Raw genomic sequence first — 72,089 nt, 5'->3', positions numbered from 1 at the left:
CCTTTTGTTTATGTCAATGACCTCTTCCTTGATCCAGAGGCTCTGACCCTCCAGTCTTATACCATGGCCATTGGGCAATTCCAACAAGATATATGCTTGTGGGGTGTCAACCAGGACCCAAAAGATTCTCAAGAGTCATCACCATATGTCCAGGGACTCAAGTCCTAATTAAAGTATGGAAAGATGGGTCCCCATCTTTCCTCAACTCAAGCCCACATGGAAGGGCTCCTCCCCTCTAATACTTTCTACCCCCACAGCAGTCAAGGTACCAGGACATGACTTTGGAATTCACTACTCAGGAGTCAAGCTGTGGAAGAAAACAGAAGAGGACACTCAATACACCTGTGAGCCCCTGGGGGATCTCAGATACATATTCAGAACTACAAATGAGTACCATTCTAATGAACACTCCCAAAATTAATTTTCTGGGGGTACAATTTCTCAGGACAGCTCTAAAGAGCTAACATAGTTTGGTAGGGGTATTACTTCAAAACAGACTGGAGATAGATCTCCTGATCCCTGGACAAGGAGGGATTTGAGCCATCTTGAATGAGATGTGTTGCTTCTGGGTAAATACCTCCAGCTAAGTTTAAAAAGTCTCAAAGTCCTCAAGAAAAACATTTTGACCCTACAGGATCTCAAAGAACCAGTTGCAGAGTTCTCAGGGTGGCTACCATTTCTCTTTGGGGGATCCTCCTGGTGATGGGAAATTTGGAGTTGGCTAATACCCCTACTAGTCCCTGTCATCACCATACTGATGCTGCTTATGATTGCTCCATGTCTTATCAATTGTCTAAACTATTTTGTCTCTGCCCAGGTCAACAAACTACAACATGCAGTGCCAGTTCAACAACGATATACAAAACTGTAGCCAACCACAGAAAATATCGCTCACCCTTAGATGGACAGTGCTACAGAGACTCTGAGGCTTGAGACTAGCAATAGGGGGAGGCCCAATGCCCCTCATCATCCCAGTTCAGCAGGAAGTAGCCAGAGAGACCACGACGTCCCTATTCTCAAAGAATTGAGGGGGGAATGTTAGGTAGTGACAATAGGAAAAAGGACTGCAAAATGGCTGTAGCTAAAGGACAAAGAAGGGAAAAGCCCACACAAATAGAACAAAGGAAGGTCTGAGGACAAGAGTGAGGGCCTCAGGTAAAGCAAACAGCACTCCTGGCTAGCCCAATTTACATAGGGCAGGCCCAGGGAAAGGAGAAAAAAACACACAAAAAGAGGAGCCAAAATCAGGGTGGGGCCTCTCTTCTCTTCGTGTCTTTTGGGTCGGTATTCCTTTGCTTTCTAAATGAAACTGAGCTGTAACACGGGACTGTAACACTGGCCCATCCAAGAGCTGTCTGAAGGTTGTAACGCTGATCCATCCGTCACTTCAAATTTTGTTATGACGGGACAGAACTGAGGAAATTATACACTCCCTGACACTTATTTTACAGCAAGGGAGATTGATGAGGTTAAGTTATTCTCTCCTGGTCACTCAGCTGGTATGTGTTAGTTTGAATGTTTAATATTTGAATTTTATATGAATATGTATGTGTGTACATATAAAGCAATTGCAGTTTGTGTGTGTATATTGGAATTTAACTTATTAACCATATACATATGAAAACTTAGATTATTTTAAGCTTACAGTTTAAAATTGAAAATATTATTTTTTCCCTTGTGATTTAATTAATACTTCATGGAACAAGTTAAAAGATTAAATTCCCTTAAATAATCATATTCCATTTATAAATTTGGCTAATTAAATTATAATAAATTCTATATTTCTGCAGTTAACATGATATTCTTAAGTACTCTCAATACCTCATAGAATACTATTAGAATTTATCAAGCAAACTATTTTTAAGCATTTAAAGAAATCATAAATATAATAAGCCAAAATAATAAATGTAGTAAATTAAGTTCTCATATATTCCAATATCATTTACAAACCTTAACAAATGTGATTATGCAATGTGACTTAACCTCACACACTCAACAGTTCCGATTTCCTCTTTCAAATTATAATCATGCCTAATGTTCCAGGTTCTCTCATATTTCTCTTAAATATTAATCTTCAATAACAAACTCAACAATTATATTGCAATAAAACAACTTTCTAGGCAAGAAGCACATTTATGCTGTGGGTTGAAATTCTTTTCTTACTTCTAAGATGTTTCAGTTATTAAGTCAGTTACCCACCTCATGAGGCAGTTTCTATTGTTCTAAGATTACTGGGTCAAAGTATCATAGGCAAGGTACGAATCAGTCATACATTAGTATTAAAGATTGAAAATTTGTACCAGTGTATCACAGACTATTACACTGATTTACATGAATAACTATGAAACTGTCAAGAATTGGTCTTCCTTGGTGACTCAGATGGTAAAGAATCTGCCTGCCATACAGGAGACATGGGTTTGATCCCTGGGTTGGGACATACCCTGGAAGAGGGCATGTCAACCCAATCCACTATTCTTACCTGGAAAATCTCCATGGACAGAGGAACCTGGCAGGCTATGGTCCATGGGGTCACAAAGGGTCAGACACAACTGAGTAACTAAGAACAAGCACATCAAATTACTTCTCACTGTCAAGCTCTCTGTTCTGTCTGCAAAGTCAGTGAAGAACTTTGAAGCAAGCACATTTTATTTAGAATATATTTTCACAACTTAGTGCAGAATTTATATACTGAACAATTTTTAAATTTCAGATTACTCAATCTTTGTACCTTTTCCTAACTGAACACCTAATTAGGATAGTCATGGAATTTTGCATATCACTCCACACTGACCCATGTCCACAGCCACTCATACATACATACATACATACACACACACACACACACACACACACACACACACACACCCCAACACACACACACCCACACACCCATGTAGGTATGCATATGCACAAAATGCATAAATATTTGCATAGAGTTAACCACCCTTAATAGTCACTTATTATGTTGTAATAATTGTATTAATTTTTCTTTATGAGGATGTTATATATATTATCTCATTTGCAATTTTTATGAAATTTCCAGTACATAGAGATACACAATAAGCAGAGTATCAGATAATAAAATTAGTAAAATATTTAGGAAATGGTTATTAGCAGTTGAAAGAACCATGCCGATATGATTCAGATCACCATTTTGTATACAACTGAAGAAACGTTTTTATTAATAAATAATTCTTTATATCTTTTTTAAGATTCCATATATAAATGCTATTGTACAATATTTCTTTGTATGACTTACTCTTCTTCTGTCTGACTTACTTTACTCAGTATGACAAACTCTAGGTCCATCCATGTTGCTGCAAAGAGCATTATTTCATTCTTTTTAATGGTCAAGTAGTATTCCATTGTATGTACACATCACATCTTCTATCACATGGTCCTAAAGGACACATCCACCATAATGTTCACTGAAGCACTATTTGGAATAGCCAAGACTTGGAAGCTACCTAAATGTCCACTGACTATAGAAAATTTATCAATGTGATAAGTGATCTTTATTTCAAAGCATGTTTCTACATATTTGTCATGTTTATAGGAATTTGTCTCATAGATCAGAGATTGTATTATATCTGGGTTTTCTTTATGAAGCTTTCTTTTAGTCCAAAATTGAGATATATATTAATACCTTTTCAGTTGCCTTTCTACTAGTTCTATCATACTGACTTACACTCTGCAACTCTCTTCATTGGTTGTGTCTACTTAGCTTATTTCTGCTGATGCACCATGGACTACTTGAAGACAGAGTTATTGATTGACCATCACTTTATCTGTAGAAGCCAATGTAGATACTGTAAGATTATTACTCAAAATTGTTGAATAATGAAATTAAATGTAATGATACAGAAGGTGTAATTAGTTATATTGTTCACCTCAATTATACAATTTTCAAATATTTTACACAGTAACCTCAGAAATCTACTGATAGTGGGAAATGAGTAACTTTTGATAATGAGGTGTTTTTTTTAATACTGTTAAAACCCCCTCCTAAATTTGCTAATGCCTATTCATGTTTAAGATTAATGTACTAATATGCTGACTGTCCTAGCTGAAACTTCTGATTCACACAGTCTTTAAAATGAACTACAAGAAGTGTCTCCAAGTTTAAAGGAGAGAATATGGATACTGTTATAAAAATATATTTCCAAATGTATAATATCCCTATGGTCTCTTTACTAAAACTGATTTGCCTGAAAACTGACCTATATGTCTCTCTAGGTTCTCTTTTTCCATATCCTCTTTCGTGAAATATTCTATCTAAAGAAATACATCCTTTTACTGTCCAGAACTTTATTCTGATATATTGCTCCTGGGTATGAAATCACCTGGGATGCAAAAGTAAGTGTCAATTAGAATTATTAGTTCTTGAGAAAGGCCCTTTTATGGTTTATTATGTCATAAAACATGTGTGCTTTTTCCATATATTTATGTTGAGTTAATGAAGCTTTGGAAACAAGGTATTTTGGCACTTGTTGAGATATTTAAAATTCAGAGATAGCATAGAAAATTTGGTGAAAGTGACCTCTCTCTTTAATCTTTCAAGAGTTATTGTCAAATAGTTCATGTCTCCTCAGGAAGAGATTTTTAAAACCAATCCAAAGAAAATATGGAAAGATAAAAATTATTCATTAGCCCATGGGGTTGCAAAGAGTCAGACATGACTTAGTGACTAAACAACAAATTAAGAATAAGCAGTGTTTCTACATTTTCTTGTGACTCATCATTAGGAAGAGTGATGAGGAAGGTCCTAAAAAAAAAAAAAGAAAAAGTGAAATTTGTTTATGTTGCCAAATCTTTTAAATGTCACTACAGTGCTTCTGAGGATGATCAAAAGTTTCAGGATACACTAAAAGGTAAAATGTGGTTTCTTTTGGATACATTCTTCATAATCCTATGAAGTAGGCAATACATTATTAGAATGAAATATATATTACAGTTATGGTCAATTCTCATTTTTTCATTAAGGTATTTTTAAACATCTATTTCTGCTTTATTGACTATGCCAAAGCCTTTGACTGTGTGGATCACAATAAACTGTGGAAAATTCTGAGAGAGATGGGAATACCAGACCACCTGACCTGCCTCTTGAGAAACCTGTATGCAGGTCAGGAAACAACAGTTAGAACTGGACATGGAACGACAGACTGGTTCCAAGTAGGAAAAGGAGTACGTCCAGGCTGTATATTGTTACCCTGCTAATTTAAGTTATATGCAGAGTGAGAGTGAAAGTGAAGTTGCTCAATCATGTCCAACTCTTTGTGACCCCATGGACTGTAGCCTACCAGGCTACTTCGTCCGTGGGATTTTCCAGGCAAGAATACTGGAGTGGGTTGCCAGCAGAGTACATCATGAGAAACGCTGGGCTAGAAGAAGCACAACATGGAATCAAGATTTCTGGGAGAAATATCGATAACCTCAGATATGCAGATGACACTACCCTTATGGCAGAAAGTGATAAGGAACTAAAGGGCCTCTTGATGAAAATGAAAGTAGAGAGTGAAAAAGTTGGCTTGAAGCTCAACATTCAGAAAACTAAGATCATGGCATCTGGTCCGATCACTTCATGGCAAATAGATGAGAAAACAGTGCAAACAGTGGCTGACTATTTTTCTGGGCTCCAAAATCACTGCAGATGGTGATTGCAGCCATGAAATTAAAAGATGCTTACTCCTTGGAAGGAAAGTTATGACCAACCTAGTAGCATATTAAAAAGCAGAGACATTACTTTGCCAACAAAGGTCTGTCTAGTCGAGGCTATGGTTTTCCAGTGGTCATGTATGGACTATAAAGAAGGTTGAGCGCCAAAGAATTGATGCTTCTGAACTGCGGTGTTGGAGAAGACTCTTGAGAGTCCCTTGGACTGCAAGGAGATCCAGCCAGTCCATCCTAAAGGAGATCAGTCTTGAGTGTTTATTGGGGGGACTGATGTTGAAGCTGAAACTCCAGTACTCTGGCCACCTTATGGAAAGAGCTGACTCATTTGAAAAGACTCTGATGTTGAGAAAGATTGAGGGCAGGAGGAGAAGGGGACGACAGAGGATCAGATGGTTGGATGGCATCACTGACTCAATGGACTTGGGTTTGGGTCAACTCTGAGAGTTGGTGATGGACAGCAAGGCCTGGTGTGCTGCTGTTCATGGGGTCACAAAGAGTTGGACACAACTGAGCGACTGAACTGAACTAATTTACCATTAGTATATTAGATGTTGGTTTATTTGATTTTAGCCCAATGTAATTTTATTTTTCATTAAATAGATGGCAAATTATAATGGAAAATCTATGATGAATGATTTATTTCTTATTTTATTCATCTTCTTAATTGTTACTTAGATCTCAAAAGCAGACTTCTATACTCATTTATATACATAACTTGCAAATAGTACTTTCTTTTATCATACATCTCACTTACAAATAACTTACAATTTTAACAACTTATTAGCCTATGTCATAGCCATAATGAGAAAACAATTATACCATCTTATTTCATAACTTATAAACATGGACAAATTCATTATATTGCCTGTAAATGATGTTGTACATAGCTTAAAAATTGAATTTAATAATTTGTATCTGAATTTTTAAAAAATATTTCTCAAGTGTATATTAATGATTATTTGAATTGAAAAATAAATGCAAACATTTTCTGAAGAAATGCATCTACTTTGGTTAATTGGTTTGACAATGGAAATTGCTTTTGCTAAATTTTTAAATTATTTAAGAACTTCAATATAGTAGAACATAAATAAAATTCAATTTAAAAATTTTGGCAAAACCCACTTAAATATATGAGGGATTTAAAAAACTGTTTCATTTGAATACTTGGTAGCATGTGCTGTGCTTAGTCACTTAGTCATTTCTGAGTCTTTGTGACCCCATGGGCTGTAGCCCATCAGGCTCCTCTGTACATGGGGATTCTCCAGGCAAGAATGCTGGAGTGGGTTGTCACACACGCCTCCAGGGGATATTCCCTATCCAGGAATGGAACCCAGGTGTCCTGCATTGCAGACAGATTCTTTACCATCTGAGCCACCACAGAATCCCACTTAAGAGGATGCAATGATATAATAATTCCTGTTTTTTCCTGAATTGTTTGTAAATCTGATAAAATAAATTAGTTATGATTATGAATCTTATGATTTGTTAAAAGCATTTTACAGTTTGATAAAACTGAAAAAGTTGACATGCATCTAGTGACAAATAAACAAGTTCTATTACATATTTTCTGTTCCTTGATTTCAACGAAATTGATAAGGGACTGAGCTTAGTTATCAGTTGACAGGTCATTAATTATATTTTATGATGATAGAATCATATAATTTTTGACTTATAACTTGAAATGAGCTAGAATAATGGTATGCCATAAACATACTGAAATTCCTTCCATTTACATCTACTATTTTATGTGACCAAGTTTCCTTAGAGGTTATACCTATGAAAACAAAACACTAACAAAAGCAATAATCCTTGGGGGATATAAAAACTACTTGAAGCAAAAAAAAAAAAAAAAAGAAATCTTCAGTCATCTACATAAGAAATATATTTCTAAAGAAATATTTTTGACTTTAAACTACAAATCATTTATTACATTAATTATATGCTGAAAAGAAATAATAGATTGCAATAATAGAAAAAATAAATAAAATATTTGGGATCACCATATATTGGTGATAAATATGACAGTGATCAATAAAGGACTTACAAACTAGAAATATAAAACATTAAGATAAAAATTAAAGTCATAAATTCTTAAATGGAAGTTCAGTATAATTTCTTAGAACCAGCAACCATGTAACATTTCCGGCAATTAAAGACTTGTTCTAATATATCTTAAGTAATTGGTGTGGGTGTCAGGTTGCTTGGTTATTTTAATTCCCTAGGAAAGTAATATCATGCTTTTATTTTAAATATTAACATCTGAATAGATTGAGAATATATGGAGAACTGAGGTCATATGTCACCGATTATTAAAGGTCTTGATAAGCTGATGTGAAACCTGCTACTTCAAGAATAATATTCATAATTCACTTGATTTAGCTAGTATACAAAGACTCTTGTGTAAACTTTCCAGATCATCAATGAAGAAGCAGCAGTTAAGGAAACACTGAATTTTTGTTTTAGAATTTCCACCTAAGCAGTGCTTCAGCTTAATCTTTTTTTTTTTTTAACAAATATCTACTGAATACCATATATATATATATATATATATATATACCAGGTAAGCACTAGAAATGTATATATTTACATTTAAAAACAAAAGATGATGTTTTTAAAAAAGTATTTATTGGGGAAGTGGGAGGAGTGGGATTGGAGACAGATTGTAAATTGTATAAATATAACCATGTAACCACAATTTGCTTAATTTAAGCATGAGTTTGCAATCAAAGAAATGTTGATCCAAAAATCCAAGAATAATTGAAATTGTTATATTTTTCTGATTACTAGCAGCAGCAGCAGCAGCAGCAGCAGTAAAGAACCAATAAAAAAAGAGGGTTTCTGCCTCCTTTATCTCATGATGGCGCACAAAGATGAAGAATGTTAATTCTAAATCTCCTTAATTACATAGCAACTGTTACATCAGATAACAACCAGGGGCAGAAGATAAGATTTGGCCTATATGTCTAAACAACTTGCTGCTTAACAACCATGAGGAGCTCATGAATTGGTGAACTAGGAGTGCATAAAAGCCGTTTGAGCTGAGTTCAAAGAATGAATAGATGAAGAAAGGATAGGATTTAAGTATCTTCAGGTGAGAAGAAAAACCGTCAAAGGAAAGCATCTATGTAACATTGTGGGAACATTCCAAGAAAGAAAAATAAGTCAATCTTAGTAATGGTGAAGTGAAAGTTAGGATATAGAAGGAAATCCCATTCAAAGGGCACCAAGATACCCAGGCATCAGTTCTCTTTTCTGCTCAGCTGACCTCTCTAAAGTTTATGTTCCTGCCAAAGTAAAGATCCCAATACAGCAGAAAAAGGGCAGGAGTCATTATAGCTGATTTTGCTTTGTGGACTTGAGCTGTCATAACCCTTGTCCATCCCTTCGGTACTCTCATTAGGACAGCTGCAATATTCTTCTGCTTGGTTTTCATCTTTGTCATGTTTCCCATTCCTTGCTCCTCACCAATAAAGTTTCACGTAGTAGTCATTGTAGTCTTTACTTAAATTAGGTCACGTCTGTACATTATTAACTTTCAAAAAGTTTTGAAGTCAATTTTTGTGTGCATACTAAGTCATTTTGGTCGTGTCCAACTCTATGCGATCCCATGGACTATAGCCCACCATGCTCCTCTGTCCATAGAATTCTCCTGGTAGGAATACTGGAGTGGGTTTCCATGCCCTCCTCCAGGGGATCTTACTGACTTAGGGATCGAGCCCGTGTCTCTTAAGTCCCCTGCATTGGCAGGCCAGTTCTTTACCACTAGCGCCACCTGGCAAGCCCTAAGTTAACTTAGTGTATATATTATATGCCAATTTTCTTTTGTTGTTTTTGTTAGTTTGTTTTGCTTTATTTTTGACTGTGTCAGGTCTTACTGCAGCATGCAGGATCTTTGTTGAGGCATGCGGGTTCTTAGCAGCGTGCAGGTTTCTCTCTGGTTGTGTTTTGTGGGCTTAGTTACTTCATGGTACATGGGATCTTTGTTCCCTGCATTGGAAAGTGGATTCTTGACCACTGGACCACTGGGGAAGTCCCTATAGGTCAATCTTTTAACATATTCTGCAAGTAGAATGATCATATAATTCTTTGTGTAAAAGTTTTTGAGGGTGAACATTGTTGTTGTTCATTGTTCTGTTGCTAAGTCATGTCTGACTTTTTGTGATCCCATGAACTGCAGCACACCAAACTTCCCTGGTGAACATTCAGTTCATTTCAGTCACTCAGTTGTGTCGGACTCTTTGTGACCCCATGAATCGCAGCATGCCAGGCCTCCCTGTCCATCACCAACTCCCATAGTTCACTCAGACTCACGTCCATCAAGTCAGTGATGCCATCCAGCCATCTCATCCTCTGTCATCCACTTCTCCTCCTGCCCCCAATCCCTCCCAGCATCAAAGTCTTTTCCAATGAGTCGTCTTCTCATGAGGTGGCCAAAGTACTGGAGTCTCAGCTTCACATCATTCCCTCCAAAGAAACTTACTAATAATCACACTAAAAAGATTTCATGATCTTACTTAGGGCATGATTGAATGCACAGTCCCTCTCTACAATGGTATGTGAGATCTGACTCCTGACTATTTAGCCAAGATCATCATGTTGCAGTCTCTGGACAACTTACTTCTCCAGTTTATCTGTCATGGTCTCCTATCTGGTCAATACAAATGCCGTGATAATTGCTGTTCTGTTTGCACCACCATCCCATCCAAATTTGCTTTCTCAGTTACTGCCTACTATATACTATTTCTCAGTTGCTGCCTACCATACTATCTTTATTTTTACACATTATTATTGCTCTCTGATTTTGTTGTTGAATTAAATTTCATGTTGTCTCCTTTCACAAGAATGTAGATATTTAAAATAATATATTTGCCTAGCTTATTCATTACTCTATCACCAGTGCCTAGAAAAATGTGTGTCATATTCAAGGCACTTAATGATTGTTGAGTAACTAGATGAGCTATTCAGTTCACGTAACATTTCAGAAAATATTGCAGGAGAATGGTCAAGGTCTTATGAGATACTGAAAGAGCAATTGGTATTAGAGATAAAAAAAAAGAAATAAGTGTAAAAAACTTTGCAGCAGTAAAAGGATTTTGGATTGGTATGCTGTGGATAGCGCATTGTTTTTAAAACAGGCAATATTGATATTTTGGATGGATAATTCTTTGTTATTATCTAGTGTACTGAAGAATTTAGAGTTATCTGGCTTTAGTCTGCTAAAAAACAATGATAATTTTGTCTTTGTGACAGTACAGTGTGTTCTTACATATTTTAAATATACTTTACAGAGTGGTAAAGATCGAAAACCATTGCTCTGCACCCCACCCCCACAAAAAAAAAAAAAAAGAATGATCTGACTATTTGTGATGTGAAGGTGAGGTAGAAGTTGATGAAAACCTAAAATAAGACCGCTGGAGAAGTAGAAACAAATTTTAAATCTTTCACATGCCTCACACGTGCAAGCATTTTTAAAGTGGGTCCAAGACTAAGTTATAAATGTAGATTTGAATATTGCTTATATAATAACTTTTGTGAGCACATTACCTTCTTCAGTAATAATAGAAAAGAAAGAGTAAGGCTACTGAAGATTGAACACCCAGGAAGCAGGACAGAGTTTACAAAAAAGCTGAGCAGAAATAGTCAAACTTGGGGGGAAATCCATGAGTTAATCACTGGCAAACTCAGATTTTTTTTGACAATAAAAAGTGATTTCAATATTCTTCTGAATTAGTTTTGACTTAGAAAATAATGGAAGTAAGACTTATCTGATCTTTTCATCTATGAATTTTTATAATGATTGATGATGAGAACTTAATGTCATATGACTGTCTCTATTAAAGACTGCTATGGATAAATTATATTTGAATAAATTCAAGTTAGATAATTTGATTTCTTAAATGGAAATTCAATGTATAATATTTAAATAACCTAAAAATGTAAGCTAATAAGGATATGACATATTAAGTCTTCAAAATACTGTTATCTGAAAGTGTTCATGGAATATTATTTTCAATTTCTTTGAGTATTGATTGTTTTAATCCTATACAAATTTATTGAAATAATTTATTACTATAGAATATGCATCTATACATATTCTTCTGAACTTGAGATATGATGTTAATATATGCATGCTATTTTGAATAACTAAAAAGTCTTTGACATGAGTGAATGTAGTTTCAACTCTCAGTCACATAGTTTTGAGTACAGATCCTTTATCATTTATGTTAGGTCTTCATATTGACAAGATATTTAATGATCCACCTTTAATTCTGAAGTTTTCAATATACTAAATTTTACAGATAAAATGATTTTGACACTGAAGCACAATTTCTGGAGGCAGAAATCAGTTGTCAACAATGTTTCCAATGTCTCATCTCCTTTGAGATATCTTAATTATAAATTCATGTATTTATTTGTTTGATAAACATTTATTATGCATAATGGCTGAAATTGACACAGTGAAATACATTGATTATAAAATGATAAATATGGAAAACATATCCCTGCCTTCTTGTACTTACTGTCTAGGGAGTGAATTAAGAGACAAAAAGAAAGTAAATAGACAATTTTAATATTCAATGTATGGTGTAAGACGGTATTTCATATGTGTGAGGCCAATCAAGTCCATAACAATCATACATTTATAGCAAAGTTCAGAGCTCTAGAAATTTTCTAATCCCTACACATTTAATCTGTCTGAAAATAGATGGCACACAAATTTGGACTTTATTTCAGATGCAAAAATTCTGGCAAGTTATCTTTCTTAATACACAGTTCATATGTCTATAAAATAAAGATATTAGTAACACTGATGACATAAAGTTTTGATGAAAGTTGAAGAATTGATGCATTTGAACTGTGGTGTTGGAGAAGACTCTTGAGAGTCCCTTGGACTGCAAGGAGATCCAACCGGTCCATTCTGAAGGAGATCAGCCCTGGGATTTCTTTGGAGGGAATGATGCTAAAGCTGAAACTTCAGTACTTTGGCCACCTCATGCGACGAGTTGACTCATTGGAAAAGACTCTGATGCTGGGAGTGATTGGGGGCAGGAGGAGAAGGGGACGACAGATGATGAAATGGTTGGATGGCATCACTGACTCGATGGACAGGGAGGCCTGGCGTGCTGCAATTCATGGAGTCGCAAAGAGCTGGACACGACTGAGCAACTGAACTGAACTGAACTGAATTGAAATTAAGTATGGCCTGTAAAGTATAGTGTCTAAAATGTCTGTGTGTCTTCATAATCTCAATATATTTTTAATTATGTTTTTTTTAATTTTTATTATATGTTTTTTGGGTTCCCACGGTGAAAGACTGAATAGCAGGAAAGTATAAAAAGGAGAAAAAGAGAAAAATGTAACACTGTTGACTCTGAGTGGCTATCAATCCTCAGTAAGAGACTTAAATGAGTGAGACTATATTAACAAAATAATTTTAAATGCAAAATTACTTTCAGTTGAAGTACAGTGTTTGAAACCCTCATAAACTCAGAAAATTGTCACAAATATCTATCAAAATTTTTAATGCTTTGTAATATATATGAATGAATATATATCCATACATATGTACACACATGTATACATATATGTATATGCAAATATACGACATTTGTTCTTAAACAAGAAACTGATGCCAAAATGTATCATGAAAATGTTTCTGCATTTCTTTCTCCAAAAATATGAATTAATCTTGCCTACTAAATACCAAAGTTAATTCATATTTTTAGAGAAAGAAATGCAGAAACATTTTCATGATATATTTTGGCATCAGTAAATAAATTTTATTTATTTTTTAATTTGTGAAAAATTGTTTTACAGTTTTGTGTTGGTTTCTGTCATACAACAATATGAATCAGTCTTGATTATATATATTCCTTCCCTCCTGAGATTCCCTCCCCTCCCCCTGTTCCACCCTTCTAGGTCATCACAGAGCACTAGGCTGGGTACCTTTTGTTATTTAGCAATTTCCCAATAGCTATCTGTTTTATACATGATAGTGTATAAATGTCGATGCTATAGTTGAGAACATTAAAACTATCATATATAGATTTCAAGTACAAAGACAGGACTCTATTCAGTTATATACTCATATAAAAAAAAATCCACCCCCCCAAGAAAGAAACAATATATTTAAAATTTATATGTTTACTGTAGCTTTGTAGTATGGCCTGAAGTCAGGGAGTATGATTCCTCCAGCTCTTTCTTCTTTCTCAAGGTTGTTTTGATTATTTGAGGTCTTTTTTGTTTCCATACAAATTTTAAAGTTAGTTGTTCTACTTCTATAAAAAAATGCCTTTGGTATTTTGATAGAGATTTCACTGAATCTGTTGATTGTCAGAGGTCTGTGATCATTTTATCACTGTTAGTTCTTCTAATCCAAAGCATGGTGTATCTTTCCATCTGTTTGTTTCATCTTCAATTTCTTTCATCAGTGTCTTAATTTCTGAGTACAGGTCTTCTACCTCCTTAGCTAGGTTTATTCCTAAATATTTTATTATTTTTGATATTATAATAAGTAGAATTATTTCTTCAACTTCTCTTATTTGATAGATTGTTGTGTGAATAGAAATGTAACAGATTTTTGTATATTAGTTTTGTATTCTGAAACTTTACCAAATTAATTGATGCATTCTAAAAGACATTTACTCCTTGGAAGAAAAGTTATGACCAACCTAGATAGCATATTGAAAAGCAGAGACATTACTTTGCCAACAAAGGTCCGTCTAGTCAAGGCTATGGTTTTTCCTGTGGTCATGTATGGATGTGAGAGTTGGACTGTGAAGAAGGCTGAGCGCCAAAGAATTCATGCCTTTGAAGTGTGGTGTTGGAGAAGACTCTTGAGAGTCCCTTGGACTGCAAGGAGATCCAACCAGTCCACTCTGAAGGAGATCAGCCCTAGGATTTCTTTGGAGGGAATGATACTGACGCTGAAACTCCAGTACTTTGGCCACCTCATGTGAGGAGCTGACTCATTGGAAAAGATGCTGGGAGGAATTGGGGGCAGGAGGAGAAGGGGACGACAGAAGATGAGATGGTTGGATGGCATCACTGACTCGATGGATGCGAGTCTGAGTAAACTCTGGGAGTTGGTGATGGACAGGGAGGCCTGGTGTGCTGTGATTCATGCGGGCATAAACAGTCGGACACGACTGAGTGACTGAACTGAACTGAACTGAACTAAGTAGTTTTTTGGTACTGTCTTTAGAATTTTCTATGAAAATAGTATCATGTCATCTGCAGACAGTGACAATATTACTTCTTTCCAATTTGGATTCCTTTTATTTATTTTTTTCCTCTGATTGTATGGCTAGGACTGCCAAACCCTGCTGAATAAAAGTGGTGAAAGTGTCCATTTTTGTCTTATTGCTGATCTTAGAGGAAATGCATTAGCTTTTCATCATTGAGCATAATATTAGCTGTGGGTTTGTCATATACAGCCTTTCTTACATTGAGGTAGATTCTCTCTGGGTTTCCCAGCTGGCGCTACTGGTAAGGAGCCCGCCTGCCAACAGAGGAAACATAGGAGATGCAGGTGCAATACCTGGGTAAGTATGATCCCCTGGAACAGGGCATGGCAACCCATTTGAGTATTCATGCCTGGAGAATCCTATGGACAGAGGAGCCTGGCAGGCTACAGTCCATACAGTCTCACAAAGTTGGACATAACTGAAGTGACTTAGGACAGGTTTTCTCTATGCCCACTTGGGAATTTTTAATCATAAATGGATGTTTCATCAAAAACTTTTCTGCATATGTAGTCTTTATTCTTCAATTTGTTAAAGGGGTATATCACACTGATTTGCAGATATTGAAAAATTATTGCATCCTGTGATAAACCCTACTTAATCATGGTATATGACCCTTTTAATGTATTGTTGGGTTAGCTTTGCTAACATTTTGTTGAAGATTCTTGCATCTATGTTTATCAGTGATAGTCTGTAAATACCATCTTTTAGTGTTTTTGTTTGTTTTGGTGTCATAGTGATGGTGGTCTCATAGAATGAGTTCAGAAGTGTTCCATCCTCTGCATGCTTTTGTAAGAGTTTGAGAAATAAAGATGTTAACTCTTCTCTAAATGTTTGGTAAAATTTACCTGTGAAGCAAATTTATGGGATTGTAGAACTCATGTGTGTGAAACTTTTGTAAATTGTAAAGCACTATAGAATGTAAGAAATCTTTCATTCAACTAAAAATTGTACATTTAAATTTGTAAGATGTGAAAAATATTTTCATTTAGAAGCAGCTTTGTCATCGTATAAAATGCAAAAAACAAATGTTGGGAGAAACAGAGTACTTTTCTTTCAAAAATACTGTCTTTTGAAAACAGTATATAAAAAGAGAAATAATCAAAATAGTGATATTAAGAATGAAACTTTGCCAATATCTGCTCACTCATGTCATTAATAGCAATATGACACAACTACTGTGCCCTAAGCAAAGTGCTTATGATAAACACATATAAAATTAATGATATGAAACCACAAAATAATTTTATGAGTCATGATACAGAATTTAGATCTTATTAAGATGCATTTATAAACTTTCTTGTTGCCATTCAGGTATATTGAGAAATATATATACAAGTGATAAGGAGCTAAATTTTAAGAATCTTCAGGAAATTTAGTAATGTTAATATATTTGTTAACATATTTGCAATCTCAAATTACAAATGACAGAATGATCTCTGTTCATTTTCAAGGCAAAACATTCAATATTGCAGTAATCCAAGTCTATGCCCCAACCAATAATGCTGAAGAAGCTGAACTTGAATGGTTCTATGATGACCTACAAGACCTTGTAGAACTAACACCCAAAAAAGATGTTCTTTTCATCATAGAGGACTGGAATGCAAAGATAGGAAGTTAAGAAATACCTGGAGTAACAGGCAAATGTGGCCTTGGAGTACAAAATGAAGCAGGGAAAAGGCTAACAGAGTTTTGCCAAGAGAATGCACTGATCATAGCAAACACCCTCTTCCAACAATGCAAGAAAATACTCTACACATGGACATCACCAGACAGTCAATACTGAAATCAGGTTGATTATATTCTTTGCAGACAAAGATGGAGAAGCTCTATACAGTCAGCAAAAACAAGACCAAGAGCTGACTGTGGCTCAGATGATGAACTCCTATCATCGCCAAATTCAGACTTAAATTGAAAAGTAGGGAAAACCACTAGATCATTCAGATATGATCTAAATAAAATCCTTTATAATTATACAGTGGAAGTGACAACTAGATTCAAGGATTTGGATCTGATAGAGTGGCTGAAGAACTGTGGATGATGGTTTGGGGAATTTAAAGGAGGCCGTGATGAAGACCATCCCCAAGGAACAGAAGTGCAAAAAGGCAAAATGGTTGTCTCAGGAGGCGTTACAAATAACTGAGAAAAGAAGAGACACTAAAAGGCAAAGGAGAAAAGGAAAGGTATACCCATTTGAATGCAGCATTTCAAAGAATGGCAAGGAGAAGTAAGAAAGCCTTCCTCAGTGATCAATGCAAATATATAGAGGAAAACAGTAGAATGGGGAAGGCTAGAAATCTCTTCAAGAAAATTAGAGGTACCAAGGGAACATTTCATGCAAAGATGGGGACAATAAAAGACAAAAACGATATGGACCTAACAGAAGCTGATGATATTAAGCAGAGATGACAAAAGTACGCAAAAGAACTATACAAAAAAGATCTTCATGACCCAATAACCATGATGGTGTGATCACTCACCTAGACCCAGACATCCTGGAGTGCAAAGTCAAGTGGGCCATAGGAAGCATCACTATGAAGAAGGCTAGTGGAGGTGGTGGAATTCCAGCTGGGCTATTTCAAAACCTAAAACCTAAAAGGTGATACTGTGAAAGTGCTGAACTCAATATGCCAGCAAATTTGGTGAACTCAGCAGTGGCCACAAGCCTGGAAAAGGTCAGTTTTCATTCTAATCCCAAAGAAAAGCAATGTCAAAGAATGTTCAAACTATTACAATATTGCACACATTACACATGCTAGCAAAATAACACTCAAAATTCTTCAAGTGAGGCTTTAACAGTACATGAATGGAGAGCTTCCAGATGTTCCAGCTGGATTTAGAAAAGGAAGAGGAACCAGAAATCAAATTGCCAACATCCATTGGATCACAGGAAAAGTGAGAGAGTTCCAGAAAACTATCTACTTCTTCTGTATTGACTACGACAAAGACTTTGACTGTGTGGATCACAACAAACTATGGAAAATTCTTAAACAGATGGGAATACCAGACCACCTAACCTGCCTCCTGAGAAATTTGGTTGCAGGTCATAAGCAACAGTTAGAACTGAACATGCAACAAAAGACTGGTTCCAGACTGGGCAAGGAATACATCAAGGTTGTATATTCCCACCCTGCTTGCTCAACTTATACGTAGAGTGCATCATGCCAAATGCTGGACTAGATGAAGCACAAGCTGGAGTCAAGATTTCCGGGAGAAATATCAGTGACCTCAGATATACAGATGACACCATGCTTATGGCAGAAAGCGAAAAGGAACTAAGGAGTCTCTTGATGAAAGTGAAAGAAGAGTGAGAAATCTCGCTTACAACTCAGTATTCAAAAAATGAAGATCATGGTTCCAGTCCCATCACTTCATGGCAATAAGTGGGGAAAAAATGGAAACAGTGACAGACTTTATTTTCTTGGACTCCAAAATCACTGCAGTTGTTGAGTGCAGCCATGAAATTAAAAGATGCTTGCTCCTTGGAAGAAAAGATATGACCAACCTAGACAGAATATTAAGAAAACAGAAACAAACCTTTATCAAAAGAGGTCAATCTAGTCAAAACTATGGTTTTTCCAGTACTCGTGTATGGCTATGAGAGTTGGACCATATAGAATGCTGAGTGCTGAAGAATTGATGCTACCGAACTGTGGTGTTGAAGACTCTTGATTGTCCCTTGGACAGCAAGTAGATCAAACCAGTCAATCCTAAAGGAAATCAGTCCTGAATATTCACTGGAAAGACTGATGCTGAACTGAGCTCCAACGTTTTGGCCTCCTGATCTGAAGCCTGACTCATTTAAAAAGATCCTGTTGCTGGAAAGATTGAATACAGGAGAAGGGGATGACAGAGGATGAGATGGTTGGGTGGAATCACTCATTCAATGGACATGAGTTTGAGCAGGCTCTGGGTGTTGGTGATGGTCAGAGAAGGGGGCATGCTGCAGTCCATGGGATTGCAGAGTCGGACCCCACTGAGCGACTGAACTGAACTGAGTATATTTGGACCTAGGAAAGTTTGTTTAAGATGAGTAGCTCATATATTTGCTTTTTACCACCATTTTTAATATTTTCTCAGATATTTAATTAATTCCCAAGTTTGCATAAAAGTTATGTGTTTCTTATTTTCTAATGGATGGTCTTACAGTTTAGATTGCAGATAAGTATGGATGATGTGGAAGTTATTTATTGAATGTCTTCTATCTTTAGTCTAAGATGCTTTTTATTTATTATTATTATTATTATTATTTGCAAATTACACTTCTCCTCAAAATTTTGCAACTAGAGTTTAGTTATTAAAAAAATCATTGCTGTATGCACTGTTGATTTCTGGCAGAACTCAATAGCGGGAAAGTGTTGTCTTCTTTTTTGTGTAACCTGTATTTCTCTCCATCTTTTAGCCATCATGAAGGAGATGGAAAAATGGAAGGAGAAAAAGTATGTATTTCTTCCTAGGGACATTAACATAGAGTGGTAAGCCACACTTCTCCCATCTTATTGGCCAGAAGTTATCCAAATAATTTTCACAGGTTTTCTAGAACAAAGCTGTGTAGAAATTGTCACATACCAAATAGATTCTAGGGTTGATATTATTATAGGTTTCAACAGATATTTGAGAATTATCAGCAGATGCATTAGCAACAGAGTTTTCCATGTAATCCTGTAATACGAGAAACATGCATATTAGAACGCATTCCAGTAGTGGCTCTGTTCATTGTTTTTGTGGATCTTAGTTTTCATCCCAGAATTGACAGTGGTGCAAAGTGTAGTTTCTAGTGCTTTGTTGGAAGAGCCATAGTTTATCACCAGATCAAGTCTGCTTTTTGGATACAGCATGCTTCCTAGTTGCTTTGCCTCAGGTCTCCATTCCCAGTTCTCTCTGTGAAACCACACAATGTTGCTTTATATATAAATAAATTTATTTTTTAACTGGAGGAAAATTGCTTTACAATTTTGTGTTTGTTTCTGCCATCCAACAACAGAATCAGCCATAATCATACATATATCCCTTCCCTTTTAAACCTCGCACCCCTCACTCCATCCCACTCTAGATTATCACAGAGAACCTGCCTGGGCTCCCTGAATTATATAGCAACTTTCCACCAGCTGTCTATTAATAGGGTAAACACAATAGTATATATGCATCACTACTACCTTTTCCATTCATCCCACCCTCTTCTTCCATTCGCCCCATCCTCACAGTCCCTCGCTGTGTCCACACAACTGTTCTTTATATCTGTTCTCCATTCCTCCCCTACAAATAGGTTCATCAGGACCATTTTCCTCTAAATATATTCCATATATGTGTATTAATATATGATATTTGATATATGATATCTGATAGATGATATCTGATGTATATCTAATATCATATGATATATGATATTAATATATGATATTTGGTTTTTTTTTTTTTCTTTCTGACTTACTTCACTCTGTGTAACAGGCTCTAGGTTCATCCACCTCATTAGAACTGATTCAAATTTGTTCTTTTTTGTGACTGAGTAATATTCCATTGCATGTATATATCATATCTTCTTTATCTATTCATATGTTGGTGGGCATCTAGGTTGCTTCCATGTCCTGGTTATTGCAAATAGTGCTGCAATGAACCTTGGGGTACATCTGTCTTTTGGAACTGTGGTTTTCTCAGGGTATATGCTGGTATTGGAATTGTTGTATCATATGGTAGATTTATTCATTTTCTTTAAGGTATCTCTGTACCATTCTCCATAATGACTGTATCAGTTTATACCCTCACCAACAGTACAGGAGGGTCGCCTTTCCTCCACATCCTCTCCAGCATTTATTTTTGGTATATTTTTTTTTGATGATGGCTATTCTGACTGGTGTGAGGTAATACCTAATAATAGTTTTGTTTGCCTTTCTTTACTAATTAGTGATGTTGAGCATTCTTTCACATATTTATTGACTATCTGTATGTCTTCTTTGGAGAACTTTCTGCTTATATCTTATGACCAGTTTTTGACTGGGCTGTTTATTTTTATGATATTGAGTTAATGAGCTGTTTATATATTTTGGAGCCTAATTTTTCTCATTACTTCATTTGCAACTATTTTCTCCCATTATAAGAGTTGCCTTTTTAATCTTATTTGTTGTTTCCTTTTGATCTCTGGGTTGGGAAGATCCCCTGGAGAAGAAAATGGCTAACCACTCTAGTATTCTGTCCTGGAGAATTCCATGGACTCTATTGTCCATGGGTTCACATAGAATGGGCTTTCCTGGTGGCTCAGACAGTAGAGTCTGCCTGCAGTGCAAGAGATCTGGTTTAGACCCCTGAGTCAGGAGGATCCCTTGGAGAAGGAAATGGCAACCCACTCCAGTATTCTTGCCTGGAAAATCCCACTGACAGAGGAGCCTGGTGGGCTATGTCCCATGGAGTAGCAAAGAGTCGAATGTGACTGAGTGACTAACACACACATTGTTTCCTTTGCTGTGTAAGAAGCTTTTAAGTTTAATTAGGTCCCATTTGTTTATTTTTGTTTTTTATTTCCATTACTCTAGGAGGTGGGTCAAAGAGGCTCTTGTGATGATTTATGTCAAAGAGTGTACTACTGCCTTTGTTTCCTCCAAGAGCTTTATAGTTTCTGGGTTTACATCTAAATCTTTAATCCATTTTGAGTTTTATTTTTCTGTTTGGTGTTAGGAAGTGTTCTAGTTTCATTCTTTTACATGTAGCTATCCAATTTTCCCAGCACCACTTAATGAAGAGGCCATCTTTCTCCATCGTATAGTCTTATCTCCTTTTTCAAAGCTATGTGGGTTTATCTCAGGCCTTTCTGTCTTGTTCCACTGGTCTATATTTCTGTTTTTGTGCCAATAGCATACTGTCTTGATGACTATGGCTTCAGATGACATGATACTATACATAGAAAACCCTAAGTATGCCACCACAAAATTACTAGACCTAATCAATGAATATACTAAAGTTGAAGAATATAAAATTTATACACAGAAATCCCTTGCTTTCCTATACACTAACAATAAAAAATCAGAAAGAGAAATTAAGGTAACAATCCCATTCTCCATTGCAACAAAAAGAATAAAATACCTTAGAATAAATTTACCTAAAGAGACAAAAATCCTGTATGTATAAAACTATAGGACACTGATGAGAGAAATCAAAGATGACAGAAACAGGTAGATATACCATGTTCTTGGATTGGAATAATTAATATTGTAAAAATAAATGTACTACCCAACATAATCTACAGATCAAATGCAATCCCTATCCAAGTGCCAATAGTATTATTCACAGAAGTAGAACAAAAACTTCACAATTTGTATGAAAACAATAAAGATCCTGAATAGCCAAAGCAATCTTGAGAAAGAAAAATGGAGCTGGAGGAATCACCTTTCCTGACTTCAAGCTACAGTGTTCATTTAATGAACTTACTGTCTGCTTGGGGTTTCCCAGCAGTAAAGAATCCAGTGGTACAGTATCCACCCGCAATGCAGCAAATGCACACTCAGTCCTTGGGTCAGGAAGATGCTCTGAAAGAGGAAATGACAACCCAGTCCAGTATTCTTGACATGGAAATCCCATGGACAGAGGAGCCTGGTGGGCTATAGTCCATAGGGTTGTAAAGACTTGGACACAACTGAGCAACTGAGCGTGCGCGCACACACACACACACACTGTCAGCTTAAAGGAACTGCATCCAGCCCGTCTTGTGACTAGGAATTCTGTCACAATGATTATGCAGACAGATGGCAAGAAATCTAGTAACAGAATCCAGAGGAATACAGGTTTTTTTTTTTTTTTTCTAAGAAAAATTAGCAACTAGGGATAGAAATCCATGTGAAGTAATGTGAGCTAATATTTTTAAAAGACATAAAGAGAATGTAAGGACTCCAACTTTAGAAAGGTCAACTGTAGGAGTTTTGGGACTCTCCTATAGCAATTTGCAGGTATACGCCACACATTTTCTCTTATGCTAAGTGGTTTAGATGATCAGTGTCCAGTTTCCAAGTTTCTTGCAGAAAAATCTGTGTTTCCCAATTGCAACAAGTCTGAGAAAAAGAGTCTGTCAGATGGCTCTCTCTGTTGACTTTTCTCCAAGCAATAAACTCAATGATTTATGCTTCTTCCATTTTATATCTAGATTAACATGACATCATTCATTTCCATTTATATAGAGCAGGATAGAGAGAGTAGGAAAGATCATGATCAATATCGCTTTCCCCTACAGTTCTTTGACTAGAACTCAGTCACAAGAACTCACAAGGGTGGAAGAAAGGCTGAGAAATATATATATATATTCAAAGAAAAATATAAGTCATTTTAGCGACATACATCACTCTCTCTGCCACATTGTGAAATGATTGAACTTAAGTGGGATCAGGCTCTCTGAGAAAGACTATAAATAACACCCTACAAAGCACTTAAATATGATTACTATGAATGAACATGTTTAGAAATGGAATGTATTCACAAAATTCAGGAGAGAAGATATTTGTTAAGGTTATTCTTTGTTTTTTTTTTTTTAAGTTGACTTTTTTAAGCATAAATAACCTTTGTTTTTCATTTAAAAAATAGTAAATACTGGAAAAGCAGTATTCTTTCCCCAGTGCATATGGAAATAATGTGGCAACAAAACAGGTCAATTAGGATTTATATAAAAGAAAAAGCTGGAGATAGAATTTGTTTTCCTTGGACACTGCACAGAGAAGCTGGACATGAGAGAATGGGATATGAAAGATAAAGAAAGAAGCAAACTGCAAAGAAAAACCCAATAAGACATCCTAAAAATATATAATTGTTGCTTAAAGTCTTTACATACATTCTTAATATGATAAAAAAGAAGAAAATTTAACAAAGGTGTACCATACTGAAAAAATTTTTAAATTTTGTTGAAATATAATTTATATACAGTTTTGTGTTAGTTTCACAAACACAGGTTTCAGGTGTACAACAAAGGTTCAGATAAATTATATATTATATAATAATATTATACATTATAAATTATATATTATTTTATATAATATATTATGTATTATATACTATATATATTTTTTTACATTCTCTTCTATTAAAGGTTATTATAAGACATTGAGTATATTTCCCTGCATTAAATCTTGTTGGTTATATATTTTGTATATAGTAGTATACATATTTTAATCCCAAATCCTAATTTATTCCTCCCCTCACTTCTCCTTCGTAATAACAAATATGTTTTCTATGTCTGTGAGTCTAAGAAATATAAAAAGTCCACAGGGATCAAAGATTTAAAAAATTAGCACTAAAGAGACATTGAAGATAACTTTAGTTGTGTTTGAAAATCACTTTGGTAAAAATGAATCAATACAGCAGACAAACAAATCCCTGGTATGGATAATTGGTTTAAAATATTCACTCAGAATGAAGAGTTAGTGAGAAAAAGATAAAATTGCATTGAATAAAAGAGAAGTATGAGGCACACAGAGTGAGGTCTACTTAACATCTCAAAAATAAATATTTAAGATAAATTAAATATGCTATGTCTGCTTAATATATAAACATGTTAAAATATTAAACATATAAAACCTGATCTTAAACCTATAAATCAGATTCATATGAAATAATTTTCATCCAACCATTATTTCTCAAGATTTTTTGTGTTTATCAATATTAATTTGGATCAAGAGGGAGAAATAAATATCAACCATACATTAATACAGTGAATAATGGGAATTATAGTGCTATCATTTGGAAAAGGGAAAAAGCATGTTGTTAATTATTTTGTGGTCTAGGTCTATTTTAGGAAAAATAGACTTAGTGATTTTATTGTTTAGAGTTTATAAATTTAAAAAAATCTATATTCAATATAGTTCAAGGGATAAAATATGGCAGATATAAAAATCTGGCTTAAAGTCTTTCCAATCACCTTTTTTCATTGCAGATTTTAAAAGTATATTTCTCAGACTTCTTTCTCACTGAGGTACTGACTGACTTTTCACCTGGAATCACCTAATCAGGTATACAGAGAAGACCTGAAAATTAAGAGTAAACATAAAGACATAGAGATGCAATTTGGCTTTGCAGACCATTTTTTCAGTATTCTAGAATTTATTCTCTGCATAGCTGCTGTTCAGAAGCAGGTTGAAGACCATCAATGTTCAATGCTCCTCTGTCCATAGGGATTCTCTAGGCAAGAATACTGGAATAGGTCGTCATGCCCTTCTCCAGGGGATCTTCCCAACCCAGGGATCAAACCCATATCTCTAATGTCTCCTGAATTGACAGGCAGGTTCTTTACCACTAACATCACCTGGGAAGGCAACTGACATACACCACTGTATGTAAGCTTAAAGCATTAAGCATAGTGGTTTTATTTACATATATTGTGAAATGATTACCCCAGTATTTTCACCTAACATTCATCTTCTCATACGAGATATGTTAAAAAGAAAACAGAAAAAAGAAATCTTGCAACAATAACTCTAAGAATTTACTCTTAGCAATTTTCTGATCTATCATGCAGCAGTATCAACAAAAATCATCATTTATGATGATCATATATGACATCCCTAGTACCTATCTTGTAACAGGAAATTTGTACCTTTTGACCACATTACCCAGCTTCCCTCTTCTCTCCCCTTCCCCTGGTAACCACAAACCCAATCTCTTCTTTTTCTAGATTTTGTTTGCTTTTTTAAAGTTTCCCTATACATAAGTAAAGTTGTTCAATATTTGTCTTTTTCTGTCTGACTTATTTCACTTAGCATAATGCCTTCCAGGTCCATCCATGTTGTCTCAAATGATTTCTCTCATTTTTGACTGAATAATATTACAATGTTTCTGTATTACAACTTCCTTTTCCTTTTGTTCATTGTTGGGCACTTGGGATGTTTTTGTCTTCCACTACTGTAAATAAGGCTTCTAAAAACATCACGGTGCAGATATTGTTTTGAGCTAGTGTTTTCATTACTTTGGATATATTCCCAGAAGTAAAATTGCTGGATGGTATATGGTGGTTCTATTTTTAATTTTAATAGGATCCTCCATACTGTTTTCCATAGTGGCTGTACCAGTTTACAAACTCACCAGCAGTTCACAGGTTTCTCTTTTCTCTACATCCACAACCACATTTGTTATCTTTTTGATGCCTTTTTGATTATAGTCATACTAACAGGTGTGGAAGATAATTCATTTGTATTTCCTTTAAGACTCATGATGTTGAGCATATTTTCATGTACCTGTTGGTCTTTCCTATACCTTATTTTGGGGAAAGTTTATTCAGGTTCTTTGCTCATTTTTAATTGAGTTATTTTATTTTATTTTTATTGAGTTGTAACATTTATTTTTCATATCAATCCTTTAAGAAGTAAATGATTTACAAATATTACTTTTGTATCAGGATAATTCTCACATTGTAAAATGGATTTGGAAGTGCTATCTTCAAATTTTTGGAAGACTATGAGAAATATTGATGCTTATTCTTCTTTAAACGTTGGGCAATCATTCTGTAGTTTTCCTTTTCTTTTTGTTGATGATTTCTTTTGCTCCGTAGAAGTTTTTTAATTTGATGTAGTCCATCTGTTAATTTTGTTTCTTGTCCTTTCATTGTCAGAGCAAAAATTCATTACAAGACCTGTGTCAAGAAGTTTTATTCATATGTTTCTTCTAGGAGTTTTTTTTTTTTTTGTGATTTTGGGTCTTACATTTAAATACATTTTGAGTTAATTTTTATGAGTAATGTAAGATATAACTCTAGTTTCTTTTACATGTGAATAACCAATTATCCAAGCATAATTTATTAGAGAGATGTGTATTCTACATCATGTATTCTTGGGTGTCTTGTCAAATATCAGTTGATCATATACTCTCAGGCTTATTCCTATACTTTTGATTCATCCCATTGGTCTATTTGTCTGTTTTTATGCCAATACTATACTTTTTAAAATATTTACAGCTTTATAGTGTAACTTGAAATTAGGAAGTGTGATGCTTCCTGCTTTATTCTTTTTTCTCAGGATTTTAATTTATTTTTGTTATTTGGGCATATTTAGTTTCTAGATAAATTTTAGTTTTTCCTACTTATATAAGAATGTCATGGGAATCTTGATGGAAATTGCATTGAATCTATAGATGACTTTGAGGGCAACATTAATTCTTCTAATATATGAATGTGAAACTCCTTTCCATTTATTCAATTTATTTCATCAGCGTCTCATGGTTTTCAGAGTTGAGAACTTTTACCTCTTTAGTTCAATTGATCCTAAGCAACTTATTATTTTTGATGTTATTGTAAATGGAATAAACAACTTCATTTCTTTTTTTAAAAAAAAACCATTGTTTGGGTATAGAAATGTTACTGATTATTGTGTTAATTTAAATCTTGCAAGTTTACCAAATTTTCATTGACTGGATCCAATGATTTTTTTGGTGATCTTTAAGATTCTCTTTCTATAAGATCATGTTATTTACAAATAGAGACAATTTTAGTTTTCTCTTTCCAATTTTCATACATGTATGCATATGTTTGTTTATTTGTTTTGGTTACTTGTTTGCTCTAGCCAGGACTTCGGGTATTATGTTAAGTGAGAGTGGTGAGAACAGAAATTCTTGTCTTATTTTTGATCTCAGAAGAAAAACTTTCAACTTTTCATGATTGACGATAATGTTAGCTGTGGACCTGTCATATACAAGCTTTATTATGCTGAGATATGTTTCTTCTATACCTAATTTGTTCAGAGGTTTTATCATGAATGGATGTTGAATTCTTTTTAATGCTTTTTTTTTGCATTTTTGAGATGCTCTTATGATTTTGTTTCATTTTATTAATTTGATATATAACATTGATTTATTTATATATGTTGAACCATTCCTGCATTTTTACTTTCTAACATTCCAGGGATAAATCCCACTTGAAAAAGGTAAAATTTTTAGTGAGTTGATGAATTCAGATTACTAGTATTTTGAGAAATTTTGCATCTTTATTCATCAGGGATACTACCCTGTAATTTTCTTTTCTAGTAGTATCCTTTTCTGATTTTTGTATCTGGGTAATGCTCACATTGTAAAATGAGTTTGGAAGTATTTTATTCTCTTCAATTTGGGGGAAGAGTCTGAGAAATATTGATGTTAATTCTTCTTTAAATGTTTGATAAAATTTACCAGAGAATTCATCAGATCTTAGGCTTTTCTTCATTGTAGACAACAATTTTTTCTTATAATGAGAGATTTACAACTTTTCCCTAGAGTTATGAGTGATTTATGTGCCACTATTGCCATAGCCTCAGAATCTAACTGTTACTATATATTTACCATTACCAGTGAGATTTACGCTGCCTTGATATCTTTTTATAATGTTAATTAGTAAAGTTCTGCTTCCACTCAAAGAACATTCTTTAGTGTTTCTTATAAGGCATATCTGGTGGTAACGAGCTCCTTCAGTCTTTGTCTACTTGGGAAAAGCCAAAGACAACAAGAGACACAAAAACCAGGACACTAGAGGACATTTTAGTCTCTAATACCATAGCTAAAGCTCATAGTAAATGTGACCTGTCAACTCACACTAAAGGTCTGTCTATCTGAGTTCTTTTTATCCGATACATCAGGTTCAACTTTCAAACAGAACTACCAAAAGACAACCTACAAAGGCAAACAACACTGTTTAATGAATCAAAGAGAATATTCAAACTAAAATCAGATATTTCAGAGACTTTTGTGTTTTCAAATAAAATTTTTTAAATAGCATGAATAATCTGTTAAGAGGTCAAATAGAAAAAAATGGAAGCCATGCAAGAATAATATGAATAATGTAAGCAGAGAGATGCAAAGTCAGAAAACTCAAAAACTGAAAAAAGAATATAAAGGAAATGCTAGAAATCAAAAACACTAACAGAAGCAAAGAATGCCTCTGATGGCTCATCAGTAGACTAGATGTGGAGAGGAAAGAATCAGTGAGCTTGAGTATATACCAGTACAAACTTTCAAAATTTAAATGCAAAGAGAAAAAAAGAATCAAAATTTTGAATAAAATATTTAAGAACTGTGGGGAAATCACAAAAAGTGTAATGTACATCATGAGAATACAAGAAGACATGAAAGAGAGAAATAGGTAGAACTATTTGAAGTAATAAAGGCTAAAATTCTTCCAAAATTAATAACAGACAACTCATTCAGGAAGCTCAGAGAAAACAAGCAAGATAAATACCACCAGATTCAGAACTGAATCAACAAATTAGATTCAAATTACTTAAAATCCAGACCCCCCCCCCCCCAAAAAAAAAACCAAAAAACTTATACAACGCTAGGGGAAAAACAAAAACAAAAACCTTACATACAGAAGAAGAAAAAGAATTACATTGGATTTCTATTCAAAGGGATGCTACTCTTGTGTATGGAATACACATCTTATTTATCCATCTTATTTATCCAATCAGCTATTGATGTACATTTAGACTGTATCCATTTCTTGACAACTGTAAATAGTGCTGTTGTGAATGTTGGATTGTATATATTTTGAATTAGTGTTTTCCTTTGAATTGTTAGACCATAGACTATATTTAGCTTTGGGGAACATCCGTACTATTTTCCATAGTGGCTGCACCAATCTACATTTCCACCAACAATGTACATGGGTTCCCTTTTCCCCACATTTTTGACAATGTTTGTTATTTGTGCTCCTTTGGATGATAAACATTCTGATAGGTGTAAGGCAATATCTTATGGTTAAGACTTGAATTTCACTGATTGTGAGCAATGTTGAGAATTTTTTCTTGTGTCTTTTAACCATCTTCATTTTCTCACTTGAAAAATATCTGTTCAATTATTCTGTTCATTTTCTAATAGAGTTGTATTTTTTTAGATATTGAGTTGTAGAAGTTATTTATGGGGAAATTATAATTATGTGGTATTGTTGTTGTTCAGTAACTCAGTCTTGTCTGACTCTTTGCAACCCAATGGACTGCAGCACACGATATATGTGGTATATTAATCCCTTATTGGGACTGATGATGGTTATATCATTTGTAAATATTTTCTCCCATTCCATAGGTTGTGCTTTTGTTTTGTCAATAGTTTACTTTGCTATGCAAAAGCTTTTCAGTTAAATTAAATCCCATTTACTTTTGCTTTCATGTCTTTTCTTTTAGGAGATGGATCAAAAAAAATATTGTGGCAATTTACTTGAAAGTGTTCTGCCTACTTTTTTTCCCCCTCTGTGATAATTTTGTGGTATCTGTTCTGTATTTAGGTTTTTAATCCATTAAGACTTTATTTTTACATATAGTGCTAGAAAATATTCTAATATAATTTTTAAATTTTTAGTGAAGTGTAGTTGAACTACAATATTGCATTAATTTTACTGTATAGAAAAGTGATTCAGATATATATATACACACACATTCTTTTAATATTCTTTTTCATTATGGTTTATTTCAAGATATTGAATATAGTTTCATGTGCTATACAGTGGAATCTTGTTGTTTATATATAATATTTTGGATCTGCTAACCCCAAACTTCAAGTCCATTCCTCCCGCACCCTCTCTCCTCCTTGGCAACCACAATTTTGTTCTCCATGTCTGTGAGTTTGTTTCTGTTTAATAGATAGATTCATTTGTATCATATTTTAGATACCAAATATAAGTGATATCATTTGGTATTTGTCTTTCTCTTTCTGGGCATCCCTGGTGGCTCAGAGGCTAAAGCATCTGACTACAATGTGGGAGACCTGGGTTCCATCCCTGGGTTGGGAATATCCCCTGGAAAAGAAAATGGCAACCCACTCCAGCACTCTTACCTGGAGAATCCCATGGACAGAGGAGCCTGGTGGGCTACAGTCCACAGAGTAGCAAAGAGTTGGACACGACTGAGCAACTTCACTTTCACTTTCGTTTTCTAACTTATTTCGCTAGGTATGATAATCTGTAGATCCATGCATGTTGCTGCAAATGGCATTATTTCATCCTTTTTATGGCTAAGTAATATTCCATTGTAAATAGGTACCATATCTTTATCCACTCATCTGTTGATGGACATTAAGGTTGTTTCTATATCTTGACTATTGTGAATATAGTGCTGCTATGAATATAGGGGTGCATGTATTTTGGGGATTGTAGTTTTGTCTAAATATATGCCCAGGAATGGGATTTCCAGATCATATAGCAGTTCTGTATTTAATTTTTGAGAAATCTGCACCAACTTACACTCCCACCCATCGTGTCTGAGCTTTCCTTTTCTCCACACCCTCTCCAGAATTTTTTATTCCTAAAATTTTTAATGAGGGTAGTTCTGACAGGTGTGTGGTGGCACCTCATTGTAGTTTTGATTTCCATTTCTCTAATAATTAGTGATGCTGAACATCTTTTCATGTGCATATTGTCCATCTGTATATCTTCTTTGGAGAAATGTCTAGGTCGTCTGTTCATTTTTTGTTTGGGTTGATTTTTTGCTGTTAAATTGTATGAGCTGACTTCATATTTTTGGAATTAAGTTCTTGTCAGTCTCATTATTAAGGAATACTTTCTCCCAGTTTGTAGGTTGTCTTTTTGTTGTTTATCATTATTATTATTATTATTATTTTTTTTTTTGCTGTGCAAATGCTTGGAAGTAGGTCCCATTCATTTGTTTTTGTTTTTATTTCTATTGCATTGGAAGACTGCCATAAGAAAACAGTGGTTTGATGAATGTCAATGAATATTTTGCCTATTATCTCTTCTAGAAGTTTTATGGTGCTGTGTCTTATATTTAAGTCTTTAAGGCATTTTGAGTTTGTTTCTGCGTATGGTGTGAGCACATGCTTTAATTTATTTCCATGCAGCTGTCCAACTTTCTCAGCAAGACTTTCTGAAGAGGTTTTCTGTTTCCCATTATATAGTCTTGTCTCTTCTGTCAAAGATTCATTGATCATAAGTGTCTGGGGTTATTTCTGTTCTCTCTATCATGTTGCACTAATCTGTTTCTGTTTATGTCAGTACCATACTGTTTAATTGCCCTGGTTTTACAGTGCAGTCTGAATATATATTCAATATTCTCCCTGGCTTATTTATTCTCCACTTGCCCTTTATTCTGAAATCTCAAGACTTCTATCTTGATGTTATTGCATTTATGTGTCATTAGCTATATTCTGACCAAAAATGTCATGTCTTACAAAAGAAAAAGGAATGATGTCTTCTCATTTCAGTATGCTACTCATTCTGCCAAGTCAAAGAGAAAGAGAAAGTAATTTTTAACTAATAGAGAAAATAAAGCAAAATTATAAATGAACATTACCAACTCTATTTCAAATTATGAATAAGACAGGAAATAATTTTGTAGATAAATTGAATTTTTTAAAAGTTTATACACACATACTGATATACTTTTAATATCTATACTAATTAAAAAATTTTGACAAATGAATTTTTTAAACTTTCATAAAAAACAGAAAAATTTTGTTGAAAGTATCTGCAACAGATATATATGACAAAAATAATTTATTACTCTAGCAACAGTTTATAGCCACCAGGATTTTGAACATTATAAGATGAGCTATATCACACGAAATGTGGGAAAAGGGAATATTAACATACTGCTAGTAGAAATATAAATTATTATAGCATTTAGTATAAGTTATAAGTAAGTAATCAGACATTTCTATCTTGGAAAATATTTCATAATACATAAAAATTGCAAGTAATAAGTGTGGCTGATACTATTTATTTTGTCCAGTTTCCTTTTAAACTATTTCTAACATTCAAAGGTTTGCATCCTCTGATACTTGGGATAAAGTTAGTATTTTAAGGTCCGTAAGCTCAGACTGTAAAGAATCTGCCTGCAATGCAAGAGACACAGACTCACTCCCTGGGTTGGGAAGATATCCTAGAGAAGAGAATAGCTATTCACTCCAGTATTCTTGGGGCTTTCCTGATGGCTCAGAAGGTAAAGAACCTGCTTGCAATGCACATGCCACTGAGGAACTAAGACTTTCACTTTCAAGGTGGATGAATTTGTGCAGGCTTTTATTTGCAACTGAAGCATTCAGAGAGGAGAACATTAAAAAGCACACCAATTTTGCTCATATTAATTTTGGAAAAAATTAGCATAGTTCTGATATCAAAAGTTTTAAGGAAAGTTTCCTGATTTAAGGTTCTACATGGCGGCAATGGCAGTAGCTTACTGGATAGCATATTCTTTTTTTTTTTCATTTGTTTGTTTGTTTGTTTGTTTATGTGGTGCTTTTCCTAGAGACTTAGGTTAGTGATATTTTAACCCTCTCACTGATCCTGGAAGATTATATTAATACATGTTTATTATGTATATGTTTATATATATATATATATATATATATATATGTCTTCAAATACATACACACATATTCCATTCATTAAATTCCTTTATATGCATTAAGAGTGATATATGTTATCTGTAATTAAAACTATTTATTAATATAGAAATTAGGATAATAAACAGTTAGGGAATAGGGATTTGGATTAGTTTCCAATTAGTTAGTTTTGTTGGAAATGAGGATCCAGTTTCATTTAAAGAGACTTGATAAATGCTGGCACTCAGTGATCAATCAGTTGCATACTTATACAGTCAAATGTGATCATCTAGAATAATGTGTGTATTGAAGCAAAGCTTTGGAAGACTGAGAGACTGGAAACAGTAGACTAGCATGAGGTTCAGTTCACTCACTTGTATTTGTCCGAATCTTAGCAACCCCATAGCCTGCATCATGCCCAGCTTCCCTGTACATTACCAACCCCCAGAGCTTGCCCAAACTCATGTCCGTTGAGTCAGTGTTGCCAATCAAACATCTCATCCTCTGGCATCACTTTCTCCTCCTGCTTTCAATTTTTCCAAGTATCAGGATCTTTTCCAATGAGTCAGTTCTTTGCATCAGGTGGCCAAAGTACTGGAGCTTCAGCTTAAGCATCAGTCCTTCCAGTGAATATTCAGGACTGATTTCCTTATTAACTACTTTGATCTCTTTTCTGTCCAAGGGACTCTGAGGAGTCTTCTCCAATGCCACACTTCTAAACCATCAATTCTCTGGAGTTCAACTTTCTCTATGGTCCAACTGTCACATCTAAAGATGACTACTGGAAAAGCCATAGATTTGACTAGACAGACCTCTGTTGCCATGCTTCTCTGTCCTTCACTATCTCCTGGAGTTTTCTCAAACTCATCTCCATTAAGTCAGTGATTCCATCCCTTGTCTCCTCCTCTACCACCCTCTTCTCTTCCTACCCTCAATCTATCCTAGCATCAGAGTCTTTTCCAATGAGTTGGCTGTTTGCATCACGTGCACAAAGTATGGGAGCTTCAGCACCAATCCTTCCAATGAATATTCAGGGTTGATTTATTTTATTTATTTTTTTAAATTTTATTTATTTATTTATTTATTTTAGTTTTTTATTTTTTAAATTTTAAAATCTTTAATTCTTACATGCGTTCCCAAACATGAACCCCCCTCCCACCTCCCTCCCCATAACATCTCTCTGGGTCATCCCCATGCACCAGCCCCAAGCATGCTGTATCCTGCGTCAGACATAGACTGGTGATTCAATTCTTACATGATAGTATACATGTTAGAATGCCATTCTCCCAAATCATCCCACCCTCTCCCTCTCCCTCTGAGTCCAAAAGTCTGTTATACACATCTGTGTCTTTTCCTGTCTTGCATACAGGGTCGCCATTGCCATCTTCCTAAATTCCATATATATGTGTTAGTATACTGTATTGGTGTTTTTCTTTCTGGCTGACTTCACTCTGTATAATCGGCTCCAGTTTCATCCATCTCATCAGAACTGATTCAAATGAATTCTTTTTAATGGCTGAGTAATACTCCATTGTGTATATGTACCACAGCTTTCTTATCCATTCATCTGCTGATGGACATCTAGGTTGTTTCCATGTCCTGGCTATTATAAACAGTGCTGCGATGAACATTGGGGTACATGTGTCTCTTTCCATTCTGGTTTCCTCGGTGTGTATGCCCAGCAGTGGGATTGCTGGGTCATAAGGTAGTTCTATTTGCAATTTTTAAAGGAATCTCCACACTGTTCTCCATAGTGGCTGTACTAGTTTGCATTCCCACCAACAGTGTAGGAGGGTTCCCTTTTCTCCACACCCTCTCCAGCATTTATTGCTTGCAGATTTTTGGATCGCAGCCATTCTGACTGGTGTGAAGTGGTACCTCATTGTGGTTTTGATTTGCATTTCTCTGATAATGAGTGATGTTGAGCATCTTTTCATGTGTTTGTTAGCCATTCGTACGTCTTCTTTGGAGAAATGTCTATTTAGTTCTTTGGCCCATTTTTTGATTGGGTCGTTTATTTTTCTGGAATTGAGCTGCATAAGTTGCTTGTATATTTTTGAGATTAGTTGTTTGTCAGTTGCTTCATTTGCTATTATTTTCTCCCATTCAGAAGGCTGTCTTTTCACCTTGCTTATATTTTCCTTTGTTGTGCAGAAGCTTTTAATTTTAATTAGATCCCATTTGTTTATTTTTGCTTTTATTTCCAGAATTCTGGGAGGTGGATCATAGAGGATCCTGCTGTGATTTATGTCTGAGAGTGTTTTGCCTATGTTCTCCTTTAGGAGTTTTATAGTTTCTGATCTTACATTTAGATCTTTAATCCATTTTGAGTTTATTTTTGCGTGCAGTGTTAGAAAGTGATCTAGTCTCATTCTTTTACAAGTGGTTGACCAGTTTTCCCAGCACCACTTGTTAAAGAGATTGTCTTTACTCCATTGTATATTCTTGCCTCCTTTGTCAAAGATAAGGTGTCCATATGTGTGTGGATTTATCTCTGGGCTTTCTATTTTGTTCCATTGATCTATATGTCTGTCTTTGTGCCAGTACCATACTGTCTTGATGACTGTGGCTTTGTAGTAGAGCCTGAAGTCAGGCAAGTTGATTCCTCCAGTTCCATTCTTCTTTCTCAAGATTGCTTTGTCTATTCGAGGTTTTTTGTATTTCCATACAAATCTTGAAATTATTTGTTCTAGTTCTGTGAAAAATGTGGCTGGTAGCTTGATAGGGATTGCATTGAATTTGTAAATTGCTTTGGGTAGTATACTCATTTTCACTATATTGATTCTTCCGATCCATGAACATGGTATATTTCTCCATCTATTAGTGTCCTCTTTGATTTCTTTCATCAGTGTTTTATAGTTTTCTATATATAGGTCTTTAGTTTCTTTAGGTAGATATATTCCTAAGTATTTTATTCTTTTCGTTGCAATGGTGAATGGAATTGTTTCCCTAATTTCTTTTTCTACTTTCTCATTATTCGTGTATAGGAATGCAAGGGATTTCTGTGTGTTGATTTTATATCCTGCAACTTTACTATATTCATTGATGAGCTCTAGTAATTTTCTGGTGGAGTCTTTAGGGTTTTCCATGTAGAGGATCATGTCATCTGCAAACAGTGAGAGTTTTACTTCTTCTTTTCCAATTTGGATTCCTTTTATTTCTTTTTCCGCTCTGATTGCTGTGGCCAAAACTTCCAGAACTATGTTGAATAGTAGCGGTGAAAGTGGACACCCTTGTTGATTGATTTGATCTCTCTGCTGTGCAAGAGACTCTCAAAAGTCTTACCCAGCACCACAGTTTGAAATCTAGACAGCATATTAAAAAGCAGAGACAATTTGCTGACAAAAGTCCATGTATTCATGCATTTTATAAAGTTCATTCTTTAACTAATTCAATTTTTTCTCCATTACTAAATAAACTCAAAAGTTAAAAAATTTGCAAAGTAAATTTCTATAAACAAAATAGGTATAGGTACATGAGAAAAGATTTTAACAATAAATATATCTTACACTGTAAATTATTATATTCTTAGTTCAAGTCAATATTGCAGGAAAGCTTATCTTTGTATCTATTTAAAAAAATCAGTTTGTGTTTTTTAATGATAATATATTAAATATTAGTACTATATATTTCAAACACTCTGCAAAACTATCTTAGGAAATGTTATATTCCATGTCTTATAAAATAATGCTGATGTTACCTGGAATCAAAAGTACTAGTAAGAAAGAGACATATTGAAATGGAAATTAAAAAATTAACTTGGGTTCATTTCCTTTTTTAATATTTATTTTATATTGGAATATAGTTGATTTACAATGTTGCCTAGTTTTTGGCATACAACAAATGATTCAGTTATATATATATATATATATATATATATATTCTTTTTCAATATTTTTCCCATTTTAGGTTATTAGAGAACATTGAGTATAGCTCCTGGTGCTGTACAGTAGGTACTTGTTGGTTATCTATCTTAAATACAATAGTATGTATATGTCAATCACAAAATCTAAATCTATCCCTCAACTCCCACCTTTCCTCTTTGGTAACTAGAACTTTGTTTTCTGAGCCTGTGGCTCTGTTTCTGCTTTGTAAATAAGTACAATTATATCAACTGTTTTAGATTACACTCATAAGCAATATCATATGATATTTGTCTTTCTCTGTCTGACTTACATTGCTTAGTATGAAAATTTTCAGGTCCATCCATGTAGCTGCAAGGACATTATTTTGTTCTTTTTTATGGCTGAGTAATACTCCATTGTGTATGTGTATCTTCTTTATCCATTCATCTGTTCATGAGCATTTAGCTTGCTTCTGTGTCTTGACTATTCTAAACAATGCTGCAGTGAATATTAAGGTTCATGTATTATTTTGAACCATGTTTTTCTGTAGATATGTGCTGAAGAATGAGTTTGCTGGATCACATGGTAACTCTATTTTTTAGTTTTTTAAGGAAACGCCATACTGTTCTCCACAGTGGATTCACCAGTTTGCATTCTCAGCTATAGCAAAAGAGGGTTCCCTTTTCCCTGTCCCGAGTTTATTGTGTGTAGATATTTTGATGATAGTCATTCTGACCCTGTGAGGTGATAATCTCATTGTAGTTTTGATTTACTTTTCTCTAATAGATAGTCATGTTGAGCATCTTTTCACATGCCTCCTGGCCATTTGCATGTATTCTTTGGAGAAACGTCTCTATAGGTTTTCTGCCATGTTTTGATTGGTTTCCTTGTTTTCTTTTTTTGATATTGACCTGCATTAGTTATTTGTATTTGAAGATTAATCTCTTACTGGTGGCATTGCTTTTGTTTATGGTTTCCTTTATTGTGCAAAAGCTTTTGAATTTAAGTAGATCTCACTTGCTTTTGTTTTTATTTCCATTGCTCTCTAGGAGACAGATCAAAAAAGATATCATTTGATATATGTCAAATTTCATGTTTTATATCAAATCTGCCTTTGTTTTCCTCTAAGTTTTATGACATTCCATCTTAAATTTAGGTCTTTAATCCATTTTGAGTTTTTGTGTATTGTGTTAAAGAATGTTATACTTTCATTGCTTTACATGTAGCTGTCCCATTTTCCCAGCAACATTTACTGGGGTGATTGTCTTTTCTCCATTGTATAGTCTTGCCTCCTTTGTCATAGATTAATTAACCATATGTGCATGGATTTATTTCTGGGCTTTCTATCCTGTTTTTTTTTTATCTTTATTTTTCTTTTCTTGTGCCAGTATCATACTGTTTTGATGACTGTAGTATAGTCTAAAGTCAGAGAGCCTGATACCTCACCTGTTTTTCTTTCCTAAGATTGCTTTTGTTACTTGGAGTCTTTTGTGTCTCTATAGAAATTTTACAATTTATCATACTACTTCTGTGAAAGAAGCCATTGATAATTTAGTAAAGATTGCATTGAATTTCTAGATTGTGTTAGGTATTATAGTCACTTTTAGAGTATTGATTTTTCCAGTCCAAAAACATAGCATATCTTTTTATCATGTCTTATATTTTATGGGGAAAAATATCTTCAAGGATATAAACAAATTTTAAAAAGTTGCACACTTTGGGAATTGCCTTAATACTTTCACTGCATCTGCAAACATACCAGGCTATTAGAAATTGTAGTGCAGAAACATACTATTGCTCTCTGTATTTTTTAAAGTTTATCTTGGGTAGGATAGTACTTTAATATATATAAAATTCTGACTAATTAGTATGAAATTAATTCAACAATGACAAATAAATCTTTCATCAACTTGCATTTTTGTATCTTTATTAATTTAAATAGCATTTCCCCAAAATTACTCATGTTCGTGAAAGTAAAAATTGCTCAGTTTTGTCTGACTCTTCGCAACCCCATGGACTATTCAGTCCATGGAATTCTCTAGTCCAGAATACTGGAATGGGTAGCCTTTCCCTTCTCCAGGGGATCCTCCAACCCAGGGATCAAACCCAGGTCTGCCACATTGCAGGCAGGGTCTTTACCAGCTAAGCCACAAGGGAAGCCCAAGGATACTGGAGTGGGTAGTCTATCCCTTCTCCAATGGATCTCCCCTTACCAGGAATCAAACCGGGGTCTCCTGCATCGCAGGTGGATTTTCTACCAACAGAACTATCAGGGAAGCCCTAATCATGTTTGCAAGCATCTCTAATTCTTAGTAATAAACACATAATACATTCATGCAATTTACCTTGTTAACTTATTTAATGTTTCTCATGTTTAATATAATTGAGTGACTTCTTATTTCTTAAAAAACATTTGAATCGCTAATTTTTTTACCTCAGTTTCTTTGATAGTTTTGTCTTGGTAATGAAGTGCCAATATACTTAAACTTTCTAATATTAAAATAATTAACTTTATGAATTTTATGCTTGCTATATTTTTCAATTCTTAATTTTATCCCAATTTTCAGTTCAGTTCAGTCACTGAGTCGTGTCCGACTCTATTTGACTCCATGGACTGCAGCATGAAGGCTTCCCTGTCCATCACCAACTCCCAGAGCTTGCTAAACTCATGTCCATCGAGTCAGTGATGCCATCCTACCATCTCATCTTCTGTTGTCCCCTTCTCCTCCTGCATCAGTGCCTTTTCCAGTGAGTCAGTTCTTCACATCAGGTGGCCAAAGTATTGGAGTTTCACATTCAGCATCAGTTTTTCCAATGAAAATTCAGGACTGGTTTCATTTAGGATGGACTGGTTTGATCTCCTTGAAGTCCAAGGGACTCTCAAGAGTTTTCTCCAACACCACAGTTCAAAAGCTCAGCTTTCTTTATGGTCCAAGTAGTTCTCACATCCATACATGACTAGTGGAAAAGCCATAGCTTTGATTAGAACTTTGTCAGCAATAAATGTCTCTGTTTCTTAATAAGGTGTCTAGGTTTTTCATAACTTTTCTTCCAAGGAGCAAGCAACTTTTAATTTCATGGATGCAATCGCCATCCACAGTGATTTTGGAGCCCAAGAAAATAAAGTCTCTCACTGTTTCCACTGTTTCTCCATCTATTTGCCATGAATTGATGGGAATGGTATGAAGTGATGCCACCTGGCAATGGCACCCCACTCCAGTACTCTTGCCTGGAAAATCCCATGGACGGAGGAGCCTGGTAGGCTGCAGTCCATGAGGTCACTAAGAGTCGGACAGGACTGAGTGACTTCACTTTCAATTTTCACTTTCACGCATTGGAGAAGGAAATGGCAATCCGCTCCAGTGTTCTTGCCTGGAGAATCCCAGGGACGGGGGAGCCTGGTGGGCTGCCATCTATGGGGTTGCACAGAGTCGGACACAACTGAAGCGACTTAGCAGCAGCAGATGCCACCTGATGTGAGGAAGTGTCTCATTTGAAAAGACCCTGATGCTGGGAAAGATTGAAGGTGGGAGGAGAAGGGGACAACAGAGGATGAGATGGTTGGATGGCATCACAGAATCAATGGATATGAGCTTGAGTAAACTCCGGAGGTTGGTAGATGAACAGGGAAGCCCATTGTGCTGCAGTCCATGTGGTCACAAAGAGTCGGACATGACTGAGTGACTGAACTGAACTGATGGGACCAGATGCCATGATCTTCGTTTTTTGAATGTTGAGTTTTAAGCCAGCTTTTTTCACTCTTCTCTTTCACTTTCAAAAAGAGACTATTTCCTCTTCATTTTCTGCCATAAGGGTGATGTCTTCGGCCTATCTGTGGTTATTGATGTTTCTTCCTGCAATCTTGACTCCAGCTTGTGCTTCAAGCTGGACTCTGTGCGACCCCATGGACTAACCTAACATATTCCACAATGTAATCTGTATATAAGTTAAATAAGCAGGGTGATAATATACACCCTTGACATACTCTTTTCCCAATTCGAAACCAGTCTGTTGTTTCATGTTCATTTCTAACTGTGACCTCTTGACCTGCATACAGATTTCTCAGGAGGCAGGTAAGGTGGTCTGGTATTCCCATCACTTTAAGAATTTTCCACAGTTTGTGTGATCCACACAGTCAAAGGCTTTGGTGTAGTCAATAAAGCAGAAGTAGATATTTTTCTGCAACTCTCTTGCTTTTTCTATGATCCAACAGATGTTGGCAATTTGATCTCTGGTACCTCTGCCTTTTCTAAATCCAGCTTGGACATCGGAAAGTTTTTGGTTCACATACTGTTGAAGCCTGGCTTGGAAAATTTTAATCATTACTTTTCTAGCATGCAAGATGACTGCAATTGTGTGGTAGTTTGAACATTCTTTTGCATTGTCTTTCATTGAGATTGGAATGAAACCTGACCTTTTCCAGTCCTGTGGCCACTGCTGAGTTTTCCAAATTTGCTGGCATATTGAACACAGCACTTTCACAACTTCATCTTTTAGGATTTTAAATAGCTCAGTTGGAATTCTGTCATCTCCAATAGCTTTGTTCTTAGTGATCCTTCTTTATGCCCACTTGACTTTGCATTCTGGAATGTTTGGCTCTAGGTGAGTGATCACTCCATCGTGGTTATCTGATTCATGAAGATCTTCTTTGTAGAGTTCTCATGTGTATTCTTGCCACCTCTTCTTAATATCTTCTGCTCTGTTCAGTCCATACCTTTTCTGTCCTTTATTGTGCAAATCTTTGCATTAAATATTCCCTTGGTATCTCTAATTTTCTTAAAGAGATCTCTAGTCTTTCCCATTCTATTGCTTTCCTCTATTTCTTTGCATTGATCACTTAAGAAGGCTTTCTTATCTCTCCTTTTTCTTTGGAACTCTTCATTCAGATGTTTATATCTTTCCTTTTCTCCTTTGCCTTTAGTTTCCAAATTTGTTGATATATAATTGACATATAGCATTGCATTAGCTTATGATATACAGATACTGATTTGTTATATGTATATATTGCAAATGATGACTCCAATAATTTTGGTTAACATGTAACATCTCACATTGTTACACATTTTTTGTGTCATATAAATTTTAAATTTTACTCTTTTAGAGTTTTAGATGTAAAATACAGCTTTATTAACTGTAGTCATCTACTGTGCATCATATTGCTAGAATTAGTAACTGAAGTGAACTGAACTGTATGCATTTTATTTATAAATTATAGTAGATGTTAATGACTGAGTGACTGAACTGAACTGATATATACACAATTGCATGCTAAGTCACTTTGATGGAGTCCTACGCTTTGCGATCCTATGGACTATAGCCCACCAGGCTCCTCTGTCCGTGGGATTCTCCAGGCAAGAATACTGGCATGGGTTGCCATGCCCTCTTCCAGGGGATCTTCCCAACTGAGGAATCAAACCTGTGTCTCCTGTATTGGAGGCAGATTCTTTACAACTGAGCTGCCAGTGCAGATTATATATATATATATGTTTCTATATGTTGGGTATTGTAAGTAATGCTGCAATAAACATGGGGGTCTGGAGATATCTCTTTGATAATGCGACTTCTTTCCTTCAGATATACACCCATAAAAAGAATTCCTAGATCATATGGTATTTCTATTTTTAATGTTTTAATTTCTTGAAGCACCTCCACACAGTTTTCTACAGTTGCTACACCAATTTACATTCCCACTAAGATCAAAAAGGTCTCAGTCTGTTCATCACAACCTCAAAACATTTGTTATATCTTATTTTGGATAATACGCATTCTAACAGGTATGAGGCACTACCCATTGTGTTTTTTTTTTTTTTTTTGTTGTTGTTGTTGTTGTTGTTTTTTGCTTTACCCTGATTATTAGTGACATGAGTATGTCTTCATGTACCAGTCTTCCGTCTGTATGTCCTCTTTTAAAAAGTGTTTTTTTTTTTTTTAATTCCTTTGTCCATTGATAATTAGACTTTTTGCTATTTTTTTGCTACTGAGCTGAATGGATTTTTTTGTATATACTGGATATTAACCCCTATGAGATACATGTTGCAAATATTTTCTCACATTACATAGGTTTCCTTTTCATTTTGTGGATGGTTTCCTTTGCTATGCAGAAGCATTTTAGTTTGATGTAGCCCTACTTATTTCTTTTGATTTTGTTGCCTTTGCTTCTGATGTGAAATTTTAAAAAGTTATTGCTAAGATTGGTGTCAAGGGACTTACTCTCTAGATTTTCTTCTAGTTTTACACTTGCAAGTTTTATGTTCAGGCCTTTAATCTACATTCTATTGATTTCTTTTATTAGGGATGTTGCTGTCCAATTTCTCTAAACTATTTATTGATAGATTTATTCTTTCCCTATTATATATTTTGGGTTCTTTCACTGTGAATTATAATGACCAAATATGTGTGGGTTTATTCCTGGGCTTTTTAATCTGATCCACTGTTAGGGAGGTGGCTTCACTTATAGTTGAGTGAGTAAAGAATCTGCCTACAATGCAAGAGACCCAGTTTCAATTTCTAGGTTGGGAAGATCCCGTGGAGAAGAAAATGAAAATCCACTCCAGTATTCTTGCTGGGAGAGTCCCTGGGATATAGGAGCCTGGCAGGCCATAGTCCATGGGGTTGCAAGAGTCAGATAGGACTTTGCCACTAACCCAACACCACCACCATTGTTAGGAAATCAAATAGTCTTGTTTAGGCTTCAGAGACAAAGCAGAGTAGGTCTCTGGCCTTGCTTCTCACCTCCCTGGACACTTCCCTGATTGTGAGTGACTGCCAGCTGTGAATGCAAGACTTACAACACCATAGATAAGATAAGGGATGAATCTTGAGATTGTTGAGTTCCTAGAGGAGGACTGGACAACAAAGCCCTGGGCTTAACAACATTCCAAGTCTTACAGATTAACATGAAATCAGAGCTGCTGTTTGCTTACAGATTGATGGTGATATCAGTTTGCATCCTGGGATTATTAGTAGGAACCCAAACTAGGATCTTTGAAATCTCACCCATGGAACAGACAGGTTGCTTGGGACCTTTTCCCAGTTGGGACTCAAGATGTGCTGTGTCATGGGACTTCCCAGCACTATTTGTTGGTCAAAACCCAATTTTGTGATGTATGCTCTGCTGTTTCTTTTAATCTTAGTATATTAAAAGTAAGCTAGATAATTCTCTAATAAATATTTGATTATTTCTTTGTATATAATGAGTGGCTACTTTGAACCTGAGATGAAAGTGAAAGCTTTCAACAAAACATCCATTTATCTGTGTGTCTGTCTTTGTGCCAAGCCATATTCTTTTGATGACTAGATTTATATTTTGAAATTAGGAAGCAGGATGCTTCCAACTTTGTTGATCTTGCTGAGGATTACTTTGGGTATTTGGAATCTTTTGGAGTTCCATGCCACAACTGCCAGTATTATGTTGACTAAAAGTGGCAGGAATGGTCCCCCTTGATTAGTTCCTGATCTTAGGTAAAAGGCTTTCAACCTTTCACCATTAAATATGGTGTTGCTTGTGGACTTGTTTCACATACCCTTTATTTTGCCAAGGTAGGTTGTCTGTATACCTAGTTTAAGAACTTTTATGAAAGGGTGTCGAATTTTATCAGAAGCTTTTTCTGCATCTTTGAGATGATAGTGTGATTTTTAACTTTTGTTAGTGTGATTTATCATAATGATTAATTTTCAAATATTGAGTCATTCTAACATCTGTGAAATAAATCCTGCTTGATTGTGGTGTATAATCCTTTTAATATATTGTTGTATTTGGTTTGCTAATATTTTGTTAATAATTTTTATATCCATAATACAGTAGTATTGGTCTGCAGTTTTTCTTATCAAGGTAATGATGGGGTCCTAAAAAAGATTGGAAATATACCTTCTTCACACAAATTTTAAGAATTTCCGAAGTGTTGCCATTAATTATTTAAATGTTTCATAAAGCTCATCAATAAAGCCATCTGGTTAAGTTATTTTTTTGGAAGATTTTGAGTATTAATCTTATTACTAGCAATTGGTTTAAATTGTTATTTTTATTTATTTTTCAAAAACAGCATCAATAGGTAGTATGGTTTAAGTGTTTCTTCAAGTCTATCAGATTTTTGGCCAATATTTGCTCATGGTAGTCTCTGTTGATCCTTTATATTGCACGGTTTCATTTGCAATGTCTCCCTTTCATTTCTAATTTTACTTGAGTTCTTTCTCTTCATCTCCTGGTAGGTATAGCTAAAAGTTTCTCTACTTTATCTTTTTAAAAAATAACTACTTTTTATTTTCTATGATTATTTTCCATTGTGTGTTTCAGTTCAGTTCAGTTCAGTCACTCAGTCGTGTCCAGCTCTTTGAGACTCCATAAATCGCAGCACGCCAAGCCTCCCTGTCCATCACCATTTCCCGGAGTTCACTCAGACTCACGTCCATTAGGTCCGTGATGCCATCCAGCCATCTCATTCTTGGTCTTCCCCTTCTCCTCCCACCCCCAATCCCTCCTAGCATCGGAGTCTTTTCCAATGAGTCAACTCTTCGCATGAGGTGGCCAAAGTACTGGAGTTTCAGCTTTAACATCATTCCTTCCAAAGAAATCCCAGGGCTGATCTCCTTCAGAATGGACTGGTTGAATCTCCTTGCAGTCCAAGGAACTCTCAAGAGTCTTCTCCAACACCACAGTTCAAAAGCATCAATTCTTTGGCACTCAGCCTTCTTCACAGTCCAACTCTCACATCCATACAGGACCACAGGAAAAACTATGGAATGAGGTTTCTGACATTGTACAGGAGACAGGGATCAAGACCATCCCCATGGAAAAGAAATGCAAAAAAGCAAAATGGCATTGTGGGGAGGCCTTACAAATAGCTGTAAAGAGAAGAGAGGTGAAAAGCAAAGGAGAAAAGGAAAGATATAAGCATCTGAATGCAGAGTTCCAAAGAATAGCAAGAAGAGATAAGAAAGCCTTCTTCAGCGATCATTGCAAAGAAATAGAGGAAAAGAACAGAATGGGAAAGACTAGAGATCTCTTCAAGAAAATTCGAGATACCAAGGGAACATTTCATGCAAAGATGGGCTCGATAAAGGACAAAAATGGTTTGGACCTAACAGAAGCAGAAGATATTAAGAAGAGGTGGCAAGAATACACAGAAGAATTGTACAAAAGATCTTCACGACCCAGATAATCATGCTGATGTGATCACTAATCTAGAGCCAGACATCTTGGAATGTGAAGTCAAGTTGGCCTTAGAAAGCATCACTATGAACAAAGCTAGTGGATGTGATGGAATTCTAGTTGAGCTGTTTCAAATCCTGAAAGATGATGCTATGAAAGTGCTGCACTTAATATGCCAAAAAATTTGGAAAACTCACCAGTGCCCACAGGACTGGAAAAGGTCAGTTTTCATTCTAATCCAAAAGAAAGGCAATGCAAAAGAACGCTCAAACTACCGCACAATTGCACTCATCTCACACGCTAGTAAAGTAATGCTCAAAATTCTCAAAGCCAGGCTTCAGTAATACGTGAACCGTGAACTCCCTGATGTTCAAGCTGGTTTTAGAAAAGGCAGAGGAACCAGAGATCAAATTGCCAACATCCGTTGGATTATGGAAAAAGCAAGAGAGTTCCAGACAAACATCTACTTCTGCTTTATTGACTATGCCAAAGCCTTTGACTGTGTGGATCACAATAAACTGTGGACAATTCTGAAAGAGATGGGAATACCAGAGCACCTGACCTGCCTCTTGAGAAATTTGTATGCAGGTCAGGAAGCAACAGTTAGAACTGGACATGGAAAAACAGACTGGTTCCAAATAGGAAAAGGACTACATCAAGACTGTATATTGTCACCCTGCTTATTCAACTTCTATGCAGAGTACATCATGAGAAACGCTGGAGTGGAAGAAGCACAAGCTGGAATCAAGATTGCCGGGAGAAATATCAATAACCTTAGATATGCAGATGACACCACCCTTATGGCAGAAAGTGAAGAGGAACTAAAAAGCCTCTTGATGAAAGTGAAAGAGGAGAGTGAAAAAGTTGGCTTAAAGATCAACATTCAGAAAACGAAGATCATGGCATCTGGTCCCATCACTTCATGGGAAAGAGATGGGGAAACAGTAGAAACAGTGTCAGACTTTATTTTTTGGGGCTCCAAAATCACTGCAGATGGTGACTGCAGCCATGAAATTAAAAGACGCTTACTCCTTGGAAGAAAAGTTATGACCAACCTAGATAGTATATTCAAAAGCAGAGACATTACTTTGCTGACTAAGGTCCGTCTAGTCAAGGCTGTGGTTTTCCCAGTAGACTTGTATGGATGTGAGAGTTGGACTGTGAAGAAGGCTGAGCGCCGAAGAATTGATGCTTTTGAACTGTGGTGTTGGAGAAGACTCTTGAGAGTCCCTTGGAATGCAAGGAGATCCAACCAGTCCATTCTGAAGGAGATCAGCCCTGGGATTTCTTTGGAAGGAATGATGCTAAAGCTGAAACTCCAGTACTTTGGCCACCTCATGCGAAGAATTAACTCATTGGAAAAGACTCTGATGCTGAGAGGGATTGGGGGCAGGAGGAGAGGGGACGACAGAGGATGAGATGGCTGGATGGCATCACGGACTCGACGGACATGGGTCTGAGTGAACTCTGGGAGATGGTGATGGACAAGGAGGCCTGGCTTGCTGCAATTCATGGGGTCGCAAAGAGTCGGACATGACTGAGTGACTGAACTGAGCTTAACTGAACAGTAAAAATAATTATTTACAACCCTCTCTCTTTGATATGAATTTCCTTATGTTTCCTAGATAACTTGCTAGTCTGGACTTTTTATCTTTATCTTTGCTGACCAAAGCTATCTTGTAAGACAGTAAATATACCCACACTATGTTGAATAAAACACCATTGTTCCATCAGAGCTTGGTCCTCATGTCTTTCTTTCTTTTTCTTTCTCTCTCTCTCTCAGGCTAATTCTTTGGAGCACAGAAGCCCGCTGAGCTCACTTTCTTGCCCAGGCTTGCAAGACCCTTGCGAGAGGGTGCCCTGTGCCTATGTGAAGTAGTTAAAGCCCCGTGTCAAGGGCTTTATTGGTTTTCTGCAGAAACGAAGGAATATCAGCCTCTTTCTCTCTCTCTTTTACTTTCTTATTGTCGATTCCAGCCCACCAGGTTCTGGTCCATTAAAGGACCGCAACAATCCACCATTCGAATCTTACTTCTTTCTTAATGTAGGCATTTATGACTACGATGTTCCTCTCTGAAATGCTTCTGCTATACACAGTAAATTTCAATGTGTTATATTTATATGTATTTGTCTCAAGGTATTTTTGTAAAATTTCTCTTTTGACTTCTTTTTTAATCCAAGAGCTGTTTATTCTCCACATATTTATGGATTTTCCAGTTTTCTTTTTATAATTGATTTCTAGTTTTGTACATTTATGTAAGAACACGTGCTTAACCTGATTTCAATCTTTTTTCATTTATCAAGACTTATTTTGTGGTCCCATCTGTGATCTTGGAGAATATCCAGGTATAACTGAGAAGAATGTGTATTCTGCAGATGTTAGATGACATTGCTGTACATATCTGTTAAGTCCTTCAGGTATAATGGGTTCTTTAAATCCAATGTTTCTTTGCTAATATTTCTGTCTAGATGTCTATCCATTGCTGAAAGTGAAATATTCAAGCGAGGTATTATTATATTGCTGTTGGAAAAGAGGGAGGTATTACATTTTGTTTTCTAAAAAATGTTTTTTCAAGTCTTTTCTGGAGATATAAGTAAACCCTTCTGATTTTCAAAGTGGTAGTATTGTCTTTATTATTCTTCTGACTTTATGCTAGTGATTAATGGTAGTCTCAGGATGGACATTTTATAACCACATGGTTGGTCTTTTCAGCATAATGCCAGGCTTCTAGACCTGACATGGAGAGAAAATGCAGTAGGTCTGCTTTCTAGACCTTAATAGATTTACCTGATGTGTCCATTCACTTGGCTGGTTGTATTTGTACTACTTAAAATAAAACAATTATAGTGAGTATTATCGCATTTTTCTAAGTTCTGTCATTGTACTGAAGTATCGAACCTGAGGACATATGTAGCTTCTGAGTTTATATTCAGTTGCTGAGAAGCGCCTGTGGCCTAGAGACCCCCATAACTGTGGTTTTCATCTATAGTAAGTATGGCCTTACTGAAAACCATACACTTAAACCTTGGAATCTGTACTAACTCTGGGTGGTTAGCATAAGAATTCTTTGAGAAATATTGATAAAATTAAATAAAAGTATAGATATCTTACATATGTTGCTGCTGCTGCTGTTGCTGCTGCTGCTGTTGCTGCTGCTGCTGTTGCTGCTGCTGCTGTTGCTGCTGCTGCTAAGTGGCTTCAGTCGTGTCCGACTCTGTGGGACCCCATAGATGGCAGCTCACCAGGTTCTGTCGTCCCTGGGATTTTTCCAGGCAAGAACACTCAAGTGGGTTGCCATTGCCTTCTCCAGTGCATGAAAGTGAAAAGTGAAAGTGAAGTAGCTCAGTCGTGTCTGATCCTCAGCGATCCCATGGACTGCAGCCTACCAGGCTCCTCTATCCATGGGATTCTCCAGGCAAGAGTACTGGAGTGGATTGCCATCGCTTACATATGTTACATAACCATAATATTTGCTATAGTTTGATATTATCAGTGATGCAATTTTAAAACCCCATATTCTTTTTTATTTATTGGTAATACTGATAAATTCACTGTGATAAATTCACTGTGTAAAATAATCCAATGTTGCACTTTTGCTGTGACTTATTTTGTTACTTGGTATATGGTCTTTTGGGGTAAAAGTGCACATAAAAATGTTTGTTCTTAGTTATAACAATCCCCTTTTCATAATAGCATGGCAATTTAAAAACCTTTTAATTAACCACTTCTATACCATTTAATGCAACATTTAGATAATATTTTACAAGACCCCATTTAAATGCTTAGACTTTAGTGATACTGTTTGATACATTCAAATTATTGTTAGTTTTTACCACTTGCCTTTCAAGAATATGCATTTATTTTTAAAGTTTTATTAGAAATTCAGATAGCTTATACATATCCATTAATATATATATATGCATGCTATATCAATATGCTATATATATTGATGTAAATAATACCATATTTATTTAATTATAAATAGTCAATATTCATTGTGTTCTTTATTTTTTCTTTTATATCTTTTATCCATAAGCAAAGCTTAGAAAAATATAAATAGGTTTTGAAATACATTATTCTACTTGATTTCTACTCTGAGATTTATGTTCTGCTTGAATTTTTCAGTTGAATCCTTTTCTTATTTTCTTCAGTCAGTTCAGTCGCCCCATGAATCACAGCACGCCAGGCCTCCCTTTCCATCACCAACTCCCAGCGTTCACTCAAACTTATGTCCATCGAGCCGGTGATGCCATCCAGCCATCTCATCCTCTGTTGTCCCCTTTTCTTCCTGCCCTGAATCCTTCCCAGCATCAGAGTCTTTTCCAATGAGTCAGCTCTTCACATCAGGTGGCCAAAGTATTGCATTTCAGCTTTAGCATCAGTCCTTCCAGTGAACATCCAGGACTGATATCCTTTAGAATGTATTGGTTGGATCTCCTTGCAGTCCAAGGGACTCTCAAGAGTCTTTTCCAACATCATAGTCCAAAAGCATCAATTCTTTGGCTCTCAGCCTTCTTTACAGTCCAATTCTCACATCCATACATGACCATTGGAAAAACCATAGCCTTGACTAGACAGACCTTTGTTGGCAAGCAATGTCTCTGCTTTTGAATATGCTAGCTAGGTTGGTCATAACATTCCTTCCAAGGAGTAAGCGTCTTTTAATTTCATGGCTGCAGTCACCATCTGCAGTGATTTTGGAGACCAAAAAAATAAAGTCAGATATTGTCTCCACTGTTTCCCCATCTATTTCCCATAAAGTGATGAGACCAGATGCCATAATCTTAGTTTTCTGAATGTTGAGCTTTAAGCCAACTTTTTCACTCTCCTCTTTCGCATTCATCAAGAGGCTTTTTAATTCCTCTTCACTTTCTGCCATAATGGTGGTGTTATCTGCATATATGAGGTTATTCATATTACTCCTGACAATCTTGATTCCAGCTTTTGCTTCTTCCAGCCCAGTGTTTCTCATGATGTACTCTGCATATAAGTTAAATAAGCACGGTGACAATATACAGCCTTGACGTACTCCTTTTCCTATTTGGAACCAGTCTGTTGTTTATGTCCAGTTCCAACTGTTGCTTCCTGACCTACATATAGGTTTCTCAAGGGGCAGGTCAGGTGGTCTGGTATTCCCATCTCTTTCAGAATTTTCCATAGTTTATTGTGATCCACACACTCAAAGGCTTTGGCATAGTCAATGAAGCAGATATAGATGTTTTTCTGGAACTCTCTTGCTTTTTCCATGATCCAGCATATGTTGGCCATTTGATCTCTGGTTCCTCTGCCTTTTCTAAAACCAGCTTGAACATCTGGAAGAGTTTACTTAGAGGTGAGTTAATAGATATTTGGTTTTCTGAATTTTTTTAAATATCTGAAATGTACCCTTCTTAAAAATATTATGGGAGTGAATGATATCTTGGATAAGCAAAGTGTTGGAGGCTATGGTCTTTGCTCTCAGAGGCTTGCAAAGTCTATTCCCCACTGCTTCAGCACCTACTGAGGAGATAAGGACACTGGCAGAATAACTTTTCATCATTTGTGAGTCATATGTCCTCACTCTGTCTGGAAACTTTAAAGAATTATTTAAGCTAAAGTAATTTTATGAGGCTAAGACTCATATTAATAGCTTTCCTATCATTCCTGCCTGTAATTCAATGGTGAAATTCATTCAATCTGAGGAATAAAGTTTTCTATATATTTTTTTTAAATGTTATTTGAAATATTACTTTATGTACAGAGTAGACAAAATAATTTAACTTGCAACTATTAACACAGAGTGCAACTTTGTCAGATTGTATCATTTTGTCAGGTTTGCTCAAATATTATTTTGCTGTCATTTTAAGCAAAAATAACTTACATGTAAGAAGGATTTTTTGTATCTCTCCACAACCTATTCACTTTCTTTTCTCTCCAGAGGTAAAATCTATAATGAACTTAGAAATTATTAAACAATAAAGAGATTTTTTAAAAAAATGTTTATCTTGTAACAAAACTTTAAGTAAATTATATCTACTTTTGCAATTTTTTTTCAAGATAATTTTTCAGTTTTACCACTCTTGGTACATATAGTATCTGTTTATAGATTTGAACTACTTTAACATTTCCAGATGGCTCAGTGGTAAAGAATCCACCTTCCATTCAAGGAGACACGAGTCCAGTCTCTGGGTTGGGAAGATCCCCTGGAGGAGAAATGACAACCCACTCCAATATTCTTGCTTGGAGATTCCCATGGACAGATGTGCCTGACAGGGTACTGCCGGGAGCCAGTGTGAGGAATCCCGCCCGTGACAAGGTCACGAGGAAGGAAGTTGACATACGCAAGGCGTGGTCAGACTTCAGGGGCCCCTCTGGAAATTCCTAAGCATGTACCCCAACAAAAATCTGCTGGTTTTTGTGCTCTGCTTTTCCACTCTTCTGACATTCTCTGGAAAAAGTCAATTCAGGGCTTTAGTCTTCTGCATTTGAAAGAGTGTTTCAATCCCAAAACCCCTCTGATGGCTTTCTAGCCTGCCTGCAGGACTCCTACAGCTGCGCCTGTGATTGTTTGAGGCCTCCTGATCACAGGAGGCACAGGAAGCTTAAAACATCCTAGGAATGTAGGGGCTTCTGAGGAGTCAAAATCTTTAGAATAGGACTGATTAAAGGTTTCATTTGTTGAGCCAATGCTTGCTGCTAAATTTTCATATCCTTTATTTTTAGATATAGTTGGTATTAGAAAAACAAGTAGTAGACCTGTTATTAGCAACATTAGATCTTTGAGTTAAGTACCTTCTTTGTTATAACCCACTGCACTTTTATTCTATAGAGATGTAACTTTAATGGTTTAAGGAGATGCAGATTAAAGAAAAACACTTCAGGGGAAACGAAATTAACATTCATTAAGGAAGAGAGCCAAAAAGTGTTAACAGGCCTCTTGGCCAGAAGATAACGTAAATCGCCTGAGACCTTTTGTATACAAAAAATTTACAGAAAGAGTCTGGGCTGCGAATGCTACATAATTTTGTATTACCCATTGATCTCTATGTATAATCAAAAGTATAAAAGGCCTTGAAGGACAATAGAAGGGGAGCCAGTCCCTGGACTGGTTTTCCCCGTGTCTCCTCTTTACTCTAATTTCAAGCTGATCCCTTGGAACGTGGAGGCTCACTATGTCTACTTACTTGCCCCGGCTTTTAAGATCCCTAAGAGAGAGAGCCCAAGGCAGGGCACTCTCCAATATTCAAACGGGCGCCGGCAGCCTAACGTAGATGGTGCAAGCTCCTTGTCTGGAGCTTTATTGGTTTTCCACGTAACCCAAGTTAATCAGCCCTCTTCCTCCACTTAATTCTCCTACTACACTATTGTTTCTTAATCTAATCTTATATTAATAAATAAACAAGTCTTTCCACGCCAACGCCATCCACCCTTCGAATTCCCTGGACCCCGGCAGGGTACAGTACATGGAGTCAAAAAGAGTGGACACAACTGAGCATGCATGCATATATACACAGAATTATTCCATTTTTACAAAAAATTTATCATGTTTTGAAATTTAGATAAGTATATATGTATGTTTATATATATTCATATAATATATATATATGTATACACACACATTCTTAAATTATGCATATATCTTTGGTATTTACTTTCATTTTAATGTTCATTTTAAATGTCTCATGGAGAAGGCAATGGCACCCCACTCCAGTACTCTTGCCTGGAAAATCCCATGGATGGAGGAGCCTGGTAGGCTGCAGTCCATGGAATCACTAAGTTGGACACAACTGAGCAGCTTAACTTTCACTTTTCACTTTCATGCATTGGGGAAGGAAATGGCAACCCATTCCAGTGTTCGTGCCTGGAGAATCCCAGGGACGGGGGAACCTGGTGGGCTGCCGTCTATGGGGTCCCACAGAGTCGGACACGACTGAAGTGACTTAGCAGCAGTAGCAGTAGCAGTAAATGTCTAAAATATGGCTATAATAATCCCATTCAAAATATATTTATATTCTTGAGATATACGCACATACCTTTCTAGAATATTTCCTTTGAGAGAATTGTTAAATCTTGAGCAATATTATGTCACACAAAGTTTAAAATGTGTTCTGAAGGGCTTGTATTTATGTATTTTATTACAAATATCTTATTATATCAATTCTATATATTTTCATGTTTTAAATAGTCAAATAGCAGTCACGTATTTCAGCATGATTATTTGAGATGTATATTTAGTATTAAAATAAGGAAAGGATTAATAAACAATAATTTATAGTAAGTTTATTATCTGAAATCCATATATGTGTATGATATTAGTTAGATTACTCAATTTCAAAGCACCATTTGTTTAATATGTATTGTTGTCCAATCCCTATCATGAGCCAACATAGTACCAACAACACTGAGCCTTTTGGTTGTGAATTAGAGTGACAGTGTCTCTGTTCCTAGGAGATTCCATAGGTGCTAGAGACCTGTGTACATCTGGAGACATAGTCAATGGCACTGACACTAATGTTAAATTAGCTGATGCCATTTGACAATTACATGGATATTTCTGTTCCAGAAACTAGACCAAGGAACATATGCTCCTAATATCTTACATTAGAATGAAACTTCTGTTAAGATAGTGAAAGAATGCATTCCACTAAGCCCAGAGGCAGTCCTGTTGCTCTTGCAAAAATCAACAGCAAAAATATAAATTAACTAACTAATCCAAGTAAGGCTTCTATGATCAGATTTTGAACAAGTTCCATATATTCTTGAAACAATTTTGGTTGTGTGTCTGTACTGGGTTTTGAATATGTCTGTTAGATCTGTTCGTGTCCAGTCATGTTTGACTCTTTGCAACCCCATGGACAGTAGCCCACCAGGCTCCACTGTCCATTGGATTTTACAGGCAAGAATATTGGAGTAGGTTGATATTCTCTTCTCCAGAGAATCTTCCTGACCCAGGGATTGAGCCACATCTCTTGTATCTCCTGCAATGGCAAGCAGATTCTTTACTACTTGTGCCATCATGCTGCTACTGCTAAGTCACTTCAGTCGTGTCCGACTCTGTGCGACCCCATGGACGGCAGCCCACCAGGCTCCTCGGTCCTTGGGATTCTCCAGGCAAGAACGCTGGAGTGGGCTGCCAGTTCCTTCTCCAATGCATGAAAGTGAAAAGTGAAAGTGAAGTCGCTCAGTCATGTCTGACTCTTCACACCCCCATGGACTGCTTCCCACCAGGCTCCTCCATCCATGGGAGTTTCCAGGCAAGAGTACTGGAGTGGGTTGCCATTGCCTTCTAAAGCCTATTAAATTGCAGCCATTTCTAATGCTTTGCTGGTCATGATCTGTCAACTACCAAAATATGAATTACTGAATAGTTTTCTTACAGTGACTGTGGATATATAAAAATTTACTTCTTTTTCTCTCTATATTTGAGTATGTATATATATATATATATATATGAGTATATAATTATATCCATCTATCAAAAAGTTTATTATTATGTCCTCCTGATTTTTAAAAATGATTATGATTATGTAGTATCTCTCAAACATCATTCATTATTTTTAATCTTAAGATCTCTTTTGTATGATATGAATTTATTGCGCCTATTTTCTTTATGTTTATACCTACCCAGAATTGAATAGATATTTTCTCAAAAGGAAATGATGATGGTCAGCAGACATGATGCTTAACATCAGTAATAATCAAGGAAATGAAAATCAAAACCACAGTAAGATATTACCTGACACTTGTCAGAATGGCTATCATCAAAAAGAATACAAATAACAAACGTTGGGGAGGGTGTGGAGAAAGAGGAACTCTCATATACTTTTGGTGGGAATGAAGATTGGTGAAGTCACTGTGGAGAACAATATGGAAGTTTCTCCAAAAAACTAAAAGTAAAACTACCGTATGGTCCACCACTTAAACTCCTGGGTATATCCAAAAGAAACAAAAATACTACTTTGGAAAGACACACATACTGCAATGTCCATTGTTTAAAATTGGCGAGATCTGAAAGCAACCTATGTGTCCATCAGCAGTCAAATGGACAAAAAAGTTGTTACATTCACACACACACACAGAGAAATACTACTTAGCTATAAAAAAGGTATGAAAAATTTTCCATTTTCAGTAACAAGGATGGACTTGAAGTTCATTATGCTAAGTGAAATAATCCAAAGACGAATACTATATGATATCACTTATATGTGTAATCCAAAAAAGTTCAAGAAACCCATGAAGAAAACAAAAGAAGCAGACTCACAGATATAGCAAACAAGCTGGTGGTTACTACTGGGGAGTTGGAAGGGGTAGTATAGAGGTAGAGGGCAAAAAGAGGCCATTACAAAGTTTTAAAATCGTGTGTGTAAAACTTTTGAAAATTGTAACACGACAGAACTTAAAAAATGTTTTATTCCACTGAAAAAAGAGAAATGTTTCTACTTCCAGAAAACACCAAACAGAAAAAAAGAAAGAACTGACAATCATCTAGGTGACTTATATTCATCCCTTTAAAGCAAAAGATTAGCTCTAAAGCCTATGTCAGGAAGAAAAAAAAAAAAAAGAGTTTATTTACCATGCTGCTATGTAAAATATTGTAAAGGGAAAGTTACAATAAATAACTACAGAAGTATTTTATGTAAAGTTATGTTAAAGTAGCAAAGTGGTTATTTTCGAAAGGAAGCCTACTAATCATTATTGTAGGAAGCATATCTCCACTAAGTAAAAAATTCATGAGAAGATAAGCTTTAACTCAGCCAAGTGGAAATTTTATGACCCAATGAATAATTTCAGATCATCCATTCCAATCAATTAAAATATAATTATGCACTGATGAATGCATGCATTCTGATGCATTTGCTTAATTTAAAAATGCAATTCCGTAAAGATCATGGGCTAGATAAAATATGTTTGTTGTCATGGAAAGAACTGACATATATACCATTTAACAGAACGTAACAACAACCAAAAAATACAAGATTCTAAATCTGACAGAAGCATAAAGCTCTTTAGCTGTTCAAGAACTCCATACAGATCTATCCCTACTCCTCTCTCCATCTGGATGGAAGTGCATTTTGGAAGAGTATTTAACCAAGTGGAATCTCATCAGGAAGTACTTCAAGGAAGTGCTTTTTAATGTTCAAATATAAATGTACTTTGATAACCTTCCTTTTATCCAGCCCACTAAAAAAATGCTTTTCTAATACTGCCTTCCCCCAAAGCCCAAGCTGCTTAATCATAGGATCTCTTTGAATAACCTTTGATCCTACCAGGTGATTAAAGGCAAATTTGAAAAGAGTACACGAGACGCTGATGCAAGTTTGACCTTGGTAAAACTGCAAAATTTTTAAGTAAGTATTGTCTTCAAATGCTGCCTCAACTAATTGACACACAGGTCTTTTAGATAAACTATAAACAAATTCTTACTTCACTGGATCCTTATTGGGTTACCTGGAGCTAGTTCCTTTTCTGAACTTCAGTTTACTTATGTGTAAAGTTGGAAAACAATCTGCTGCCACATAAAATTTAGTTGGAATCACCTTAATACTGCATATTGATTTTTCCTTTATTAAAAATATGCTATACAGATTGGAATAAAGGTGGAGGAGTCATAAGAGGTAGAATTCACCTCTTCCCACAAATACATCAGAAATACATCTACTAATGGAACAATTCTTACAGATCACCTACTGAACACTAGCTGAACATCTCCTGAAGATCTCAAATGCCTAAAAGGACAAGAAAGTTCTCCACATATCTAGGCAGGATGAAAAGAAAAAAAAAAAAAAAAAAAAAGAGGAAAGATGCACCCTATGAGGGCCAGTGGGGATATCAGGACAGAAGCTTCAGAGCCTCAGAGGAGAGCACAACCAGCTGGTGGCAAGCAGAACAGAGAGAAACCTACACAGATGGTCCATGCCCCAACCCTGCACAACCCAGCCTGAGAGTGCGATTGCTGGTATGAGCAGGGGCTGGTCCTGGAACTCAGGGTTTAGAGAGCAGACCGGGGAGAGAACTGCCATTGGCTGTTTGGATACAGCCTGAAGGGCTGGGAGTGTGGAGAGCAGCAACCAAAGTATTCGCAGAAGAAACCAGCTGCCGCTGCTGCTGCTAAGTCGCTTCAGTTGTGTCCAACTCTGTGCGACCACATAGATGGCAGCCCACCGGGCTCCCCTGTCCCTGGGATTCTCCAGGCGACAACACTGGAGTGGGTTGCCATTTCCTTCTCCAATGCATGAAAGTGAAAAGTGAAAGTGAAGTCGCTCAGTCCTGTCCGACTCTTAGCGACCCCATGGACTGTAGCCTACCAGGCTCCTCTGTCCGTGGGATTTTCCAGAAGAAACCAAGGACACATGAAAGCTAAGTGTTACTGTGAAGTGGCCTTCGAAGGGGTGGGTAGGACACCCATTGCAACCTCTGTCCCACCGGCAGGCTCCAGGAGAGACTCTGGCACAAGTAGAGCACTTTGCTTACTCTAGCTGTTGCCTCAGCAACCAGGGAGCAGATTCCAGCTGTTTGCTAATAGGCAAGTTGGGGCTGAAATCACAGCTGAGCCCCAGAGGCCATCTGACTCAGAGCTGGAATCTCTCCCCAGAGCTGTGCAAACTGCATGTTTATAGCGCCACTGATGTAAATTCAGGACCTGGGGAAAGTGTGAATGGACAACTGCTGCCTCTAAGGCTGAGACAGGTCTGACCTGAGAAGCTGTGGGCTTTGTGGGTGCATACACATGAGGGCTGGACTGGGCCAGGGTCTGAGCTGCCTCCAGAACTTCACTACAGTCCTGGGATCTGACATTAGTGAGGCTGCACAGAAGGCCATGTGAAACCAAAGCCTGAGAGGCAACAAGCCAGTTGCCAGCTTACACCCATCAGAATGGCCATCGTTAAAAACTATATAAATAGCAAATGCTGGAATGGGTGTGGAGAAAAAAGAACCCTCCTAAACTGTTGGTGGGAATGTGAATTGGTATATAATCACTACAGAACTTCCTCAGAAAACTAAAAAGAGTTTCCATATGATCCAGTAATCCCATTCCTGGGCATATATCCAGACAAAACTATAATTCAAAAAGACCTATGTATCCCTGTGTTCATACCAGCACATAGCAAAGACATGGGAACAACCTAAATTTATCTACATCAATGGATGAATGGATAAAGATTCCATATATACAATGGAATATTACTCAGTCACTAAAAAGAATGAAACAATGCCACCTCCAGCAACATGGATGGACTCAGAAATTATCATACTAAGCCAAATATGTCAGAAAAAGACAAGTACCATATTATATCATTTATATGTGGAATCTGAAGTAAGACACAAATCAGTGTGTGTGTATGTGTGTGTGTGTAACTGAGGCATTTTGCTGTACAGAAGAAATTAACACATTGTAAATCAACTATACTTCAATAACATTAAAAAAAAATAAATAGAATACGCTGTAAGTTCATGTATTAAATGTAATACCATGGCACTTTTTCACTGAAGCAACTATTGCTTCCTTTAAGTAATTATTTTCTGCTTTGTTCTGTTTATATTCTGTATAACCAAAATATATTCTGTATTCTGAATAACCAGCCCATCTTGGTAAATATGTAGGCTCAGCTGACTTTAAATTTTTTCATTTTATTTTAAATTGACCTACTGTTCACAAGAAGGACCAGATAGGTGACATATTATAGATAGAAAATGATCAAAGTTAGAGTTCAGTGTGTAATAACTAAGTCATTATTTTTATTATTAACGTTTTAATGTATTTCCCTGGTGGCTTAGTTGTTAAAAAAATCCACCTGCAACACAGGAGACTGCCTGCAATGCAGGAGACCTGGGTTCCATCCCTTGGTTGGGAAGATCCCCTGGAAAAGGAAAAGGCAACACACTCCAGTATTCTTGCAGGAGAAATCCCATGGACAGAGGAGCCTGGTGGGCTACAGTGCATGCATGGGGTCACAAGAGTCAGACATAGCTTAGTGACTAAGCCATTCAGACATACAACGTAATGATCTGATATTTCTGCAAGTTACTCTATGTATAAAGCTATAAAATACTGGCAATAATCCCTGTCTTGCTTTTTATTTATTAGACAGTCTCAGTTTTGTTTCATTATCATTAATACACTTAATTATAGGTGTTTGTCTAACCCTACATGTTATAGTGATACTTGTAGCAACACTGTTTGACTTAACAAAAAACATGTTTTTAATATGAATAAAAATGAAAAATGCAAAAATGTTAACCATTGAACTATTTTTTCACATGGAAAATATGAATATATGGTAGAGTTGAGCCAAAGGCAATAATCAGATGGAGCAGGGTAAAATTGAATATGTCAGAAAAAATATAATTTCTCAAAGTTTACAAGACATACAAGACATAAAGAAGCATATCAGTTAAGTTTCCTTTATTTCAGGAAATGAAAAAACTAGATAATTTAAAGGAGTAGTTTATAGAACTAAAATCCTTAACACTTTGGGCAGAGCCAATCCAGGAACCCAGGCATTAGACACTTGTCAAAGTCTTCTGGGTGCAACTTCAGAAATGACTTAGCTATATAAATTCTGTTATGAGTGCTAAATTTAAGTCTAGTTAGCAAGAATTCATTTCCAGTAAATATTAAAAGTATTTGATAGAAAACTTATTTATACATCAGTGAATCACAAGTATATGTTTATGCATATTACTTTATCAACCATTTTGATCTCCTAAATACAGAATATTGTTTTTTTTTAAATTTTTAACATTAAATTGGTTTTATATTGAAATCTAAATTTAAGTCTATTATTGTTTAAAATAACGCATTTAAATATAATTGAATGTTAAGGCAAAACCCCAAAATTTCTAAAATTAGATAAAATACAATGCATCTTGGAAATATAACTTAAAGTTTTCATGCTCCTTATTTTCAGATGGTCCACTCAAATTTTATTTAAGCTTTTTCTGGAGATAGTTCATTTCATAGTGTACTTTGAAATGAGGTAGAGAACTTCATATATATCTCCAGGCTGTGAATCATTTTTATGGAGAAAATAGTTTATTTTCTATATTTTAGTAGAGGACTTTAGAAAAAAAATCGGCAGTGGCTGCTTTGGGGGAAAGTTATTTTCTTTGAGAGAGCACTGGGAAGGCCCCAGGCAAGTGTTTTAATTAACAACAATTCCATCTATCATGAGAGTGCCCCCAAACTCAATTATCCACTTGAATAGTTCCAAACTTCCAGAATAAACTTTTGAACAACACAGTGGAATTATCAAAAGTGAGAAAAGTAGATTCATGCCTTACGCTCTGAAACATGGTCATTTATTTTGTTACCAAAAGCTTTGTGCAAACAAATGCATTTTTTATTTTACACTGGTATATGATATTATGACTATAATCCAGAAATATGTTTTGTTATATAGATTATTAACCTTGCATTTGTGTGGATGTTTTTAATCTTTGAATAAATCTTATTTAGGATAATTCTTAAGACCTATTTGCTAGACAAGAATGAAATTAATCAAGTTACTATGATTTTCAAATGCTGATATTATTATCAATTTTTCCATAGTATATTGAGTATAAATATTGATAATAAATTACTCATAAAATAATAATTCATATTGGTTAAGAGAATCTTAGATGTCAGAGCTTCATTTTGCTCCTATTTCTAATACCTTTGAAATGGACACTTTACTTAAATCAGCTAGCTTGGTTTCCTCACTTTATAAAAAGTGGTTGAAATGGTCACATGGTGCTAGGTTCATAGAAGGCTTAGTATTTGTTCTTGTATATTGAAAATTTATGAATTTGTTAATATATTAGTAAACTACAAATAATAAAATTATTTTTAAATATCTACATATGCAAAAATTATTATAGGCACTGCTTTTCATTTTATCAACATTAAAGTAGTTTTTTAGGTCCTTGATCACAGAACACATACTTTTGTTTTACATATTAGAGTTGAATGAAAAAAGCTTTTTTCACTTTATATTCACTTAAATGTTTGAATGGCAAAATATAATGTAAATATTCTATAAATAAATTTTCTAATTCTGAACATAAGATGGAGAGTGATGACTCCCTATCTTTTGTAAGTTTGGGTTTTCACATTCTGGATTATATGAATGTTATTATATAAAATAACACAAATCTATTCTAGGTTCATAAGATACCCAAATATGAAAGAGAGTTGATTGTTGTTTGGTATCCTTAAAAACTTTAAAGACTAATGTTTCTTCTTACCTACTCCAGGAAATTGAGGAGAGAACAGGAAGAATATATTTATTTGGTTTATTTCAGTTATTAGTCCTTCATTTATGCTTCCCTTTCTCTTTTCTTCTCTCCCTTCCTGCCTGCCAACTTTTATTAACATAATAGAATTTTTCAGGAGTAGTTCATCCTTTATAACTTCTTCATGTCCAAAATTCAGGGTTATTTAAAAGAAAAACAACAACAAAAAGTAACCCAACAGCAGATTTACAAAAATTAAAATGCAACCCAACCGAAAACCACAATATTAAAAACAGAGGCCACATAAAATTTAGAATTACATACATTTGAATTCTGAAAGTTGAACAGTGTAGAGACACAGTAACAATTTTCTGTTATAAGTGGGTCATTCCTAACCAATCAATAATTGAACAAATGGTAAAATATTAACTAGCAGCAGACCTCCACCAGCAATACTACATAGGAAAGCATAGATAGACAGCAGTACCAGGTTATCAAAGAGGAAAAAGAAAGAACAGACATCAATGTCCAAATCTGTCATATGGTTCCATCAAATATCTGGAGAGAAGAGGACAGACTGGGATGCAACTTATAAATTATTTGTATTATGTTATGATCAAGAGTTGAAATGCTTTTTGCCACCTCAACATGCACTCACTATGTTTTTGGAAATAGTATGTCAAATGTCTTCCAAATAACTATTCACTTTCTCATTATTTGTATAATTGGGTTAATTGGCTTCATCCCAGAGTTCAGAAATAATCAGCCACTCAGGCTGGTCAAAGTCAAGAATCTCATCCTTCTAAGCTGTGAAAATAGATAGGGAATCTTATTTCCAAGGAAAGAGAATATTTTTATTTGTTTAGAAGGAGACACATAGACACCTTCTGTATTTTCTGCTGGGTACCATCAACATCAAGTTAATGTGAAACTATGAGCCTTTGACAGAAAGCAGTAGAATACAGATCCTAGAGATGGAAAGAAAGCCAAGCCATAGAGTATTGTATAAGGTTTGGAAGTAAACTATACTTAATACAAGACCTCCCCTAACTGTTAATTTAATTAAGTCAATATATTCCCTTATACTTCAAAAAACTTGACTATTCAAATCCCCAAAGTCCTAAATGGCACATAAAGACACCATTGTAAACACACATCCACATGTAAAGAATGCACACACACACACACACACACACACACACACAGAAGAAATTTGAGGATATTTTTCAATTGTAACAAATCGTATTTATCCATAAACATTAAACTGATAATCTAATGTAAATTATTAAATTAAAAATTTGTAAGAGCTATCAATTTTTTTTAAAAGGCCACAGCTTATAGGAATCTGTTGCATTTCTTTTCACTAACAATGAAATGTCAGAAAGAGAACAAAAATCCCATTTAAAGTCATGTTAAAACAATACCTAGGAATAAACCTGACCAAAGAGGTGAAAGACTGAGAGCTATACACTGAAAACTGTAAACACTGATAAAGAAAATTGAAGATGATGCAGAGAAATGTAAAGATATCCCATGCTGTTGGACTGAAAGAGTTAATATTGTTAAAATGGCTACACTACCCAAAGAAATCTACAGATTTAATGTGATCTGTATCAAATTATCCATGAAATTTTTAATAGAATTAGAAAAATAAGCTTTATATAGAACAATAAAAGACCCAGAATTGCCAAGAGAATCTGGAGGAAAAAGAACAAAGCTGGAGGCAAAATCCTCCCAGACTTCAGACAGTATTACAAATCTACAGTAATCAATAGAGTATGGTATTGACACAAAATCAGATATATAGATCAATGAAACAAAATACAAAAAAATAGAAATAAATTTATACATACATACAATTAGTTAATCTTTGACAAAGGAGATTGGAGAAAGGACAGTCTCTTTAGCAAGTAGTGTTGAGAAAACTGGACAACCACATGTAAATTGATGAAGTTAGAACATACCTTGACACCATTTATAGAAATAAACTCAAAATGGTTTAAATATTTAAATATAAGACAAGACACCATAAAACACCTACAAGAGTACATAGGCAAAACACTGTGACATAAATTAGAGCACTTTTTCTCAAGTCAGACTCCCAAGGCAAAAGAAATGAAAGCAAAAATAAACAAATGGGATCTAATCAGACTTAGAAGCCTTTGCATAGCAAGTGTGGGATGATTGAGAGAATAGCATTGAAATATGTATATTATCACATATGAAACAGATCACCAGTCCAGGTTCGATGCATGAGACAGGGTGCTCAGGGCAGGTGCACTGGGATGACCCCGAGGGATGGGAGGGGAAGGAGGTGGGAGGGAGGTTCAGAATGGGGAACACATGTGCACCCATGGCTGATTCATATGAATGTATGGCAGAAACCACCGCAATATTGTAAAATAATTAACCTCCAATTAAAATAAATTAATTTTAAAAGAGGAGACTTTAAACAAACAAAGACAACTTATGGATTCAGAGGAAATATTTGCAAACAATGTGACTGACATTGGCTTGATTTCCAAAATATGCAAACAGCTCATACAGCTCAATATCAATACACACACATTAAAAAAATAGAAAGTATAAATAGACATTTCTCAAAAAAAAAAAAGACATACAGGTGGCTAGCAGGCACATGAAAAGATGCTCCACATCACTAATTATTAGAGAAACACAAAACTCAAATGAGGTGTCACCTCATATTGGTCAGAATGTCCATTATCAAAAATTTACAAATAAATTCTGGAAAGGCAATGGAGAAAAGGGAACTCTCCTAATCTGATGGTGGGAATGTAAATTGGTATAGCCACTATGGAAACCAGTAAGAGAAGTTCCTTAAAAAACTAAAAACAGAGTTATCATATGACCCAGCAATCCCACTCCTAGACATATAACCAAAAGACAGAAACTCTAGTTTGAAAAGATACATGCACTACAGTGTTCAAAGCAACATTTATGATAGCCAAAACATGGAAGTAACCTAAAAGTCTATTGAGAGATGAATACATAAAGATGTGGGATGTGTGTATAAGGGAATATTACTCAGCCATAAAAATAAAAATATTACCATTTTCAGCAACATGGATAATCTTAGAGATTATCACACTAAGTAAATCAGGCAAAGACAAATATTACATGTAGAATCTAAAAAGCTGATACAAATGAACTTATCTACCAACTAGAAACTGACTCACACATATATGAAAGGATTGGTGACAACAAAATACCAGGATATCCAAGAAAAAGAAAAAGAAAGGACAGGTATCAGTTTCCAAAAACCTGTCAAATGGTTTCATCAAATATCTGGAGAGAAGGAGTCTCCCAAAGGGGAAGAGGGGAGGGATAAATTAGGATTTTGCCATCACTGATATATACTACTATATATAAATAACAAGGACCTACTCTACAGCATAGGGAACTAATTATATTCAATATCTTGTAACAAACTATAATGGACAAGAATCTGAAAAAGTATATGTATAACTTGTAACTGAATCATTTGACAGTACACCTGAAACTAATACAACATTATAAATTATTGTATTTCAATTAAATAAAAGTACATGAGTTTCTTAAAGATCTCATAGACCTATAAATAGCCATGAAATATAAAAAATGTTCTAAGAAATTTTATAATAATTCTGATCATTGCACACTACATTTCTGTAGCAATTCATTGTGTTCATTATACCACCTGCTCAAGACACCATTCATATGGACTTAGATTTTCACCTCTGATCTTTATAACTAGATCTAATTAAGTGATATAAGCAGTTGTCTTACAATTTTCATATGCTGGTGCAATGCTAATGGTCACAGTATGAGGTTATGTGAAACAAGTTAACTAAGTGAACATGAAATTTTGCCATTAAATTTAGCAGCAGGCATAACAAGTTTTCTATTACAAAATGTAATATGAATGTGTTGTTAATCCTTTGAAGTTCATTTTGTTTATCAAATACAACTTGACACAATGATCATGAAAGATACCTCATACATGCACTATAACTGTGGGAAAACTATATGAGTTATCTTGTTTTCTATTGATTGCTCTTTCATGAATATCTCCTCAATCCTTCACTGTACTCTGTATGAAGCTCCTGCTAGAGATTTCCATGTAAAAAAGTAGGGAAGTTATGCTGTTTAACTTCATTTCAAAATTTATCTCATTAAAAGGGATATTTTAAAATAGTTGCATTTATTTTTAAAATACATCAAATATTACTCCCAACAAATTTAATAGGAAAAATTTTACCAAAAGTAATCTTATGTTTTATGCCACAATAAGATGCTATTATAATAAAGTCTTGTAAAACTATAGATATTTAGAAAAATATGTCCATATGGCAAGATGGTGGTGATTCATGGCACATAATATCACTCATTTTGCATGACTAAGCAGCTAGCCAAATGTGCAAATATAATTAGCCACACACCTCATCTGTGAAAAGGTATCTATAAAATGAATCCAGTTCATGAAGAATATAGGGTTCGTTAACTCTTTGGGGCCATTAGAGTACCATTTAAAAGGCATTTGTTCTCTCTGACACAATTTTCCGAATCATACTCTAGTGGTTGGCCGTGGGTATTCATTTACTTGCAGACACCAGGAGAGAGATAGGAAAAAAAAAAAGAAAAACTAAAAAGTAAAGAAGAGTAAGAGAGGGGAGGGAGGAAAATAGAGAGAAAGGAAGGAAGAGGGATATTTTAACATATGTAAGTCTCCCAACAATAAAACTGTTTGTCTATTTCCAGTTTTCTCTAATAAATTTTTATCGCTTTTTGTTTAGAAATGGCTAAGCATTATTTGTAAATATGCTCATAAATAACTAAAATGTTTATGGATAGCTTTCTGAATTACCATAATAAAGATGAAACAGTATGTCTTTGACATACAGATTTTAGATTAATAATAAGGATGATTTCCCAAATATCTATTTGTCTATTTGTCTGTCTATATCCATCCATCCCAGCTTTCCAAGTGGTAAAGAACCCTCCTGCCAATGCAGGTAGGTATGAGAGACATTGGTTCGGTCCCTGGTGGGGAAGATCCTGTGGAGCAACCCACTCCAATGTTCTTGTCTGAAGAGTCCCACGGACAAAGAAGCATGTTGAGCTATAGTCTACAGGGTTGCACAGAGTCGGACGCAACTGAAGCAGCTTAGCACACATCCATCCATCCATCTGTCCACCCATTATCTATTTTAAAAAGAAATAAAACCAGCTCAGTGGGATTTTTTTTTAATTAACTAAGACTCAGACAATGGCATATGCTCTATTTTGATAATATATTCTTTTTGCCAGACACTTCTGAATTCTTAACTATTTAAAAGTTGAGCAAGGCAACTTAAAATATTATTTTCATTTTATCATTGATACTAATTTTACTAAACATAGTAAATGAAGTATAGCCAGGTCAAAAATTTTAGGAAAAATGCAAATTATATGTTAAAAATATTTTGTGCATTTTTCATATAGATGAATAAAAATATAATTATTTTGCTTTACTTATAAAATGGAAATCTTAATGTATATGTCATGTATTTATCTGGAGAAGGCCATGGCAATCCACTCCAGTATTCTTGCCTGGAATGCCATGGACAGAGGAGCCTGGCAGGTGACAATTCATGGGGTCGCAAGAGTTGAATACAACTTAGCGACTAAACAACCACCACCATGCATTTATATGTTTTTAAACTTTCTATGCTTTTACTTCCATAAAAAATCTGATATTTCAGCTAAAGTTATCATCACTATTTCCTATTGAGGACCATACAGAAAACATAGGACAGAGTGTTTGACAGGTACTCTCTAAATATTGTATGGATTAATGTCTAGGCAGTAGAAAGAGACAGATAAATTGTTAATTCATATTATCTATTTTAAAACTACTGAACTATTTTTAAATTACTTTAAAAATCTTACATAATTTCCATATAACTTTTTCAACCTGTATAAAACAAATCTACCTTTGAATAACATATTTTGGAAAGAGTAATTGGAGAAGACTCTTGAGAGTCCCTTGGACTGCAAGGAGATCCGACCAGTCCATTCTGAAGGAGATCAACCCTGGGATTTCTTTGGAGAGAATGATGCTGAAGCTGAAACTCCAGTACTTTGGCCACCTCATGAGAAGAGTTGACTCATTGGAAAAGACTCTGATGCTGGGAGGGATTGGGGGCAGAAGGAGAAGGGGACGACCAAGGATGAGATGGCTGGATGGCATCATGTACTCGATGGACGTGAGTCTGAGTGAACTCCGGGAGATGGTGATGGACAGGGAAGCCTGGAGTGCTGCGATTCATGGGGTTGCAAAGAGCCGGACACGACTGAGCGACTGAACTGAACTGAGCTGAATACCACCTTATTTTTCGCTGATATAGATACATGTGGAATAAATGATGGTATAGTGAATATTTAGCTAGTTAAACAATGTTTCTGGAGGATATTTTGCCTCCTTTTTCTTTTTTTAATTTGAGATATAACTGACATAAAATTTGTGCAAGTTTCAGTTCACTTCAGGTTAGTCACTCAGTCATCTCCAACTCTATGACCCCATGGACTGCTGCAGCCCCCCAGACTTCCCTGTCCATCACCAACTCCCAGAGCTCACTCAAACCCATGTCCATTGAATTGCTGATGCAATCCATCATCTCATCTTCTGTTATCACCTTATCCTCCCGCCTTCAATCTTTCCCAGCATTAAGGTTTTTCTAAGGAGTCAGTCTTCCACATCAAGTGGCCAAAGTATTGGAGCTTCCGCTTTAGCATCAGTACTTCCAATGAATATTCAGGACTGATTTCCTTTTGGATTGACTGGTTTGATCTTGCTGTCCAAGGAACTCGCAAGCATCTTCTCTAACTACACAGTTAAAAAGCATCGATTCTCTGGCACTCAGCTTTCTATATGATCCAACTTTCATATCCATACATGACTACTGGAAAACCATAGCTTTGACTAGATGGACATTTGTTGGCAAAATAGTCTCTGCTGTTTAATATGCTGTCTAGGTTGGTCACAGCTTTTCTTCCAAGGAGCAGGCAACTTTTAATTTCATGGCTTCACTCACCATCTGCAGTGATTTTGGAGGTCAAGAAAATAAACTCTGTAACTGTTTCCATCGTTTCCCCATCTATTTGCCATGAAGTGATAGGACCAGACACCATGACCTTCATTTTCTGAATGTTGAGCTTCTAGCCAGCTTTTCACTCTCCTCTTTCACTTTCATCAAGAGCCTCTAGTTCTTCTTCGCCTATGGCATAAGGGTGGTGTCATCTGGGTATCTAAGGTTATAGCTATTTCTCCCTGTGCTCTTCATTCTAGCTTATGCTTCATCCATCCCAGCATTTTGCATGATGTATTCTGCATATAAGTTAAATAAGCAAGGTGACAATATACAGCCTTGATGTACAACTTTCCATTTGGCACCAGTCCATTGTTCCAGTCTTGGTGTTAGTGAAATTTTAAGGTGTACAATTTATTGATTTGGTACGTTTATATATTGCAGTATGATTCACACCAATTAGGTAACCCCTCTACTCATCTCAAATAATTATTTTTCATGGGGAGATTATTAATATCTTGTCTCCTAGAAATTTTGAAATATACAATATGGTATTGTTGATTATATGTACTACACTGTGCCTTAGATATCCAGAACTTACTCATCTTCTAATTACAAGGTTGTTTTTTTTTTTTTTTCCCCCACCTTCTCCTCCTCATCCCCTAGTAATCATTATTCTACTTTGCTTCCATGATCTGGCATTTTAGATTCAACATTAATGTTGTAACCAATGATGGATTTATTTTTCTCACATGGCTGTATAATACTGAATATAAAGTATCCTTTTTTTGTCCATTCATTGATGAACACAGGGTTTTTTTCTACATTGTGGCTATTGTGAATAATAGCAATAAACATGGAAGTTCAGATAGCTTTTCAATATCCTATTTTAATTTCCTTTGGATATATAGCCAGAAGTGGGAATGATAGATCTTATGATAGTTCTTTTTTTTTTTTTTTTAAAGAAACCTCCATACTGTTTCCCATAATGCCTACACAATTTTACAGTCTCACCAAGAGGGAACAAGGATACCTTTCTCTACATCTTTGTCAATACTGTTATCTCTGGTTCTCTTGATGACAGTTATTTTAACATGTGTACAGTGGTATGTTATCATGGTTTTGTTTGTATTGTAAATATGACTAGCAGAGAAGGCAATGGCACCTCACTTCAGTACTCTTGCCTGGAAAATCTCAGGCCCCTCTATCATGGGATTTCCCAGGCAAGAACACTGGAATAGGTTGCCATTTCCTACTCCAGAAGATCTTCCTGATCAGGGGTCGAACTTGCATCTCCTGCATCGACAGGCAGATGCATTGCCACTATGAGCCACCTGGGAAACTTATGTATGAATATGTATATTTCACATCTTACTTCCTTACATTCTTCTATTGAAAGCCACTAAAGTTTAATTTCATACCTTGGCTTTTGTAGAAGATTTTGTTAAGAACTTGGGGTGCATTTATCTTTTTAAATTAGTGTTTTAATTTTCTTCACATATATAATCTAGCAGTAGAATTCCTGGATCATATGGGAGTTTTAGTTTTTAGATTAACCTCATACAGTTTTCCACAGTGGTTATAACAATGTACATTCCCACCAGCAGGGTAGAAGGGCTCCCTTTTTCATGATCAACAACATTTGTTATTAGTAGACTTTAAGGATAGTCATTTTGATTTACATTTCTCTGATCATTAGCAGTGTTGAGCATGTTTTCATGTGCTTGTTTGCCATATGTGTATCTTTTTTGGAAACTGACTATTCAGGTCTTCTGTGATTTTTTAAAAATTGAGTTCATTGTGTTTTTCATACTGAGTTGTATGAGCTATTTATAAGTTTTGAATATTGATCCCTTATTGATCATATTATTTGCAAATATTTTCTCCCATTTTGTAGGTTGCTTTTTTGTTTTGCCATCGTTTTCTTTGTTTTGCAAAATGTTTTACTTTAGTCCTATTTGTCTATTTTTACTTTTATTTCTCTTGGTTTAGGAGACAGATCCAAAAATTAGAACTACAATTTTTGTTTAAGAATGTTCTTTCTATATTTTCTTTTAGGAGGTTTATGGTTTCAGGTTTTACATTTAAATCTTTAATCCACTTTGAGTTTATTTTTCTCTATGCTATAAGGAAGTGTTCTAATCTCATTATTTTATAAGTAGCTGTAAATTTTTCACAGAACTGCTTATCTCTGCTTCATTGTATACTCTTGCTTTCATTGTAAATTAATTGACCATAGTTTGGATGTGTATTTTCAGGCTATCCTTTTACATTGATCTATATATGTGCTTTTGTTCCAGTACCACACTATAGGACACTCCACTCCAAAAACAAGGGAATAGCCATTTTTAAAAAAAATATCAAAGAAACATTCTCCAGGATATATCTAGGAGGAAACCATGTGAGGCCATAAAGAAGCTGAGAAATTTAAGACAATAGAAATTATATCAAGTATTTTACAACTGCAATGGTATGAAACTGGAAATAATTACAGGTAAAAAATGGGAAAAGCACAACCATGAGATTAGACAATATGCTACTAAGGAAATATTGGGTCAATGAAGAAATCAAAGAGGAAATCAGAAAATAACTCAAAACAAATGAAGATACAAAAACAATTTTACAGCATTTAGAAGATGCAGCAAAATCAGGTCTGAGAGC

This window comes from Ovis aries, chromosome 12, assembly GCF_016772045.2.
Source record: "Ovis aries strain OAR_USU_Benz2616 breed Rambouillet chromosome 12, ARS-UI_Ramb_v3.0, whole genome shotgun sequence".
Lineage (NCBI taxonomy): Eukaryota > Metazoa > Chordata > Mammalia > Artiodactyla > Bovidae > Ovis > Ovis aries.
Note: the sequence above shows the minus strand (reverse complement) of the source record.